Here is a 72089-nt window from a genome sequence, read left to right on the forward strand (position 1 = left end):
TTCTGACCATGTTCAAAGTGTTTTAAGTTTTCAAGTATGCCTATTCACCCCTAGGCATCTTTTGATCCTCTCAATTGGTATCAGAGCTTGGATCTCCATCTAGAGCTTAACCGCTCGGAGAAACAAGATGTCGGGTGAAGAATCTCCAAAGGCTCCCGTCAATCCGACAGATGAAGAGAACAAGAACAAGACCGGGGGTGGGAAGCCTGAAGATGGAAAGCAATCCTCATCAAGTGGATCAAAGGGAAAGAAGAACAAGAATCAAAATGATAATGAAGATTAATCGAAATCAAGTGATGATGAGATTTCATATCGTGAGTGGATAGCATGGAGGAAGGAGCACAAATTGAAAAGCAAGAAGAAGAAATCAAGCTCCAAGATCTTGATTGAATCAAGTGATGACTCAGACTCCGATCACAAGAGAAGATCCTTCCGCACATCTAGCAAGAGTAGCTCATCAAAGGAGAAAAGAAAAGCTGAGTATCATCGCGTTTTCCATTATTACACTTTTCAACTTCCTAGTGATCATAGTGCATCAATTCACATGGGAAAGCCCCCCCTTATTTTGATGGAATGAGCTACAATCAATGGAAGACAAAGATATTTGGTTACTTAAATATAATTCACAAAGATCTTTGAAAGGTTGTGGAAGTTGGGTGTGAGATTCTGGATGAAGATGAAACTCAAACACTAGTTCAACAATATGTATTGGAAAGGAATTTCCAAGCATTGAATATTCTTCATACTTACGTGAGTCTAGAAGAATTTGACAAGATTAAGGATGCTCCTACCACCAAGGATGCTTGGGACACATTGCAAGTCAATCATCAAGGCTCAAGAAAAGTCCGTGAATCAAGAATGAAGACTTTGGAAGATGAGCTAAGTCTTTTCTCCATGATGAAGGATGAAAGTGTCAAGGAAATGTACAACCATATGAAGAAGATCACAAATCAAATAAAGTCAATTGGTGGTGACAAGTGGGGTGACCAAGAACATTTTAGGTTTGATATATTTTATTTATTTGATACATGTAAAGAATTCAAATCGATTCCTTTAAAATACAGATGAACCGGCAATGGATGTACAATGTTGACCGACGTTCTAACGAATTCATTGAAGGCTTGCATTATTTTTTGTCTGTGGCTGAGGCAAACAAGAAGAATGGTTTTATGTGCTGCCCATGTGGTAATTGCAAGAATAACAAGGATTACTCCTCTTCAAGAATCCAACACAGCCACATTTTCGCAAATGGTTTCATGGAGAAGTATGTTTGTTGGACGAAGCACGGAGAACAGGGGGTTACCATGGAAGACAATGAAGAAGAAGATTTTGACGACCACTTTTCCAGGAATGTTGGATTCGATGCATTCGATGACGATATTCCCATGGAAGAGCCCGAAGTAGATGTAGCAGAAGATGATCCCAGCGACGATCTGGGGCAGGCATTGCATAATGTGCAGGCAGACTGTGAGAGTGAAACGGAGAGGTTGAAGTTCCAGAAGATGTTAGAGGACCACCGTAAGTTGGTGTATCCAGATTGTGAAAATAGATTGAAGAAGCTTGGCACCACCTTGGAGTTGCTGCAATGGAAGGCGACAAATGGTGTATCCGACAAGGGATTTGGTGAATTACTGAAACTTGTTAAAAAATACTTCCTAAGGACAATGAATTGCCTACCACAATGTATGAAGCCAAACAACTTGTTTGCCCTCTAGGATTGGAAGTGCAAAAGATACATGCATGCCCCAACGACTGCATCCTCTATCGAGGCGAGTACAATAATTTGGATGCATGTCCCGTATGCAGTGCATTGCGTTATAAGATTAGAAAATATGATCCTGGCGATGTCGAGGGGGAGAGTCCCCGGAAGAGAGTTCCTATGAACGTCATGTGGTATTCGCCTATAATACCACATTTGAAGCGTCTGTTTAGAAATAAAGATAATGCTAAGTTAATACGATGACACAAAAAGGAACGCAAGCAAGACTCGATGTTGAGACACCCCGCTGATGGGTCGCAGTGGAGAAAAATAGATAGAACGTACCTTGAATTTGATTTGGATGCGAGAAACATAAGGTTCGGTTTGAGTACGGATGGCATGAATCTTTTTGGTGAGATGAGCAGTGGTCATAGCACTTGGCATGTGACTCTTTGTATGTACAATCTTCCACCATAGCTCTGCATGAAACAAAATTTCATCATGAAGCCAGTGCTTATCCCGGGCCCAAAGCAGCTTGGAAATGACATTGATTTGTACCTAAGACCATTGGTCGAAGAACTCTTATTGCTCTGGGGCGATGAAGGTGTACGGACGTGGGATGAATACAAATAGGAAAACTTCAACCTACGAGCATTGCTGTTCGTAACAATCAATGACTGGCCTGCTCTTAGTAACTTGTCAGGACATTCGAACAAAGAATATAAAGCATGCACACACTATTTAGATGATACCGATAATATATGGTTGACTCACTGTAAGAAGGTTGTATACATGGATCATCGTCGGTTTCTTCCCATCAGGCATCCAATACGAAAGAAGGGCAAGCATTTCAAAGGCCAAGCAGACCACCGAACAAAATCGATGCACCGTAGTGGTAAAGACGTCTTCGACATGGTAAAACATCTAGAAGTTATTTTTGGAAAGGGACCTGGTAGCCAACCTGTTCCGAACGAAAATGGAATGGCGCCCATGTAAAAGAAGAAATCTATATTTTGGGAGCTACCATATTGGGAAGTCTTAGACGTTCGTCATGCAATTGATGTGATGCACCTCACGAAGAATCTTTGCGTCAACCTGATAGCATTCTTGGGAGTTTACGAAAAGACAAAAGATACACTAGAAGCACATCAAGAATTGCAATGTATGGAAGAACGAGATGCCTTACATCCACAAGAGCGAGATAATGGACGAGAATACATAAGTCATGCCAGCTATACTCTTAGCAAGGAAGAGAAGGAAAGCATGTTTGACTGCTTGAGTAGTATAAAGGTTCTATCTAGATACTCATCCAATATAAAAGGAATCCTAAATTTGGCAGAGAAGAAATTTACAAATCTCAAGTCCCATGATTGCCACGTTCTTATGACCGAACTTCTTCCGGTTGTGCTGCGGGGGATTCTGCCTGATAACGTCCGGTTAACCATCGTGAAGCTATGTGCCTTCCTCAACACAGTTTCTCAGAAGGTAATTGACCCGGACAATTTGATAAAGCTGCAAAACGATGTGGTGCAATGCCTTATTGGCTTTGAGCTGATATTTCCACCATCTTTCTTCAACATCATGACACATCTTCTAGTGCACCTTATGAAAGAGATTGATATCCTCAGACCAGTGTTTCTACACAACATGTTCCCATTTGAAAGGTTCATGGGGGTACTCAAGAAATGTGTTCGTAATCGAGCTCGTCCAGAAGGAAGCATCGCCAGTGCCTACCGAACTGAGGAGGTCATTGACTTTTGTGTTGATTTTATTGATGACCTTAAACCGATTGGGGTCCTTGAATCGCGATATGAGGGGAGACTAAATGGAAAGGGTACATTAGAAAAGAAATCTTATATCTGCACAGATGATTTCTCATTCAAAAAAGCACATTATGCGGTTCTTCAACAATCATCCTTGGTTGACCCGTATATCAAGGAACACAAGAAGATTCTGCTCTCCAAATTCCCGAAAAAGTATAAGGCATGGATTACACATGAGCACATGAACACTATCGGCAGACGGTTGCGGAAGCATCTAATGCATAACTTGGATCTAAGTGAACAACTGTTCTTATTGTCTAGGGGACCATCTTGGAATATCTTAACATACCAAGGGTACGAGATAAATGGAAACACATTTTATACAATAGCCCAAGATAAAAAGAGTACCAACCAAAATAGCGGTGTTCGTATGGATGCCACGGACAATAATAGAAAAAAGGACACATATTACGGCTACATTGAAGAGATATGGGAGCTGGATTACGGTCCCAACTTCAAGGTGCCTCTATTTTGTTGCTAATGGGTTAAGCTATCTGGAGGTGGGGTAACAAAAGATGAGTATGGAATGACAATAGTTGATCTCAACAATCTTGGGTATAGAGACGAGCCGTTTGTCCTAGCCCAGGATGTCACTCAGGTTTTCTACATTAAAGACATGTCCAGCAAGCCAAAGAAGGGGATAAACAATTAAAAGGATGAGCCTAAGCGACACATAGTTCTATCAGAGAAGAGAAACATTATTGGAGTGGAGGACAAGACAGACTTGTCAGAAGAATATAATAACTTTGTTGCCATTCCACTTTTCGAAGTAAATGCTGATCCATGCATCCTGCTAGCCAATGATGATGCTCCATACTTGCGCCGTGATCATAATCAAGGGACATTTCTCAAGAGAAAATCTGTTACCGCTAATTTTTCATATACTTAAATCATTTTCTATTATTATATACAAAAATAATGACAACTCGAATACTTTTATTATATATGTATTGTACTATTATTCTTTATGTGTTATATATATATATATTATTTTTATAGTTTTCACTTAATTATCAGACTCAAGTATAATTTTCATACAATAATATGGATTACTCAACTAATTTTATTTATTTCATGAAATTACATTCACATTAACACACTATACTCTCTCACTAACACACACAATCTCACTAACACCCACACTATCTCACAAACTCACACACTACTCATTAATGTCATGAAATTGCTTAGTTTTATGTAAAACTCACTTTTTAAACGTTAATATCGTGATAGAACCCACTTTCTGTCGAAAAGTAAAAGTTTGAAAAAATTTATTCACCTAATATATTTTTGCATGGTCAAAATAAAAAATATGATTTCAAAAAAATTAGATATTTCGTTGACCCAATCACTTGAATGAAAATTAAACATTTTTGTTGCATGTATCAAGTCTATATAGAGATAAGAAATTTTGTTCCATAATTTTTGGAACCATAATTTTTATAACTGAATTAACAAATGAAAGCCTATTTTAAAAGAGAAGTAAAAAGAATAAAAAATAAACAAAATATTTGGCGGGAATGAGGAAAAACGGTCCCCTTTTGTCCCGGGTGGTAGATCCACCTGGGGCTAAAGGTGGGCCGCGGGCTGGGAATTTTCCCGGCCCGCCTAAAAACACGTTTTGTCCCGGGTGGAGCCACGATCCGGGACAAAAGGCCCTTTTGTCCCCGGTGGTGGCTTCACCTGGGACAAAAGACACCCCTTTTGTCCCGGGTGAAGCCACCACCCGGGACAAAAGGGCCCTTTGTCCCGGGTCATGGCTCCACCCAGGACAAAAGCCCCCCTAATATATCTCCCTTCTTCCTCCACCTTCCCCCCAACACTTGGTCAGTTTTTGATCTGCGCCCTTTGCCGCCGCTGTCCCCTGCTCCCACCGCCTCCTGCTCGCCGCCGCCGTCGTCCCCGAGCGCCGCCTACCTCCGCCGCAAGAGGAAGCGCCGCCCGAGCTCCGCTGCCCCACCGCGCGGTGTCGTCCCCGTTCGAGCGAGCGCCGTCGTCTGCCATCGCCGGCCCCCGCCCGCGAGCCCATCGTTCCTGAGCGCCGCCAACCTCATGCCGCAGCGAGCCCCGTGCCCTCCCTAAGCGCGCCGTCGTCCTCCTCTTCCAGGGCCCGACGCCGCGCGCCGCCATGTCGTCGTCCTCCTCCCCCACCTCCGCCTCCGGTAGGACCGCCTGGCCCACGCCTCGGCAGTCGCCTGTGCGCCTCCGGGTCGCCCCGCCGTTGCCTGTGCGCGCTCTCGCTGTACGTGCGCCGCGCGCCGCCTTGGCCCTATTGGCAGCCCGGTCGTGCACTATCAGCCGGCGCCGCCCCCTAACCCTAATGTCTATTTTTTACTGAAATTTGAAAATATGGATTACATGAGTTCAAATTTGTTTACAAATTATGCTGTAACATATTGATTATTTGTTAATTTATTTAATTGTGATGACAATTAGAGTGAAATCATAATTATTGATGACAATTAGAGTGAAATCATAATTGTTTAAAATATAGATTATTTGGTAACTTGTTAATTACTTTTGAAATTATATTATTTAGAGTGACATCATAATTTGTTGTGTAAATTTGAAAACATATTGGTATATGAATGTGAATATGAGTTCATGTTATTTAGAATGAAATCAAAATTATATATTTAATTTTTAAATGTATGTATGTGTATATATGTTTGTATGTGTGTGTAAAGTGTGTTTAAATTTATGTAGGCACGGACGTCCGATCGATCATTACCAAGCACTAAACCATCCGCCCCCTTCTCGACCGCGTTCATCGACCTTCAACCCTCGCCGACATCTAAATGTAACATATATTTGATAGAACATTATTTAGTGAAATTATTGATAGAATTTCATGTATTTCCTGGACTCTGAAATTTTGTGTACATACTATATATTAGGCAGGAACAAGGCACTAATTTATGCGCATACTATGTATGCGAGAACATCCATGGTCTGGTAGGTCCTCCAAGGGCCTTGGCAGATTGGGAGGAGGAAGTAAGTAAAAAGCTTGTTAATGTTTGAACTCGTATTTTAATTAGTCGAAATTAATTATCTCTCTTTTCCATAGGTCGAGAAGATGCGCGATAAACTCATACCGGAGGAAAAGATTATGGCGATTCAAGAACAACTGTCCGGATTTATTGTTGAGCAAGTCCTCGATCCAAAAGGCGAATTCTACTATGATGAACAATCTCACATTAACAATCGCAGCAAATATGATATATACGCGTATATATGCAATTAAGAACGAATATACCTATGTAAATATATGTGTGTATGTATTATATATCTATTTATGAGTATGTATGTATTATATATATATATATATATATATAGGACACCGCTATTCAGTACCCTGGGTATGGAATGGTTATTCAGTACCCGAGCCCACCTCCCACGCTGTGCTCGCGCGTCGGCTCACCTCCCATCCGGCTCCGTTTTTATTCTTCGCTGTGCCTATCCGGTTTCACCGCATAGTGGCTGTCGTGGTTTCCATTTTTTTATTCCAAGGTATAGTTTTTCTTCGCCCGCTCTGCCTGTCCAATTTCACCGTGTAGGCTGGGTAGGCATGCAGTTGCGTTTTTTGCCAGCACGTATGATGGGCCTGACGTGGCTGATAAAACTAACGGCGTGTCACTTGTATTGTTTCTCAACCGTGGCCATCAATAGTTCAATACATCAGTAGCCAATTAGGCATACAACTAGGCAGATAGCAAAGTTTAATAAAAACAGAGTCACCAAACTACAAATATTGAGGTTTTACACACGTGCTCTGAAACAGCTTAACATTTGCACAACATTGACAAGTCATCCGAGTAGGTTTTTAAGTAAGGTTTTTACACATTATGAACATTAAACTACTTTTATAGTCCAATACTGGACAGTTGCACTTGAAATTTTTTTACGGTAAAAGTTCAGTACAAAATCTTGAATCCCCATATATGCATAACTGCATCCGAGGGTCTTTTGCATGTGGCATGTGCAGTTATGATCATCTGGCATCATCTGCCGCCATAGTTTATTCTGAGGCGAAAGATCTTCAGCACAGCTTGATCAGAACACCCACCTGTAAATAAGATCCCTGAACACAATCTTATATAATTAGTATAATGGATAGCTCAGAAAGAGAGAAAAAATCCAAACAGTAGAAATGTGGAGCTGATTTTAGGATAACTGTGTTGAAACCTGATAAGAATTGATATCAATTTTGATGTACTTCAGAATTTACAGAATGCATAGTCATGTTGAAGTATTAGAACTTGAGCGATAACTGGACTAGTCTGGGACCAGGTTCTAAGAGCAGAGCTAGGTAGCTAGCAAATGTAAAAAAGAATTTACATGTACCAGAAATTTCTTAATTTAATGGCAAAGGAAAGGACTGACTACACTAAGTAAAAGGCTATGAACAGCACAAAGGAAGTGCTTCAATTCTGCACATTCTTCTCCATATAAGACATACAAAGAATGAATTATGAAGTAGGTTGACTAGAATATAGTGACAAACCTAAGCTGAAAAACTCCTTCATGAACCACACAAGAGGCCAACAAATCCAGTTACTATGCAATTTTTCTACTGATAAAGAATTTTTTTAATATGAAACTACTGAAAGTGTAAATCAATTAAACAGGTTAAGCATGCCTGTGTCTCAGGAAAGATCAAGTATTCATAAAGCGACCAATCATCAACAACTGAGAGCTCACCTCTCATGCTTGAAACTGAGCTGCTGAAGGGGCGTGCACCATGAGCATCTGAAGTCGTGGACAGGAGGTGCAACAGAATATGCTCCTTGTGTCCTCAGACTACCCACAAGTGAGGGAGATAAACTGACAATAGGGAAACCATTTATGGTATTTTGGAAAGAAACGAAATGTGGATATGCCTCACATATTAAATTACTGCTTATATAGTTTACTAATGCACTCAAATCTTATATAGGCAGATACAAAACATGGATAAGGCTCACCAAGCTGCATCTCACTTAGTAGTTCAGATGGCAAACCATGGAATCAACACTGTGAACTACTAGTAATAAGTAAGAAAAATATTAATCCCAAGGAATAATTAATTCACATGTCATTGCCAAGCTAACTTCCTAGAACTATGCAGCAGAAACAAAATTGGTGCGGACTATTCGTGCAATATATCAGACCACATTATACCAGTTTTAATTTTCTTTTCTAGCATGTCAACTGAAGAGTCGTAGTCTAAAATTGGAAAGCAAAGGACACAAATTATTTAACGGAACTAGAATGAACATGGCAAGATAATTGTTGTATCTCCAAATAACTGAAAACTGAAGCTTTTTGATCAATTTGTGCACTAACAGCGTGTTTGGCACGCGATGTGAAAGGGATTTTTAAGCTTCCATTCCCCATCCCGCTAAAACTTGTATTCCCACCAAACAAACATGATTTTTTTAAGCTCTCACATTTAAACTTCCATTCCATTCCACTAATTACCTCCAGCCAAACAAGCCGTGATATTAATCCATCAAAACATATGGCTAATCTAGCACTATCATCAGGTGCACAAATCTGCAGAGAAAAGTACCTAAGCCTAAAGTTCAATGTATGTAAATTAAGAAGAGAGAAACTGACAGCAGGATTTCAGAAAGCTAAACAAAGTCTAGTTCAGTTACCAAAGCCATGAGATCAACAATCTAATCCACCTTTACTGCATAACTTGAAGTAGTATTAAATTTTAAAAAATAATTCCCACCACAGAGCAGTTCGCTGAACACATCTCATGCAAGAGTAAAAACAAAATGAAAGGGGGTTGAAAGGATGGTGTTGGCGATCAGCTGCTCGACGGAGGGTGTTCTACAGGCTGTATTCAGATTGGAGGCAGTTAAGGCTGGGGACGCTCATTGCCCCTAGCTCGTTGGTAAGGGACGTGCGTAGGCAGCATGATATCTCATGAAGAAACTCAAATGATCAGCAGTTCAGATTGGGCACATCAACATTTAACAACAAAATTATATGAGGAATCCAAAATTCACAAAGTTCACTATGTGGAGAAGAAGCTACGGAGCCTTGATTGAATGGGCAACCAAAGGAGATTTGGCCAGATCCAAAATGGCAACTCGTCGCCACAAGGTAGATGACGAATCAAGAAGATATGCATGTTCCCTTTGGCTCACGGGGATTACTAACATCTACTAACGACACAAATAATCATCACATACGTGTGAAATAAAGCAAAACCATGGGAATAGGGTGGAGGCGATGAGAGGGCACTTTGCACACAGGGGATAAAACCTCTGAAGAAATGCAAGCTTGAGGAGATGGTGAGGAAGTTGAGCTCCTGCAGGTCGCCGTCGTCGTTGCGTCCTTGCCCCATCCCGCAGGAGGTAGCGAGTCGAAAGAAGGAGCACTCCATCCTGGTGACCAAATCGAAGGAACCACCACCCACATCCCGATCTGAAGCTAGGTCGCCTTGAATGCGAGGATGCGCAGTGCTGGCCTGGCGGCGGGCGGCACCTATCATCGGATCTGACTGGCGGGCGGCGGCGGCGGGTCGCAGGACGGGCGGGCGGCGGCAACAGCGGGTCGCAGGACGGGGACGGCGATGGCGACGGGAGAAGCAGAACGCGAAACAGACGGAAGGATTAATGGGAGATCGTGGGCGGCGACCCAAGAAAAAAAAATGAAACGAGCGTGGGGTGGGTCGAGCGGGCCCGAGGGACGCCAGGTCGGCGGAGGTAGAGGGTGGCTCGGGTATGGAATAGCTTATTCCGTACCTAGGGTGCTAAATAGAGTTATTATATATATATATATATTAGTGGAGATCATACAAATTGAATTCTAATACATAAGTTTAATTGAAATGCAAAAGTATAATTGAAATAGAATAAGAATTGAGAAAAAAATAGAAAAAAAGGACCTTTTGTAACACCAACCGGGACAAAAGGGTGCGCCAGCCACGTGGCGCTGGTAGCCCCTTTTGTCCCGGTTGCCAGACCCGGGACAAAAGGTGGCATTCCCGGTTGGGAAACCGGGACAAAAAGGATTTCCCAACCGGGACAAATCGCCTGTTCTGTAATAGTGAATGGCACGTGCAAGGCAAGGTGCCGTCGCCATTGGAGCAAATAATATTTCCGGTTGTGAACAAATAATATTTATTTAATATAATTTTTTTTCATATATTGAAATTTATTACCAGCATTAATACAATTACCAAGATATTATGTGTACAAAAATAATTATTTTTCTAAAACTAAGTTAAATATGTTATATTATGTTTGCTGCCTTCATGTTGATTGCAATTGGTGTTTATAAGTGTGAAAAGCTGTTAAACTGTGCTTATTACACAACGTTGATTAAATTTTTCTTGAAATTATCCAGGTTTTTCTAGCAATTATCCCATTTTCCTAAAGCTAAGTTCATTTTATTTGGAGCTTCTAGAAATCCGTTTCATGTGCTTCAAGTATTTTGTTTGGATACCTCATGTCCCACGAGGCCTTTGGGAAAACTTCCATGGAATTTTAGAATCTTTTTCACACCCAAGCCTATAACCAGCCATTACTGATCGAGATCTAGAAAATCCAGATGAACATTACGACGACGTCAGTGCTGACGAACGGTTACCAGCACCGTACCGGACGCACACGGCACACACATGGGCTGCACAAATAAAGCGCTGTAACCAGAACGAAACCAATTTTTCTTGCTACTCCGGTCTCGAACGTCAACAAGCACTAGTCCAAGCCCGTGTACGTGTGCGTGTATGTGTGTATATAGACACACACACCCCCACGCATGTCACGCACACTACGGCAGGAACTTAATAGAAGGGCCAGTTGAAGGCCGGCAGGATATGGCAGGAGACGAAGAGCTTACGCTGCTCGGGCTGTGGGCAAGCCCGTTCGTGATCAGAGCGCGCATCGCGCTCAACCTGAAAGGCCTCAGCTACGGCTACACCGAGGAGAGCCTCTACGACAAGAGCGACCTCCTCGTCAGGTCTAACCCAGTGCACAAGAAAGTGCCCGTCCTCATCCACAACGGCAAGCCCGTCTGCGAGTCTCAAAACATCGTGTCGTACGTCGACGAGGTTTTCCCTGGCAGCGGCCAGTCCATCCTCCCCTCCGATCCATATGATCGCGCCGTTGCTCGCTTCTGGGCCTCCTACGTCGATGACAAGGTATGTATGTGCTGGAATATACTCCCTCCATTCCAAATTATAACTCTTTTTTTGTTTTGTTTTAAATCAAACTTTTCTACAGTAATAGAGTAGTAACTAGCTAACCGATGATGCATGCATCCATGGCAGTTGTACAGCACGTGGGTGCCCGTCTTCAGGGGCAGCACAAGCAAGGAGAGGGTGGAGGCGGCGACACGGGTCATCGCCGTCCTGGAGACGTTCGAGCAGCGAGCGTTCGGAGGGTGCTCGCGCTCCAATGGCGGCCGGGCCATGGCGGCGTTCTTCGGAGGGGACAGCGTCGGGCTCGTGGATGTCGTGCTCGGCAGCCTCCTTGGGTGGTTGCAGGCCACCGAGGCCATCTGCGGGGTCAAGGTCATCGACGCCGCCAGGACGCCGCTCGTGGCAGCATGGGCGGAGAGGTTCCGCGCCATCGACGGCGTCAAGGAGGTGATACCGGATGTGGCGAGGCTAGTGGAGTATAACAAGGGGAGGCGGGCTCGCCTTGGGCTGCCGTTGCTGCTGCCGTCTGTTGAGTTGCTGCAGTAACAAGCTAGCTACTCCTATCCTTAATTGATCAGTACGTGATGCGCCTGGTGATCGAGTGCAGCTCCTATCTTTATTTGAAGCCCGGTCAAACAAAATCACGTGCAGAAATGGACGTCAAAACGAAACTACTGCAGCAGCGGAGGCATACAAAATATATACTTCTTTGATTTTTTTTTTGCGAAAGAATATACTTTTTTGATTTAACTATGAATATATGTATTACGTGGCATGCATGAGCTACGCACGTCTGGTTTTCGTTTTATATTTTAAGCTGGCACATTGGTATTTGCAATCGATTGGTTAGATCATTGCAGCCAACTACGGGTGGGTACAAAACCAGATACCCAACTATGGGAAATCTTTTCATAGGTGACGTTTTATTTATGTCAAAAAAACCAAAATTTGATCATGTTTTCACATTTTTTGTGACACTCGCGTGATGAAAATTCGTTCGTCGCCTATCCGCTCGCACAAGTGTAGCTGCTCCTTCCTTGACATATGCCATGCTATCTATGCTAGTTCCGCATAATTTATGTCATACAAGGAAGATGAAGCTTTAATTTTAGCCGGTAAGGGATTAGTCTCTCTCTCTCTCTCTCTCTCTCTCTCTCTGTTTTAATTTTTGTACTGCTTTAATTTTAGTTGGAGTATTACATAAAACCAAATACCCTCAAACTCAGTAACTAAGAAACGATACATAAGCTAACTAAGACAACTCTGGCCCTTCAGAGGCCAACTTTCTAGCAGTCACTTCTAGCTTGATCTCTTGCAGCACCTCTGCTAGCTGGTGCCTTCTGTTTTTGTTCAAACACTCTTCTATTCCTTTCCTTCCACAAATTCCAGGCACAATAGATCATCATCGCTGCTTTGGTCTTTCTTGTCTGCTTGGGCAGCTGTGCGAGCTCCTTTTGCCACCAATCAACGATCTCAAGGCCATTTTCCGGAGGCCGAACTAGTTGCTGCGTCCAAACTTCCATTTTCTCCCACACTAGCTTTGCGAAGTTACAATGCAGTACTAGATGCTCAGCTGCCTCCTGTTCCTGATTACAAAGAGGGCACAGTGGATTGCACGGCCATTGCCTCGCCAAAAGTTTGTCCGCCGTCAGTATCTTGAACTGCACCAAAAGCCAAGCGAAGAACTTGTATTTGACTTCCGATTCCGCCTTCCAAATGGACTGCCCATTGAACTGACTGTATGACGTGCATTATAAGCTGACTTCGCTGTGTATTCACCATGCTCTGTCCACTTCCAGGTTATGCTGTCCGGCTGATCGTTGAACTGAACTTCTTGAACTATATCCCATAGTTTTACAAAGTTGGCCATTTCAGTCACTGTCTGCATTCTCCACAAACCTCTAATCCAGTTCTGGTTTTGCACCTCTTCCTTTACTGTTTTGTTCTTCCTCCAAGCAAGTTTGAACGGGTCAGGAAAAAGATCCATTGGTTCCTGGCCCTGCACCCAAGAGGATTGCCAAAAACTAGCCTTTGTTCCCTCACCTAGAATAACCACAGTACTTGCACGAAAGAGTTGCCTGTCTGTTGCGCATTCACCGGTGGTTGTGTTCCTACCCATGGTTTTTCTGGTGAAACACATTCATACCACAACCATCTTCATCACCTCAATGTACTCTTGCTCTTCCGTACACCACGTGGAGCACCCATGACTCTATCCGAACTCCTCGGGTCCCTCAGTCCAAAGCCTACTCGTGTTCACCCTTCACCGCCCTTGGTCCATCGGCATGGACCTTTCGCTGGACCTTCACCACATATCATCGACCGCCACGTCGCATCGTATGCCTGCACATCACGAGCTAAGAGATACGTCAAATCCATACAATATTGTCAATCACTCATCATCTAAGAGTGACCACAATTAATCCTTGTTACTTTTCATCGGCCTAGTTTGGGCGCAGTCCGCTAGATGTTTAAAGTATTTTCGGCCCTGAAAGGCCCACGAGTCCTATCAATCTAACATCACCATCATCTATGTGACCTGGGGTGTCAAAAATCTATATGACCTGTCACAGGCCGTGGCCCATATCATCAGCAACAAACGGTGGCCTCAAGGCCCATTGTGCTGCGCAGGTCTCATCACCTCTCTTCCAGTTTCCGTGGCCGCCGCGTCGCCGTCGCTGGCCGCCCTCCTTCTGCCGGCTGGGCGGAAGGAGACCACCGGGGTTTTGGAGGCTCCCGAAGACGGAATTTGCTCTTCCCGTTCCATCTTGTCTGCTCAGGCTGACAAATCCCGCGCTGTGCACTGTCCAAGGAGGGAGGGGACAACGCAATGGAAGGTATGTGTGTATATATACACACACTAGGTGAATATTTCCGTGCGTTGCTACAAATAAAGTTGGTATACAAGTGTCGGATATGTATAATTGCACGTGCGTTAATTTATAGGGATCTACGTGATATGAGTCGTGGATGTATGGAGGATTGATCCGACTCGCATACGGGATGGACTAAGGCCCACTTGTCAATGTCACAAATTAGACCAAATTTAAAAATTTAGGTGGAAACCTTACATGCTTTAGAAATAGGCATACATATATATCATTCACTGCTCTATTGGTTCGTTGCTGTAGCGCCCAGTTAGCTTTGTTTTGGTGGTAATTGAGAAGGAGGGAGGCCAACGTGTGAAGGATGATTCATTGCCTTCCTTGCAGCTGTGTGCTGACCTGGTGCTGAATTTGTTTTCTGTGCTATTAGCTCACATCCAATTTTACTCTACTTGGGGTTCACAGGCCGCATGGAGGTGTGTACTTCTCGCGCGTGTGTGTATCCTGTGTCCCTAGAGATAAACTTATTTTTCTAAAATAAGCCCAACTTCATAAAGGATGTTATCCAGTGCCAACTTTTATCCAATGTTGAGGTTGTTTTCTGAACATGAAATTCAATGGAGTCAATAGGATGTTACTTTCAGGGATAGACCTTTGTCTGTACCGTGGGTAAGGATTCGAGGGGGTTAAGCGGGCTACAAAAAAGTTGGAGTAGAGGTGAACCGAGCCAGATCTGGGAGAAGGGGAGGGAGTAGAGGGAGTAGAATCTGTACCGCGGGAGCCAGATCTGGGGCTACAATATATATACACATATACGTACATCCCCTTTTATTATACTATCTAAATCCTGAAACCCTCCTTCAACTCTCACTGGTCCATCTTACCCCCTCAACGCCCCTAGAGTCCATTTTTCCTCCCTCCCTTCTGTTTTCATACGGTGAACAGAGCACCGGTTCTTCTCTTCTTTGCACCATGGTCCCCCACCCTGACCTCCTCCTTCCCACGTGAGCACTTGTGCCCACGGTAGGTACGTTTGAGTTTTACCTTTAACATCTACACTAAGATTTTCTTGAAGCATCTTAGCTAAATCATTTTTGCCTTGAGTTATTACTCATTTATAAAATCAGATTGTGCATTTGGCTGTGGCGTACTAAATGTATCTGCTGGTTAGCAACGTTGTTGACAGGAACATCAAACATTGGTCTACCTCATCATCTATTCTGTAAACGCTGCAAATATCGGTCAAAAACTTCTTTAGGTACAGGACCGATAGGGACCCCAGCACCTTGCATAGGAATAGGTGTTGTGCTATGTGCAAAAGTGCAATAAAGAAGTATGAAATGTTCTAGTTCATCAATTTACAAATTTTTTGCATGGCTTATCATCAAGAATAGAGTGTGGACGTCCGATCGTCTAGCAACCAGGGGATGTCCGCGAAATGAGGTATGCCCTTTGTGTCGACGAGAGCAGGAGTCGGCATACAACCTCCTTGTCGAATGTCGTTATACAAGGAGGATGTGGGTCTTGATCGCTGGGTGAGTCGGCTACCCCCAACTACTCCCGAGTCACTGGAGTCCTACGCACTCTGTCGAGGAGTGGTGGATTCGGCTGGGAAACCCCATGGACAGGCCAACTAAGGCTCTGAGGTCCCTCCTCCTGTTGGTAAATTGGGAAATTTGGAAAGAACGGAACGCGAGAACTTTCAACCGAAGAGAGACATCGCCAACAATGCTTTTTGGCAAAATCAAGGAGGAAGCGCGTGCATGGGGAATCGCGGGGGCCCGACACCTGGCTAGCCTCACCGGGGTCTAGTGGCGTGCACGTGGCCGCCATTTGTATAGTTTTTTACCGTTGTTTTCTCAATTTTGTCTTTGTTTAGCCTTCCGTGGCTTCAACTTCTTCTCTATTAATAGAAAAGGGGCACACTCTGTGCTCGTTTCATTCAAAAAAAAGAAAATGTGCATGCTTTTTTTATTACACAGTACAACTCATACAACCACCCCTATAAACGTACATACGCAAACTCTACCGCTATGAGCATCTTCGAAGACTAAGTCGGTAAATCCTCGAGATTGACGAAGTCGCCACAGGCACCTCGCTGTCGATGGGAACGTCGCCTTCCACTAAAAGCACAACACCGTTAAATCCTAGAATATTCGCTTTCACGGGGAGTCGAACCCAGAATCTGAAATGCTATCTAGACTCTTGTAACCACTAGGCTATAGGCCCTTTCGCAGCAAATGTACCTGGTTTAACCATGTCTTTGAGCAAAGACGCAGTTTTTTAATGGTCCTTGACAAATGCCATCAAATAACGGTGTCCCATGGCAAATTTTGCCATTACTGAATGAAAGAGGTAGCACAGAGATTGAAACGTTCTTTACTATATTCGTATTTTTAATTTGTTAATACACTTTCTGCGAAGAACAAAAGGGACATATTGAATAAAGGATTATGTATAAAATCTGCATGCATAGTGAATCGTTGTAAACTTGTAAACTCCCCAATTCCAACCAATCATTCAGCATGAAAGGATTATGGAACCTTTCGTTCAGCAAGCTGCTCTCCTCTTTCCAAATCAATCTCATACCACCGAGGGCTTGATTGGTTCGTTACCAAAATTTGCTATGCCAAAATGTGGGGACTTGTTTCTGTTTGGTTAGAATCTAAAAGGTAGCCCACCTTCTAAAATTACTAATATTTTGATAAAAAATATTGGTATGTCCACGTTTTCGTAATGCCCATATTTTGGTAGCCAGCCAACCAAGCCCCCAAATGCTTTAACGTAATGCAATTAATTTGAAATCATCTCATAACTATAATAAATATAATAGTGTAATTGTTTTCTAGGCAAATAACAATAAAGCTTATTTTGTATTTATTGTAGATTGTACTGTAGGATAGATACACAAAAGAGGAAGAAATCAAATGATACTCCGTAATAAGCTTCACTTCGGACATGAATAGTATATACATATCTAACATAACTCTTTATGCTACCCGGTACATGAGCCTAAGATGTTTTCATAAATAGTGTGAGTTTAATACGGAGTACTTCCTCCGTCCACAAAAGAATGCATTTATGAGATTCATGCCGGTCAAACTAGTTTAAGTTTGACTAAATTTATATTAAATAGTATTAGTATTTATATCTCCAAATAAATTTACTATGAAAATATAATCTAAAACTAATCTAATAATATTTATTTTGTATTATGAATGTTATTACTTTTTTATAAATTTAGTCAAAGTTTAAACTATTTGACTTCTCGAAAGACGAGAATTGCATTCTTTTGTGGACGGATGGAGTAGGATAAAAGGATATATACATATATATGAGCATCTTGTCGATGGTCACTTCCTGGATTCATGAGCCAAATCACCCGATTGCAGGCGTGGCCGCTTGAGCTTGAGCTAGAGCGACCATCGTCCTTCCCACTCATCACCGCAACACTGTTGGAGCGCCTGCTGGCCACAGTAAACGGTGGGTTTAAAGGGGCTAGAACCAGTGGCGGATGTAGGATTGGAGGCAAGGGGGGCTGAAACAATAGAGATGTTGATTTGTGTGAAGATTTAATTGTGATTTGGAGGTCTTGCTACAGTGTTTTACGTGTAATTAGGGGAACTTGGGGGGGCTTGAGCCCCCTAGCCCCCCTCCTGTATCCGCCTCTGGCTAGAACGGACCATGGAGCCTCCCTAACTCTTCTACAATTTTTTTACTATGGATGTACTGTGATGAGGGGTTGAAATTATCTAGAGATGGAAGAAAACCCTCCCCTAACAATTATCCTAAATCCGCCACTCAGATACCACCGTCATTGAGCTGAACTCCGGCGCTACGGTCTACGGAGGATCTCGCCGCCGTGAGCCCGTGACCGAATCCTGGCGCATGAGAAGATGATCATGGGGCTTTTCCGGACGAGGAGGCGCACGCGCAGCGCCCACGTCTCCTGCATGCCCAGTCAGGCAGAGCACGGCCATTGGTATTTTAATTTTGTACCCTCTCTCTAGCTTCACGCCGAGCATTCGCGAAGGGGCAGGATGGACGGCACGATTGATGTTGGCATAGGAATCGAACACCATGAAAACTGGGCGATCAGAGGCGAAGCTGCGTTAAAAATGACCCTGGTGCACACTCTAGTGATTAGAAGAAAATTAGCTAGCTACTTTAGATGGTAAAATTGAGTCATCTCCAAGCAAAAATCTAAGCGATTCTGATCGTTCGTGTCCGGTTCGTGGAAATCGGAAGAACCGAGTAAGCTGGAAGATCCTGGGTGTTCGGTGACACGCTAGCTACTGCCAGTGCCACGAGACGTTTCCGGCCGGAATCATGCTACGGCCCCACCTCTTCCAGGTGCTTCGCCTCCACTTTACTTCCTCGCCACAGCGTGCATAAAAGCCGGCCACCGCATCGGTGGAGCTCAGTTAGAGTAGACAGACGCAGGGAGTGACAGTCCCCCGAGCCGAACCTTGTTCAGAATCTCAGATACCGCACTCAAGGGCCATGTACTCCGTGCTGGATCGACGAGCTGCTGCCCCGCGCTCGGCTGCGAAGGGCTACTTCCGGTCGCCCTCCCGCCCTCGCTCCACCGCCAAGCCATGGTAGGCGTGCATGCCCTGGACCTGCCTGCTGCGACGACACACCGTTAGAGAACCTATTTCACAGGCCTCTTCTAATATAATATAATGGTTCTTCTGGACCTGCGACGACATGATGCAGGGCCGACTACGTGCCGGTGTATGGGGCCCTGGGCGCGACCGCGTTCTCGGTGACGCTGGGGCTGGGCACGGCGGCGCACGCGCCCAACGTGCGCCTGGACAAGAAGAAGCGCGAGACAGTGCCGGAGGTGGCGGCGCCCGACCTGGCCCTCGACGAGGCCGAGCGGTTCCGTGGCAGGTCGCTCTTCCGCAAGGTCGCGCACCTAGTCCTGGACGACGACCGCGACCTCGCCGCCGGCCCCGTTGCGTACTACCCGTTCCCTTCTTCAATTTTTCGTCAACTAGCTAGTGATCTCGATCGCTAAGGTTCGTGGATAGAAGCAACTTGCTATCTAGCAACTGATGGTGATCGATTTGCTTGCTGATGTGGATCTAATTAGGATGAAGAAGGCGGTGACGCTCAAAGACGCCGGCGTGGACCCACCGGGGATCGAGCAGAGCAGGGAGGAGGTCCTCCGCACCTAATACAAGAGGAGCGGCAACTAAATGCTTATAACTAGCTATAAAATCCTACTACATCTATAGCTAGATATATAGCATCTAGTTTCCGAGTCAAATCTGCTATATTTTTCGAACGTATACGGTGTGCTGTAAATTAAGTAACCAGAAGAAGAAAATAAGTCACCTAGGGTTACGTAGAAATATTCTGGTAGGAAGGCACCGATCCATCCGTCATGAATAAAGAACCTGTACTGTTACAATGTACTGTAACTGTTGCAGTGTTAGTAATTTTTTATGTTAATACATTTCCCTTTCATCTTTATTATTTGTACCAAAATCCTCGTTATTTTGAAAGTCGACATTCAAATTTTATATGTAAGTAGCTGTTAAAGACCTACGATTGTTTTTTAGTACTCTCTTCCTATACTTCAATGGCCTCTTTTGTCACTTCATTTCAGTTGAGACTTGACAGCCCACGTCGTAGAGGTTATGGCCGGAATGGGTAACAACTCTGTAGGGGTTATTGGGATATTGATCTAACCACTTTATTCACAAATTGTAGATCTTGTGGAGGGCAAATTTTTGGTAATTTCAAAAAGATTGAAAACCTAGCTAAATAAATGATAATATTTAAAATATTAAAGAACATTAGAGCACGAACAAGCTATCAAAAATATTAAAGAAAAATCTATCAAAAATGATAGTCGCGCGCGTGTGTGTAATTTAAATAAGGGAGAAAACCCCAGAATTATTGTTTATCCACCATCATCTAAAATTGAGCTATATCTTGTTCTTTGGAATATTATCCAAATGTTAAAGAGTTCAGGCTCAATTCTTCATTTTTTTAAGATGTCAAGAAAAAAAAATCCCTAAATATGGAGCAACCATTAATCTTCTTGTTGACAACCAAAATTGGCATTATACAATACCGACCGGTCTGACCGGTACGCCCTAGCGGTCTGACCGGTCAGACGCTGTAGTCCGTCCGGCAGCAGCCGACCGGTCTGACCGGTAGGGTCGATCGGTCTGACCGGTCCAAGTGGAATCCGAGTACAACTAGGGATTTTAATAGATTTAGATCTTGTAATAGGATTTCTTGCGGGATAAGTCCACCCCACCCTATAAATATAAAGGGTCACGGCCGATTAGGTATCCAATCGATCAAATCAATACAACTTTTATCTTTTTATTTTTATCTTGCCCTAGCTTTTCCAATCTACTATTTGTTGTTCCTCCATCGTCTCTACGTCGATTGAGGGCGTTCTAGGTGGCCTGCCGACCCTAGAACAACCCTACGTGCGCCTCCCCGACGGGTCTTCCCGGGCTAACGTTCGTAGGCTTCGTCACCGATCTGCCGGCGGCGACCGGTCTGACCGCTCCAAGGGACCGGTCTGACCGGTCTACGCAGGAGGCGCTGCAGCGAGCTGCCTCTTCGCGCCGCACGTTCGAGTGCATTCGTGTGTTGATCCTGAAAGGCGTCAACATACTTTTTGGCGACTCCGTTGGGGAAAGAATCAACCGGCTGCCATGGCCGGTAAAATTCCTAAACCTAGCGATGTTGATGCCGCCAACGTCCAAAGGCCGACTGTTCAGCAACTTTCGGCCGAACAACAGAAGGCTCTTGATGACATCCAGAAGAAGATCAGAGAGGAGAAGGAGAAGGAGAAGGAGATCCAAAAGCTGGAGGAAGAAGCCATGAAGCAGTACATCTCACACTTCTCCATCGACCGACAAGGGAAGGTCACGACGGATGCCGGCTTCGATGCTTCACAGTTTGAGGTAAAATTCGATGAGAGCGAACAGCCCGTTCTTAATTCTGAAATAGCTAATGCTATAGATGATGCTGTTTCTTCTCATGTGAATAATAAGTTGGAATTTATTAGTCAAAATATGCATGATATGTTTGATGATCGCTTTAGCCGAATTGAAATACATCTTGGTATGAAGTCTGTCGGTAATAATGCATCTACATCTAATACCGATAAGGCAATTCGTGGTTCGGCAATTCCAACTAATAATGCTATTGTGACTAATTCGGCTAATCAGCAAAGCCGAATTAATTATAATGCATCACCTCATGCCAATGTGCCATATGGGGCAGCAAGTTCGTTGCGACATTCCACACCGCCGAACTTTGCTCAACATGGTAGTACACAGATCACAAATCGGCTTAACGCCGATGATGTTGGATCAGGTAGTATCAAAGAGGAGGTGATTAAGATATTTCGGCAAACTTTTGGTATAGAGCCTAAAGCCAAATGCCGATCTTATCAAAGGCCATACCCTGAAAATTATGATTATGTTGCATATCCTCAAGGGTTTAAAATTCCTGAATTTGTTAAATTCACTGGTGATGATAGTAGAACTACATTGGAACAGATAGGTCAATTTATTATACAATGTGGTGAAGCTAGCACTAATGATATTTACAAATTGAGGTTATTTCCTTTATCTCTATCGGGTGCTGCATTTACATGGTTTATTTCATTGCCACCCAATTCAGTTTTCACTTTTGCTGATTTAGAACAGAAGTTTCATGATTATTTCTTTAGTGGTGAAACTGAATTGAAATTGTCACATCTCACATCGGTTAAGCAAAAGATACATAAAGGTGTTTCTGAGTATATTAGAAGATTTAGAGATACTAGAAACCGATGTTATAGTTTGACAATTTCTGATAGAGATTTAGCTGATCTAGCTTTTGCTGGTTTACTTGATTTTCATAAAGCAAAGCTAGAGGGGCAAGAATTTCTAGATGTTAGTCAAGTCTTACAAAAGGCTCTGGCTAATGAAAGCCGAGCTAAAGAAGCTAGAGATTCTCAAAAGTCCAATGAAAAACCTAATCGTCCTGTTTATGTGCTCGGGTGTGATTCCAATTGTTCGGACGATGAAGGTAAAGATGTTTATACCGCTGAATTTGTTTGGTCCTCTAATGATAAACCTTGCGTTTGCGGTTCTCTTAAGCCGATTCCTAAATATCGGCAAGAAGGATTTACTTTTGATGTATCCAAATGTGAGAGGATATTTGATGAATTAAATAAGATGGTTACATCAAGATGTCGCATGTCATACCGCCGCTTGAAGAATTAAAGCGGCGAGCTTATTGCAAATTTCATAATACTTTCTCTCATGCGACTAATGATTGTAATGTGCTTCGGAGACAGATTCAATCGGCTGTTAATGAAGGCCGAATAATTGTTCCACAAATGAAGGTGGATCAGAATACTTTCCCTACACATACACATGTGCTTGAATTGAGTAATCCTAAAGTGTTAATTCGGCCAAATCAAGCCGAATCAACAAAAGGAAAAAATATAATCATTGGTGAAGAAAGGTCTGAGCCTTCGAAATCGCATCAGGAAGCTCCAGCAAAGAAGGTCCCTGAAGATTCATTGAAGAATTCAACGCTCGGGGGGCAAGAACAGAAGAAGGGCGCCAGGTCTGCTCAGACCGGTCTGACTGGTCTGGAGACCGGTCTGACCGGTCGATCTGGAATTTCTGGAAAGAATTCCAGAAACAAGAAAGAAAAAGAAAGGCCGAGTTTTAAAGAACTCTTGGCCAAATATGAGAAGAAAGGAGTCGTCCAGAGGCAGAGGGAACGGCTGGACAAAGTCAAGGATACAAATCCGTCATCGTCTCAAGAGCAATCGAGTTTGAGCCAAGGTAATTCATTTAATGGACCGATTTTTCCATGGTATTGCTGGTATCCTTGTTATATGCCTTTAGATTATAGTAGGATGCACATACAGTCATATTATATTCATTATCCTCCTATATATCCAAGCTTTGCTTCACAAACACCGATTAGGGATAATTTGGTCAAAAAGAACATTGATTGCAGTAAGGAGTGTGAGAAGAACATAAAACAAGATTCAAAATATCTACAGCCGAAGTGGTGTCCTTCAGGTTTGTCTCACACCCAAAAGAGGAGGCTGCAAATGATGCGCAAGAAAGAGTCCATGGAACAGCAAGAAGAGGTTATACCAACAAGGTCGGCGACCATGAAGCAGGTATGGAAGCCCAAGCAAGTTTTTCATCATCAACTTGAGGAAGAAGCAAGATACGGCCGATAAATCGTTATCGCCCTTAGACAATTTTGGTTCAGAAGAGTGTTCTTTGGCACGCAAGCTTTGCCAAAGAACAGGGGGCATATGTTGACAACCAAAATTGGCATTCGACAATACCGACCGGTCTGACCGGTACACCCTAGCGGTCTGACCGGTCAGACGCTGTAGTCCGTCCGGCAGCAGCCGACCGGTCTGACCGGTAGGGTCGATCGGTCTGACCGGTCCAAGTGGAATCCGAGTACAACTAGGGATTTTAATAGATTTAGATCTTGTAATAGGATTTCTTGCGGGATAAGTCCACCCCACCCTATAAATATAAAGGGTCACGGTCGATTAGGTATCCAATCGATCAAATCAATACAACTTTTATCTTTTTTATTTTTCTCTTGCCCTAGCTTTTCCAATCTACTATTTGTTGTTCCTCCGTCGTCTCTACGTCGATTGAGGGCGTTCTAGGTGGCCTGCCGACCCTAGAACAACCCTACGTGCGCCTGCCCCGACGAGTCTTCCCGGGCTAACGTTCGTAGGCTTCGTCACCGATCTGCCGGCGGCGACCGGTCTGACCGCTCCAAGGGACCGGTCTGACCGGTCTACGCAGGAGGCGCTGCAGCGAGCTGCCTCTTCGCGCCGCACGATCGAGTGCATTCGTGTGTTGATCCTGAAAGGCGTCAACACTTCTAAAATTGAGTTATATCATCGCCTTGACTTGGAGCTACATCGTAATCTAAGCAATCTCCACGCATCCCTAACAATCCTATCAAAAATCTAGTAAGAAATTTAGAGCTCAAATTGAGATCAAGATTCAACATTCTTCATCATTGCAAAACCACATTTAAAGCAAATAAGCACCTAAGTCTAAGTAGAGAGCGTGATGTTACAAACCTTGGAGCACTTGGATTGGAATAGATTTCCCAAACTTTGAAAAATTCCTAGTAAAATTGGAAGAGGAATAATTCCTCGTTCCGTCCTAAACTCCGGTGTCTCTGTGTCTCTCACGCCTCGGCACCTCGCCAGCGGCCACGGGTTACTACAGCCTCTTTTGTCACTTCATTTCAGTTGAGACTTGACAGCCCACGTCGTAGAGGTTATGGCCGGAATGGGTAACAACTCTGTAGGGGTTATTGGGATATTGATCTAACCACTTTATTCACAAATTGTAGATCTTGTGGAGGGCAAATTTTTGGTAATTTCAAAAAGATTGAAAACCTAGCTAAATAAATGATAATATTTAAAATATTAAAGAACATTAGAGCACGAACAAGCTATCAAAAATATTAAAGAAAAATCTATCAAAAATGATAGTCGCGCGTGTGTGTGTAATTTAAATAAGGGAGAAAACCCCAGAATTATTGCTTATCCACCATCATCTAAAATTGAGCTATATCTTGTTCTTTGGAATATTGTCCAAATGTTAAAGAGTTCAGGCTCAATTCTTCATTTTTTTAAGATGTCAAGAAAAAAAATCCCTAAATATGGAGCAACCATTAATCTTCTAAAATTGAGTTATATCATCGCCTTGACTTGGAGCTACATCGTAATCTAAGCAATCTCCACGCATCCCTAACAATCCTATCAAAAATCTAGTAAGAAATTTAGAGCTCAAATTGAGATCAAGATTCAACATTCTTCATCATTGCAAAACCACATTTTCCCAAGTTTAAAGCAAATAAGCACCTAAGTCTAAGTAGAGAGCGTGATGTTACAAACCTTGGAGCACTTGGATTGGAGTAGATTTCCCAAACTTTGAAAAATTCGGGTAGCGCCTCCCCTCCAATCCACGATCGCCCAAGAACAGAGCACCTCTCCGTTCATGGTCGTGCTTGGAGGAGGTAAACGACCCTTTTTAGGGAGAAGACAACCACACCGAGTTTCTAGCATAAACCCAGGCTAATGCCCATGTATCATGACTGGTTGATTGTTGTCCCCATCCAGTTGTAATACTGCTGCCTCATGCAACACTCCTGACCCAAGGCACAAACCGGTTGTTTTTCTGGGTGCGTCGTACTCCTGGTTTGAGCCACTTATCGGGTGTGGTAGTGCCTAGAGGAAACGCAACTAGTGGAAGACACCAGCCATTTGTGATGGGTAATTAGGAAAAGTACAACGGTTAGATAACTGCTGTCTATCTGCGTCCACGTCAGCACAAACATCCGACATGGCGGTAATTAAATGAGGAGCGAGAGGATTGCCATCATCTCATTCATCTACGGAAAAAGCTCGTGCTCCGAAGCAAACCGACGACTCCGCGCCGCATTGTAGAAGCCACTGCGGGTCATCGACGGCGGCGGGGATCGCATGCGCGCACAGCGCTCGCGAGCGGGGATTTCCCATTTCTGCGGCAAAGTTGCGCGCGCAGTCCACCCCAAATCCTGTTGCTTCGCGCGTTCTCCTCAGAAGTACCCATCCATTTCCAAATCAATCCCCAAATCCCCATCCAGTCTCTGAACCCTAGCAGCGGCGACGGCCACCATGAGAAAGGAGGAGGAAGCTTGCCTCCGCCGTGGCTCAAGAGCTGCTCAAGGCGGCGGCATGAGAGCGAAGAGCAGCTGCGGCGAAAACGTGGAAGGGAGCTGCGGTGGCGCCGGAGCAGATTCGGAAGGCCATGTTAAGGGGTGCTGCAGCGGCGCTGGAGCAGATGTAGAAGGCCATGGTGGTGGACTGGTGGGTGCTGCAGCGACGCCAGGGCAGATGCAGAAGGCCTTGGGGGTGCTGCAGCAGCGCCGGAGTGTGTTCAAGTCGTGCATTTGTGCCGGAATGGGGTGTCTTGCCATTTGGAGCTATGCCAGTTGGTGTTAATAGAACTTTAGCCTACACATTTCCAATTGAATGTTCAATGTTTTTCCATTTCCAATTCAATGTTGTTGTCATCAGTCTGCAGAAGGTATAAAAGCAATCTTTTATTTGGACTTTGTTCTGAATTTGTTAAACTTGGCACTGTAAAAGTAGACAAAAAACCTGTGTCGGGGAATGCACATACTGCTCTTGGTATGGTGAGTCAACTAGTGACTCAGAGCAATGGCAGTACACCTGTTTCAGTTTAAGTTTCAGTTTACTATTACGTTTATAAATGGTAGCAGTCCATGTTCATTGCCATTAACCTGACTTGCAAGTGACTGCTCCTACAACCTCTGTATGTAGTGTGTGTGTGTGTGTGTGTGTGTGTGTGTGTGTGTGTGTGTGTGTGTGTGTGTGTGTGTGTGTGTGTGTGTGTGTGTGTGTGTGTGTGTGTGTGTGTGTGTGTGTGTGTGTGTGTGTTTTGCTTGTAGTCTGTATCAATTCAGATACTGTACAATTGTCCATATGCTTCAGGTGTTGAGGTGCAGTTGCAGGGCTGATGTCAAAGCTGCAGGGCAAAAGTTCGAAGAAGATGTTGCCATATGTTATTTAGATTCAGGCTCTTGCCAATTTGGACTGTTGCCATCTCTTATTCTCTTTGTGAACTGATGTTGTGTGATATGTTAAGATGTTGTGTGAACCATTCAAATTTAGATGATATGTATTCCTATGCATATAAATATATATTATATACATGATTAATATAAGAGTCATATGAATTATTTGATATATTGTGTATTCTCTCGTATATGCAACACAATGATTACAAAGATCAAATTATGCACTAGATCACCATGATTCATATGTCATAGAGTGAATTAAATACCTAGCAGACAGCTAAACAGACAACCCGTTGTATAAGCTGTCTGTTTAGCTATCTGTGTGTGTCAAACAGACAGCAGCTGTCTGGACTGTTGTACATGCCCCTAGAACCGGTTAACATGCTCTCAGCTGTAGAACTAGGGTTTGCAATTAATGATCCAGTTGTGATGCTTAGATCACAACCGATTCTTGCCCAACCGCTTGTAATATGAAGGGAGTAAAGGCCATTTCTTAATTAGTTGTGAAAGCAAAATTTAATCTACATTTGAAACATTAAAATTAGTTATCACACGCTGTGCCATCATAGTTAGAATGTTGTCATGTTTATTTGAAACCAACGTAGCACATATTTCTCCACATTCTTGTGATTCTAGAAATCATAAACATATTTATCCACTGTATACTTTGGATACATTGATGAAGAGAGAGCCATGTTCTGGATGACAGAGGGGACTCTTTACAAGATCACATACCCATGGTTTGCCAGGATATTTGGCTTTTGGTAAAAGTGATGCAAACCGTCCCAAACTCCATCTTCAGCCACCATTGCCAATTGATGAGATGAAATTCATGTATCCAAATGGCCAGGTTCATAATGCAGGAAAAGTCGCTGGTCTTTATACATACTACTCAATCCTCAACAGGCTGCTTAGAAAGACCATCACACCTAGAGGTGGAAATCCCGCAGATATATCACTTCATGCGAGAAATTTGCTTGCTACATTGAGGCCGAGTGGAGCAGATTTTTGTGTAGCTGATTTTATATGGGAGGAAATCAAGTATATCTCAGAGAACCCATTGAAAATTTGTGGTTACGCACCATACTTGATGACTTTGATTGAAACTGTGACAAAAACCAAGTATGGCACGGATACAATTCATGAGCGTCTTCATCCCTCAGTGCCTAAAAGAAGAATCATGCCCTCTCCACACAAACATTCTGAAGATGAAATGGAGATTGATCAAGAAATTAAGGAAGGAGAGTAGCCTCAGCAGCAGTAGCAGCCACCTGCTGTCACCGGTCAGCATGACCGGTCAGACCGGTCCAGGCCTGAGCAGTAGGACTGGCCCCAGTACAACTCGTCTTCTCGACATGACAAGCCCACATTTCCAATCAAGAAACTGTTCAAGATGTTTGCTGGCCTTTGTAAGAATCAGCGAGATGTTATGGTTAGCCAGCGGTAGCAAAGGATGGATAGCAAGAGGATCAGGGACAATCAAAAGAGGACACATGCAGCATTGAACCTTCAGCCACCTCTTTCTCCTATCTCTCCAGAGCTAGTAGAGCTAGAGATTCCCTCTGTTGAGGAAATGATTGCAAGCTATCAGGGATCAAAGGTGTATGATCAGTTGGCAGGACAGTACTTTGGAGGAGGATCATCATCTTATGCACCTCCTTCTCCACCATCAGCCCCTCCTGGTGAAGGTGTATTTGGAGCTTACTCGAGCTACTTTAATAAAGGAGCAGGATCTTCAGCAGCACCGCCACCCTACTATCCTCCACAGCAGCCTCATCGTCCTTCAGCCGCGGAGCAAGTGGCAGCGAGTGCAGCTGCATCTCTTTTCAGTCCTTCTGCTGAAGATCCTTATTGCATGGCTCAGTAACCAAATGGAGGAAATGGAGATGGTCAGTGACTGCAGCAAAGCTTCTTCTCCTCAGGCCCTTTCTGGTGATAGATGACAAAGGGGAAGAAGAGAATGGGATTAAAGCTTCAAGAATTGCAGTTGCAGAGTTCTTAGGATTTCATTTTCAGCCAGACCGGTGGCCGGTCTGTTATTTCAGTCAAACTGTTGGATATGTAATAAATTTGAATCTTATCCATTTGTGGACTTTAGATCATGTAATTTTGTGCTGCTGTGTGTAATGACGCTTGTTTATGCTATCTAAATGAAATTGTGTTAGTGTGATATACATGAATGGATAATGAACTATTTTTCTGGTCTATCAGGGGCAGACCAGTCTGATTGGTCAACACCTGACAGAGCCATCTTTTTCTTCATTCTTTTTGAAGTGAATTATCATGTGTCATACGCATCATGTGTAGAATTTTTATTGGCACACATACACGTTTTTGCATCCCATGAATTCTGATATATAGGGGGAGCTCAATTTTTTTTATGTGCACTTGGCATTTGAGGCCCTGTTTTGAAGCATATATTAAGGGGAAGCTCATGATATATCTGTGAATTTAAAACTCTTTATTTGAATCATTTGTAAGTTTTTATCTGGTTGTCATCAATCACCAAAAAGGGGGAGATTGAAAGTGCATCTAGGCCCCTAATGGGTTTTGGTGAGTTGAATGACAACGTGATTAAAGGCCTAACATGTTTGTTACAGAAATGATGTGCATGAACTTATTTATAAATGAATTTATGCATTGGCTCATGTAATATGCAATCAAATAAAGAGGTTATATTGACGAATGTCAAGCAAAATATGGAGTAAAAATAGAAACAAGTGTTCATGCAATGATAACAAATGGTTTCTATATATGGCTTGGCACATATGAAAAGTGAATTGTCAAAGATATGATTGCAAAGCAAGACAAGCATTTGAATTACATGATCGGTCTTGTTGGATGCTTGTGATATGGGATAATACTTATAAATCAAGACCAAGCAATCAAAGAGAAGTTTTAAATGGAATTCATTGTTGATGTGCAAAGCTTAACTCTCTGTGGCAAAGGTGAGTGATGAAGAGACCAACGGAGATGACTAGAGCGAGGGACTAAACAAGTTTTGGTGAAGCGATGGCTTACCATGTGCGAATTGCTAAGGTAAAGTGGCTAGTATCCGTGGGTTTGCGAAGTATCATACCTAAGCCCTAACAGGGAAGCAATGCAATGCATCAAACATTTTATGGTTGATAAAATGGAGTGACTTATGGATTCAGGTACACATCACCACGGATGAAGGGGAAATTCTAAGTCACTAGCTCAAGATGGAAATGCTCAAGAAAGATATGCAATGTTGGAATCCCAAGTTCAAGATAGTCAAAGTATGGCAAGATTGAAGCATACAAAGCTCAAGTGGTAGAATTGAGATTTACTTTTAATTTTGAGTATTGGAATACTATACTATCAAGAGGGATGCAATATTGGTTGATTAACAACACTCAAAAGTGCTCATAGATTACCCAGTGAGAATCCTTAAGAGAAACCCCTGATTACTAACTTTGAGCAACCTGGTGGACCAAGTTTTGGCTTGGTGGACCAGGTGAAGCTCTCTGTCTAGTTTTGAGTGTTTTCTGGCTCAGACCGGTTTGACCGGTCTGGCACTGACAAGACTAACGGCTAGTTTTTAGAAGCTGGGTATTTATACCCCTTGGCCCTCTCTTTCGAGGGCTGCTGGTTCTTTTGCATCTCTGAGCTTTCTAAATCCCTTTCTTGACCAGCAAGCTCTCTGCAACCACTCTTTGTGAGTTGTGCTAACTTATTTGCAAATCCTTGAGTTGGGTTGAGAGATTGAGTGTGTGTGAGAAACCCGTGAGCTTTCCATAGCTTGAGCACTTGTGGTTGAAGTCAAGACAACTCATCAAGCATTTGTTACTCTTGGAGGTTTGCCTCCTAGAAAGCTAGAAGTCGCCGGCTAGATACCAACGTGAGGTGAGAAGTGGCAAGTTTGTAAGGGCTGTGATTTAGCCCCCTAGGTGGAAAGGATCATCTTAGTGGAATCGAGGATCGTGGTTGAAAGAGACCCGGTCTATTGGAACGGAGTTGAAAAAGACTCATATTCCAATAGGCACCTCAACGGAGATTAGGATTCACAAGGTGGTGAATCTAAACTTCGGTAAAATAAATCCTCGTACCTTTGGTTTGCCTCTCTTGTTGTTCTCTAGCTTTTATTTGTGCTTCTGCTTCGATCTACTTGGGTGTGCCTTTTCTGTGTGCAGGGATTTGATAGAAACACTTGAAATCATCTGCAGAGACACTACACCAAGTTTGACTTGTGCTAGATCTCGAGGAGGAAAGCTACTTAGTTATTTTGTGTTGTTCCTATTTAGAACCGGTCTGACCGGTCGTCCAATCGGTCTGACCGGTTGATAATTTGTTAGCCTATTCCAAGTATTGGACCGGTTTGACCAGTCTGCCTGATCGGTCAGTGTGCTAATAGTTGTATTTAAGGTTTTAATTTGCAAAAACATCTATTCACCCCCCCTAGATGACATCAAGGTCCTTTCACTGGGGTTGCCCGGAACCCCACACCGCTCGGGGTCTATCCCGTGCGTTGTCCGGGGGTCGCGGGTGCCCTTTTCCACTCCAGCTTGACATGACTGGATGACGTGGCAGTGGGGGCCACCCCCACCGTCCGTAGTCAGATGATGCGATGTGATCCCGAAGGGGGTTCCCTTAATCTGGTCACCATGAGGTCTGTAAGCATGCCTCCCCCGTAATCATGTTGTTTTACGAGAAAGGTGCGCCGCCCTCGGGCTCTGCACGACAGGAGCAAGGCAGGTGATGCAATCCCTTCTTGATCTTAGGCCCTCTAGGAAGAGTTTTAGGTTGTTGTCTCATCTTGGCCCATCACTGATGATGGGCCGAGATGACCTTTTGGCTCTCGTGCCCTTGACTTTGTCCAGGGCTAGAGGGACCCTATTCTCGTTGCGTTGATATGGTTCCTCCAGTAAACTAATATTGAAATTGTGCTGTCCTGTTAGTTTTAGGCTTTACAGTACTATACAGAAACTAACCAACAAATAAATTATTGCAAAATAGTGCCTACATGTTCAATTATTTACTCACAGGTTGGCTAGAAAAATTAAATGGCTTCAGACACATATATTAAAATAAGCTAGGCTGGAGAGTTACCGATTATATTAAAAAAAGAAAAAGTAGATGGACATCCAGACTGGATAACAGAACAAATGAAGGGAAAAGAACAACACCACCAAACGGACTCTGCACAACTCAAAAATCACAACCATACCAGGCAGCCACTCCATAATTCCAGACCACTATCGACGGAGGGCAACAACACACCAGTGCCACCATCTGTCGGCCTCCTGCAGCTATAGATTTCTAAATGGGCGGCCCGGCCCTAGCCCAGCCCTAGCCCGTTGTGGCCCGGCCCGAAGCAGCCCGGCACTATCAGACCATCGGGCCTGATAGTGCCGGGCCCGTCGGGCCATCGTGCTGAACTGGCGGTCCAGGCCCGACACTAAAGCCTTTTTATAGGGCCGCGCCGGCACAACGACCCGATTGGCCCATCGAACTCTGGCGGCCCATCGGGCCGTGACGGCCCATCTGGCCATCCCAGGCCTCAAATCTCGGGCGAGCAGAGGAGACTAGGGAGTCATCGATCGTTCTTCGGCCGTTCATGGGGCCTGGCCCATTTTGAATTATATACCTGCAGCCCAAAACCGGCATCCATCGAACGCCGGACAAGCCCCCGCAATACAAAGACCAATCGCCGTACAACACAAGTTGCTGTCGACATCAGGCCACGTGCAGCGGTGCAGGTAGTCATCAAATCTCCATGCACCGCCCCGAGCTGTTAGAGAATCATGAGACAAACAGATCAGCATCTTGTTTAGTTCTCTTCAAAAATTTAAAATTTTACAAAATTTCACATCACATCGAATATGCATAAAATATTAAATGTAGCTAAACAAAATAACTAATTATATAATTTGTCTATAATTTGCTAGACGAATTTTTTAAGCCTAGTTAACATATGACGAGACAATAATTATCAAATACAAATGAAAGTGCTATAGTACTTTACGAACTCACTTTTATGCATCTAAACAAAGGCCAGGGACTAAATATTAGCTCTGTTACATACTGTACCGTAGTATCTCTATAGCAAATTATAAATTAATTAGATTCGTTTCGCGAATTACCCTATAAATTATAAAATAAATTTTATTATTAATCTATATTTAATAGATCTAATTAATATCACAATATTCCGCCACCCATACCTGGTCTCTTCCAACAACCGTAGCGACGAGCTAGAGGACGTGAGGAGATAGACCAGTGTAGTCACAGGTCAGACGTTCTGAGAAATGTCTCAGAGATCAAGGAGCATCGAAAAGTGTACGAGGGGGTGTTTAGTTGGTGAAAAAATTTAAATTTAGATACTGTAGCATGTTTTGTTGTTATTTGATAATTAATATTCAATTATAAATTAATTAGGCTTAAAAAATTCGTCTCGTCCTAATCAATTGAACTATGTAATTAATTTTGTTTTTAACTATATTTAATATTTCATATATATATTCGAAAATTCGATGTGATTTTTTGCGCAAACTTTTTTGCCAACTAAACGTGGGCTGAGCTAGCGCTTGAGGATGGCTAGCGTAAGAGTTTTGACACTGTTTATCGATGAAACTATTCTATTCTGTGAGCTAGTTTCCACGACTGCATTGGAGGAGATAAATCGTGGGATCGTGTCCCGGTCTTTGCGCCCCTGCTGCGTGCGTGGGTGGGCCCGGTCTAGCCATGTCCAATCAAATATTGTTTGTGTTCGCTTGGCTGTGGCTGATGGCTGGTGCTGATTTGTTATAAAAAAAATAATACTGCTGGCTGGCTGGTAGTTAGTGGCTGGTGTTGATTTAGTATGAGAAAACAGTACTGCTGGCTGGTTGGTTGACAAGGCAACCGAACACAGCGATTGTAGCGTGTGCGCAGCCTATTTAGGCGGGGCGTCAGGGTTTTTGGTCGTGTTTGATTATTTGGAACACGCAAACCGAGAAAGAAATTTTGCATGCATTGAGTATTAAATAAAGTCTATTTGGAAAATCTCTTTACAGATAGGTGTAATTTTTCGCGGCGAATTTAATAACGATAATTAATTAATAATTAGTTACGGTAATGCTACCGTAACTATTTTCTAATCACGCGGTCAAAGACTTCATTAGATTCTTCAGGATTCATAGTGCAAAGGTTCTAAAGTTGGTTTTGTAAACTACCTTTATTTAATATCTCTAATTAGCGGTTAAATTACTTTCTAGAATCTTTAACCAAACGGGGCTTTTGATCCCCTGCCCTGCGATAGTAGGGACCATGATCTCAGTCCACCCAGCTAGAGTTCCTTAGAGCATCCACAGTGTATGAAAAAATCGCACCGTGGAGGTGAAAAAACGAACTCAGTACATAGTGAACATCGAACCGTAAATGACAGACTCAAAATATGCGATGCCGCGCAGAACAGCTGAGGTCCGGGATTACACGAGCTGGCACATAGAGAGAGAAATATTTTTCTTAACTGATTTTGTAGCCGCTCTATTCCGATGGTGGGTCCATCATATCGAAGCTCACACTCCGATCACCAAATCTTCTGACACGATTTTTATTTGGCAGGCCAAAATCGATTCAACACTGGAGCTGCCTTTAGACTTCTCACACTCGTTGTACTCTAAATTTATTTCCTATAAAAAATATTCCTGTCTCAAGATTCTATCCTCTATATCAACTTCTTCCACATTTATCCATCCTCTATATCCATCCTCTATCCCAACTACCTATAATACACCCGCATGTCAAACTCACTGCCTTCTCTCTCCGCCACCCTCACTCCCATTTTCTCTCTCCCTGTTCTCTCTCTCCGCCGCCCGCCTCCGAGCACGTCGCCGCCGCCCCGGCTCCCCGACCGCGGCCGGAGCTTCCTCCCCTCGACGGCGTCGCGTCCTCCCTCCCCTCGACGGCGACCTCCAAGCGGCGGAGAGCGCGAAGCTCGAGCGGCACGGCCCCTGCTCCCTCTCTGCTCGAGCCGCCCGACCTGTTGACGCCTTTAAAGGGCCAACACACGATCGCGCGACGCGAGGAGGAGCTCCTTGCAGCACATCCTGCGTGGAGCGGTCAGACCGGTCAGACCGATCGCCGTGCACAACGGCGACGATCCGATGAACGCTCGCCCGGGAGGGACCCCGTCGGGGCAAGCGCACATAGGGTTGCCCTAGACTCGGCAGGCCAGCTAGGGCGTCCTCAAACGCCATAGAGACGAGAGAAGAACAGCATGTCGAGGTTGGAAAAGTAGGATAACGAGGAAGAAAGGTAAAAACGATAAGGATAAATGTATTTGATTGGTTCGATTGGGTTCTCCCTTCAATCGGCCGTGACCCTTTATATTTATAGGGTGGAGAAGACTTTCCCCGTAAGAAATTCTGTTTACAGATCTAAATCTATTAAGAACTCTAATTGTATTCGGACTCCTCCTAGACCGGTCGGACCTACCGGTCAGACCGGTTGGTCATGCCAGACCGTTTACAGACGCCTAGACCGGTCAGACCGCCTGGACACACTGGTCAGACCAGTCTGTTCAGGTTACTGCCAATTTTGGTCGTCAACATATGTCCCCCTGTTCTTTGGCAAAGCTTGCGTGCCAAAGAACACTTCTTTGGACCAAAATTGTCTAAGGGCGACGATTAACAATACGTCGGCCATACATTATATTTAAACATGCTAAAATAGCCGAACTAAGAGAACTATCATGTAACAATTTCTAGCTTATGATTAGCAAACTATTTCGGCTTTACATTCCTTAGCATGTTCAATAACAAAAATCTTGAGACGGCCAATGCGGCCGATTATACAAATCATAGCTCCTTGGTAAAGTATAAAACTGATAATCATAATATGGCAGCCAAGGATTATGACCAAACCATGGATTAAACAAACCTGAATATGCAGACGATGGTACGTGCATCGACGAGATGAATGACGAAGACCAATACAATGACTGTTGATGCTTTCTTGATCTTGGTGATGAAGAACTCATTTTTCGTTTGCCTTCCAATTGATTGCTTTGTTTTTGCGCAGATGTCTTCTTATATTTATCCAGAAGCTCCTCAAAGGTTGCCTTGATCCTATTTTTTTCACCACCGGACTTTCCAGGTTCCGACCGGTCTGACGAACCGGTCAGACCGGTCCTGTCAGAACCGATATAGATGCTCTTATCTTGCCCCCCAGCCGAACTTGAACATTGTTCGACTATATTGTTTGAACCATGATCATCATGGAGGACAATTTCATCAATTGAGTTAAACGATTGCCCTTCAACAATCGGCTTTTCTTTATCTAGTGTTAAATCTGAATTTTTATTTAATATACCATCCCTTTTGACACGGTAGACTTGTTTGATCACCTTATGCTTATTTTTCTGCATAGACCGATCTCTTTGATGAAAATAATCATTAATTCTAAGTAATGATTTATTAATTACCGGCTCTCTATAAGTAACATGATTTTGACCAAAATAACTATGAGAAGCAGGCATCTAAGGATTATAAGACCATGTTGGACAAGAATAAGGCATGTAAAAATAAGGTCCACATGGCATACGCATAGGTGATTCATGTGAGAAAAACGGCATTGATGAAGTAGGAAAATTATTCCATTGCCGATTTCTATCATGGAACAGACGTTTTGGAGATGATCTTAGTTGTTTGGATTTATTAAGCCAACTAGTATCTTTTGCATCTCTTTGTTTTTTAGGTTTAGCCGGAAACTCTCCAATAAGTTTCAGGTTCGCCTTTTGATGCTTGCTATGACCTTTAGGTTGAACGGTTTTACAAACACCGATATCAGATTTCTTTGGCTTAACCACCTTAAGTTTTGATTTATTTTGCAAAACCTTAAATGAACCGGTTAGACCAGTCGTGGAACCGGTCAGACCGGTTGTAATGCAATCAGCATCTTTGCCTTTGTTTTGTTGCCCCCGAGCGTTGAAGTAGGGGATTTTGGTTCAACAATTTCGGCTTGGGACGGCCGAATTGTATCTTGACAAGCAACATTAGGCAAATTTTTGCAAAGATAATTAGCCGGTTTTTCAATAGCCGACTTTTGAATAACAGAAATTGGATTTACTTTATCCACTATATCAATTAGTTCAGGTTTACCAAGCAAATACTTGATATAGATACGATCACTATTGGGTAAAATACTTGTAGACAATACCTTTCTCAGAATATTGTGATATGATGGCGATCCTTTGTTCCCCATCCAGCATGAAAAACTCGGGTCGATCTGTACTCGAAGAATCTCCTGACATAGTTCAGAAGTCATCGCCATAGGTATGTCTTCAGATTGCACCATATTGCTAGGGCTTGATTTCGGTTATGCAAAACCGAAACACTTTTTCCCCAGCGGAGTCGCCAAAATATGTTGACGCCTTTTACGGGCCAACACACGATCGCGCTAGGTCGCGCGACGCGAGGAGGAGCTCCTTGCAGCACCTCCTGCGTGGAGCGGTCAGACCGGTCAGTGGGACCGGTCAGACCGGTCGCCGTGCACAACAGCGACGATCCGACGAACGCTCGCCCGGGAGGGACCCCGTCGGGGCAAGTGCGCGTAGGGTTGCCCTAGACTCGGCAGGCCAGCTAGGACGTCCTCAAACGCCATGGAGACGAGATAAGAACAGCATGTCGAGTTTGGAAAAGTAAGATAACGAGGAAGAAAGGTAAAAATGATAAGGATAAATGTATTTGATTGGTTCGATTGGGTTCTCCCTTCAATCGGCCGTAACCCTTTATATTTATAGGGTGGAGAAGACTTTCCCCACAAAAAATCCTGTTTATAGATCTAAATATATTAAGAACTCTAATTGTACTCGGACTCCTCCTAGACCGGTTAGACCGTCGGACCTACCGGTCAGACCGATTGGTCATGCCAGACCGTCTACGAACGCCTAGACCAGACCGGTCAGACCACCTGAACATAACGGTTAGACTGGTCTGTTTAGGTTACTGCCAATCAATTTTGATCGAACACGACCCTCCCCGGCGAGCAGGTGAGCCGGCGCAGCTCTGGCGCGGCCCCTACTCCCTCCGCTTGCGCCGCCGGCCACTGCCTCCCTGGCCAGCGTACGGCCCTCCTCACTCCGCCCTCCCTGGCCGCTAGCGTGGGCTGCCTTCTTCCCCAAATCCGGCGCGGAGCATCCCCGAGTCAGCCGGCGCGGCGCATCCCCGGCTCTCGCGCGAGCCCCCCGCGGGATGCGAGCCCCGCACAGCCACGGCGGAGGCGGAGCTCCACGCAGGCGGCGGCCATGGCGAGGCGGAGGCAAGCTTCGCGTGCGGCGGCCATGGTGAGGCGGTGGCGGCGGGGCGAGCCGTTGGGTCCGGTGCCGGCCATGGCGAGGCGGCGGCGGCGAGGTGAGCCGTTTGGGATGGCGCGGAGGCCATGGCGCAGGCCCCGCAATGCCGATAGCAGGAGTCCTCTACTCCGCTCAGAATGGTGGAGACGGCTCGCGTCCGCTGCTTTACCGGGTGCAGCACCTCCTTCCACTAAATGTTACTTGAGTAAGCTGTCCAGTATACCAGTGCACACAGCCTTGTCTACTCGTCACGACACGCCGACATTGATGAAGTTGATGAAGGGAGTTGCTCTTGCAGTCTTGCTTGCCTCCTATGAACTCTCGCCTCTCATTCGCCTCGTGTTTAGAATCCTGCGCGTTTTGTATAAGAGAGCAAACTTTCCATTATTACTCCATTCCTAACGCACAATAACAAAGCAAAACATAGGATGGAATTCCTTTGAAAATCCTCCATTCCAAATAGGGCCTGATTCACTATTCAAATACTGAAAAAATTCAGATAAAACTAATACAGAACGTTACCGCTTAAACACACAGTAAACAATACTCAAGTAACTCAACATGTTACATAGAAAAGAAAATGATTACCCGTATTGTTGATATGCTGTACTGGGCAAATGCATAGTTTTCTTTAAGTGAGCGCATTCTACTTTTTCATGTCGTCAGAAAACATGATTGAAGACTATGTATCTTGGACCATGCGCTCCATTATTGAAAAAAAAATGCAACTTGACATTAGGTTATTGTAATATCATCAAATAGGAAGTGAGGACACCGGCTCAAGCATATGCATATATGTTTTTTTTTTCGTATATGGAAGATGCATATATGGTGTTTGTACTCTATATAGTGGATGTCATATAGACCGTGGGCAATAAATCTTCAATTATTAGTATAAAACGCATAAAACGCATCGACTTTAACTGGAATTTGAAAAATAATTTTTCAATTACTTTTTTGGGAAAATTTTACTAATCTGCAATCAAGAAAAGGTTATGATAAATGTCTCACATGAGCTGCCTGCAGACAGAACATTACCCCACTGCATAACGGACCATGGTCTTCCAGTACTTTCTTCTAATGTTGTAGCATTTCATTTTAAGGGTGGCAAGCCGCAAGCAGGTCAAGAAGGACCTGAACATTGGATTTATGCTGGTTGGTACAGAAAGGGGTACATGTCAGCATGTTCAACTATTTTGTTTACTAAAACCCCCAAACAAGAACAATATCACATTTAAGTCCCAAGCAAACTACTTCCACAGTTCCACCCACAAACAGATTCAAATCAACAGCTGCCTAGGGCAAAATCTACTTGCTCTGCAATAGATTTATTTCAACTTCCCAACAGGCTTCTGGCTGGGCATTGGCAGTATTATCCAGGGTTAACCATTTCGTTTTCCGGTCAAATCCCGGTGTTTAGCGGAAACGGAATTCCGTTCCGAAATTTCGGTAAATTTCGTTGAATTTCGGTCGAAATTTGTTGAATTTTGAATTTGAAAACGAAATATATCGAAAAATACCGAAATTTCGGATCCCGGTAACTAACGGAAACGAAAAATTTTCCGAAATTTCGCCGAAATTTCGCCGAAATTGTTAACCCTGGTATTATCTAGATAACATAGTTGAAAAGCAAACCAATAAATACCCAATGCATCACAATCGTAAAAACTACAGTTACATTTCCATGCTACAGCTTACAAACAAGAGGAATGGTGCAGCATTTCTTCAAGAAAAATTAAGATTATGCCCGTTTCCACCATCAGAGATTTAGCCTAAGACTTTCAAGAATACAAAAGCCGTATAATAAAAAATGGCTAATAAACTTGCCTAGAGCTATTGCAAAACATCCAGTTCATTTTGTGTTTTGCTTGCAGTGACTTAAACTTTCAATAGCTTATAGATGAGGTTACATATATGGCATGACACATTTTGCTCCAGTGCACCGCATGCTGTATGTAGTTTGTAGAAGTGTTTACCCTACCAACTCAATTTTCATCACTGCAGTTTGCATCAAAATTGCCTATCGCACAAGCAGGGTGTCCTACCAAGCCTTGTGAAATAATCATCTCCTGCTATTGGCTGTTTCAGCTTTGTTTAGGTTTGCAAGCTCCTCAATCAGCTTCCTCTCATCACTGCTCAGACGTTTCGGAATCTCAACCTGGATTCGCACCAGCTGGTCTCCTCGAGCATTTGACTTCCCAAGAAGAGGAACACCTTTCTTGGACATCACCAGAGTTGTGCCTGGCTGAGTCCCTGAGGGTATCTTAAGGTCAACCATTCCATCAACAGTTGGGACTTTGACGGTTGTCCCAAGGATTGCATCAATGTAAGAAACCTTGCATGTGTAGAGAATGTTTGTCCCATCTCTCTTAAGAACAGGATCTGAAAGGACATCAATGAAGACATAAAGGTCCCCAGGGGGCCCTCCTCTCCGGCCAGCATTACCCTCAGACCGGACCCTCAGCCTGCTTCCAGAATCCACTCCAGCAGGAACCTTCAGACTGATCCTCTTCGTTCTTCGCACTCGGCCATCACCCCCACAGGTGTTGCAAGGAGTGGAGAATTCGCCAGTGCCACCACAAGTATTGCAGGTGGAGACTTGCTGAAAAATTCCAAGTGGTGTTCTTGTGGAGGAGACCACCTGCCCCTGACCTCCACAAGTTTTACACGTCGTTGGCTTTGTACCTGGCTTGGCACCAGTTCCATCACAGGTAGTACATCCTTCCAGTCTGGTTATCTCAATCTCTTTCTCTACACCAAACACTGCTTCCTTGAAATTGAGTACCAGATTGTAGGTCTCATCATCACCTTGCATTGGTCTGTTCCGAGCAGCACGACCACTGCCCATTCCACCCATTCCACCAAATCCTTCAAACAGTGACTCAAAGAGATCGAATGGGTTTGAGTAATCCTGCAGGAAACAAAATTGATATGTTTCAATGATCCTGCTGATCAAACATTTGATATAGAAACCATGTAGGAACACTTACTCCTGTTCCCATGCCAGCGCCCTTCAGACCTGCTTCTCCATATTTATCATAGATTGCTCGCTTCTCATCATCAGACAAAACCTACAGCATCCATCTTTGCTATGTAAGCTCAGAGAACTGTGTAACCTACTACCAAAAACAGAATTTTGGGAGTTCAGTATGACCAGTGGCCCAACCTCATAAGCATTGCTGATATCCTTGAACTTTTGTTCAGCACCAGGATCTCTAAAACAAAATAAGAAATAAGTGCTTTTATTATTTGACTAACTAGAAGAGAAAGAGATTTAATGTACAAAACGGTATCACGAGTCATGTACAGGTGGCTAAAAGCAGCTGAAATCAACAAAATGATTATTGTAGCTGAAAAAGTGATTCTTGCATTGCGATAGCCAACTCACTTGTTCACATCAGGATGATAGCTCCTAGCAAGCTTCCGGTAGGCTGGAAAACAAAAGGATTCAGGGCCAAAACAGAAAATAAACAATTCAACATCATGTATGTCCATTAGTATCAGGTACTACTGACCATGATGCTTTCAAATTACAAAAAAAATTTAATGGTCCGCCACACAGTAGATATTTTTCATATAAAAAAGGTAATAAAAGGCTAACAATACCAGCTAATCAGATGCAATGAATGACACCAAGGACATCACAATTTGTAGATTCAAATGATCAAAGGGCTGTTCCATGCTACGATAATCTTAAATTAGATGAAATGGTAAAAATTCAGAGATTTTGCATGGTTTCCCCCACATTGGGGCCTATTATGACTTTTCCCTCCTTTTCTCATTTTGCATCATTACCCCTACTGTTTCCAAAATGTTTGCACCAGTGCCACTATTTTTTTGCAAATCAGGGGCAATGGTGCATTGGTGCAAACTGAAAATAGAGGAGGTAAAATTCATAGTTAGGCCTCAAGTGGGATTCATGCAGTTGCATCTAACAATTCAGCCTTTTGAAGAACTGCATTATACTTCTGAGTGCTAGGAAAACAACCCTAACTAGATTACACCTAGGCATACTTATTTACTTACATGAATCTGCCTTTGAAGACAAATCCACACATGCCATTACATGTTCTCGATAAACATTTTAAGAGTAATTGGTAGTCCAAGCTTCAAAAGCTTGACCGAGTCTTTTCCAAAATGACATATATTTATGACCAGAGTAAGTAGTAAACAACTGATACATATCTTAAGTGTTGGGGTTTTTTTATAAGTGCACTATATTATGCAGCAGCATTAAAATGGAATTTACAAGCGACAATTGCAAGGACTTGTATGGTATATTACATGATAACTAAAACCAACAAAAAACAGGTAATAAATTCCTCTAATACATAACTAAGAAATAAAACAAGAATTAAGTGAAAAAATTCACAGCATGAGCAACCAAACAAGATACTAACCACTCTTGATTTCAGATTTACTAGCATTTCTTGAGACACCAAGTACGGAATAGAAATCCTGCCATTTGGATATTCAAACCCATATCAGTATGGAAGACAGTTTTCAGCAATAATACAAGCAAAGACGAAAGACAAAAGAATAGCTCACAGCTTCAGCTCTGACAACGAAACGTGAACCCCTTTTCTGGCGAAATCTTGATGATGGTAAATGGTTTAGTCGTTCGGAAGAGGTCTGTGAATGCAAACTATAACTAGATGACACCAGGTGTTTACCTCTGCCTCTTGTACTGCACAGAGACAGTAAAAACAAACTCAGTTTGCTGGAAAAATTATGTGCATGGTTAGTAGAATATTAATTTGAACATTCTTAGAAAATTTTGCTGCTACATGCTACAGGATTTTTTAGAAAATAATCGAGTGCATCTGGCTTAATTCCCTCCACCTTATTAGATGTATGTTACATTTTACTATTTAGATTAGAAAAATTGATCAGATGACAAGAACTGATAAGAAATGTGGAAGTTTAGAAATGAATTGCAGCACAGAAACTATCGGTTCCACCAAGGGCCTCCTAAAGTGAATTACATGGTACCTAGTACCAAATAATATCCCAACAATCGTGCACAGACATACCCATTATTTGGTGCCAGGAATCTTGCATCAGCAGCATAGGCAGCCCTTGCGACCGCAGGCGATGTGGGTAGCAAGCGAGGCTTTTCACCGAGCTGGGGAACCAAGGCGCCGCTGAACTGTACCAGCGCCATTTAATGTTTCCTGGGCTAACTGCAGGGCTTCAGTCTACCAGCTGCAACATCACGGAGGGCAGAGTTAAGGGTTTTGCTGCATTAGGCATTCCAGGAGCACAACTAAAACCGATGACTGCCGCGCAACAAAGCATCATCAACTACCTACAAATAATCAGTACAATTCAGAACCCAGGTCAACTAACGGGAGCTCATTCGGGAGCCCGCGAATTAGACCAACACCGGCGCGGCACCACGCAGGCGCGGACCGCCCGATGGTTTTCGCGAGGAGAATCGGAGGTGGTAAGTGCGATACAGTGTGTGCTCGTAACGGGGTCAGATCCAAATGAGCAGAGTAAATAGCTTGGCTTAGGGTTCGGGGCGCTCCGTTTGGGGAGGGAGGCGAGGGGGGCGGGGCGTACCTGGTGGGCGGTCGTCGCCGGGGAAGGGGTGCCGGAGGGCGCCGCGGCTCGCCCGGTCGGGGCCGCCAGGGAAGGAAGGCCACGAGAGGGGCAGAGGCGGGCGGAGAGATAAGAGAGGCAGGGCCGCAGAGGCAGAGAGAGAGAGAGAGAGAGAGAGAGAGAGAGCTGAAGAGAAGAGGAGGGGAGGGAGGAAAAAAAATGAGGAGTGGAGGAGGAGGCTGTTCTCGAAAAGTACAGACCGTTCTGCTGCTCACACTTGCTTCCACACTGGTGGGCTGCTTGGCACAGCCGATCCAAGCCCACTGGGCCTTTCCCCTGGTGGAACCAACTTTCCTCGGCAGGCCCGTTTGCAATTGTCGAGAGAGAGAGAGATTCAAAGCCCTGAGCCGGAGGATTTTGGGCCCTCATTCTACCGCACAATCTGGAGTTTTTTTAATTTTTATATTATTTATCTTTTGATTTTTCAAAAATATATGCCGCAAATTTTTTTGCAGATCTGGCCTCCTGTCGCCAGTTCAACTGGCGGTAAGGACATACCGCCGGATGAACCGGCGATAGGGTACTGTAGCGACTACAGTACCCTATCGCCGGTTCATCCGGCGGTATTTTTTTAACCTGGGCAGCTCATTTTTAAAAAATCATAACTAATATATATGAACTCCGATGGAGATAAACCTTAAATGAAAATTGTAGATCTCGACGAGATCTACAACTTTGTAGTTCAAATATTTTTCATTTGGAGCCATCTTGTGCTCAAATAATTGATAAATGCTCCAGATCTAACATTTAATTTTGGATCTGAAACTTGTGACAATTATTTGAGCACCAAGATGGCTTCAAATGAAATAATTTTGAACTACAAAGTTGTAGATCTTGTTGATTTCTATAATTTCTATATAAAGTTTATCTCCATACGAGTTCATATAAATTAATTATGATTTTTTGAAGGTGTGCTGTCCAGTGTTGAGACCAAAATTTAAATTTTAGATCTAAAATTTGTGTCGATTATTTGAGCACCAAGATAGCTCCAAATGAAAAAAATTTGAACTACAAAGTTGTAGATCGCATCGAGATCTACAATTTTTGTATAAAGTTTATATCCATCCGAGTTCATATAAATTAGTTATGATTTTTTAAAAGTAAGCTGCCCAGGTCAAAAGAAATTCCACCGGATTAACCGGCGATAACACCGCTATAGTACCCCTATCGCCGGTTCATCCGGCGGTATGTCCTTGCCGCCAGTTGAACTGGCGACAGGAGGCCAGATCTGAAAAAAAAAATTTGCGGCATATATTTTTTAAAAATAAAAAATTAAATAATATAAAAATTAAAAAAAGTCCACAATCTGGCTCACGGTATTAGGTATATGTACTGTCACTCCATCCTAAATTATTAGTCATTTTAGCATTACTAGATACATGAATTTTGCTATGAATCTTAGATATGATATATATCTAGATATATAGGCCGTGTTTAGATGCTAAAAGGCAAAACACAAAATTTTTGTAAATCGCTTGCATGGTATACTAAATGTAGTTAAAAAATAAATCGTATTACACAAATGGACTGTAAATCGCGAGACGAATCTAATGAGCCTAATTAGGACGTGATTAGACACTAAGTTGCTACATTAATGCTACAGTAACATACTCTAATGATGGATTAATTAGGCTCATTAGATTTGTCTCGTAGTTTACAGACGAGATCTGTAATTAGTTTTGTGATTAGTCTACATTTAGTACTTCAAATGTTGAAGATTTCTTTGCAAAAACGTACAATGCAAAGTGATCTAAACACACCCATAATTTCATCTAGAAAAACTAAAACGACTAATAATTTAGAATTGAAAGATTAGTACATCTCACACTCAAATAGCTTGTTCGGCTGGGCTGCAACTAGCTGGCTGGGCTGGCTGAATGCGCCTGGAGCTGGTTCGCTGGCTCAGCTCAAGCCTACCAATTCTGGCCAACCGAACAGGGAAAAAAAAACTAGTACATCAGTTTCAATTTTGTTCTTTTTAATTCAATTCAGGCTTGGTTGACTTTGACTCCCTTCCAGATTCTCCCACAAAACTTAGAAACCAAACACTACCTGTTATTTACACACGAGCATTGCCTCTTGCAACTTTACAGAAATGTTGAGCAAATTCAAATGGTATTACATTTATTATATTTATAGCATCTTTATGAAGCGATTCCGTCCGGCTCTGCACTGGCCTTGGTAGTCATTGTGAAGGCATTTTGCAGAGAAGCAACATCAGCCTGTCCAACGGATCAGATTCGGAGAGAACATCAAACCTTCGTTCCTTGCAGCTTATTCTTTTTTCTTTTGAGAAATTGTTTTTTTTTGAGCAAGAATGAAGCATGTCAGGTGCTCTGGCTTTTCATTCATTACAGCTTATACTCTGTTGAAACTTGAAAGAAGATGACCCATCAGAGACCGCAATCTGCGTGTCGGACGTAAACATAGCAACAGAGAATGCGTTGTGGCTTTATTAATCCATGCTAGTACAACTGGAGCACCTCTAGTAGGACCAGTACCTTTGCTAATACCATGACGATCGAACTAACATTGTTTCAGATCTTTCAGAAAAAAAAGAGGGGTACAACTGGAGCAGTGTGGTAAACAACATCAACAACGTACACATTTCACTGGGGAAGAGATCAAAGTCAGTAAAGTGCCATAATAATTTTTTTTGAGGGGTCAACGGAGGGGGAGAGAATCCCCCACCTGGTTTCTATATCTTTTTCACGGTGGCCCTGAAGTGACCAGATGTGGTACATTGTTTTTAGCTTAAGTTACATTGCCAAAGAAAAAAAATTACACCAATGGTCACCAAGGCTTTGATCAGAACATGGAAGGCGACAGCTCCATGCTTTTGCTTCACGTTTGCACTCCTGCATTGTTTGGCGCAAAGTCATCGTCTCCTGGCGGAACGTAATGCCGTTTCTGCGTTTCCACAGACTCCAACAGCAAACTAGGATAAAGGTATCGTAGTGCAATTTACCAATGTGTATCGGCCGGGGGAGATCACGGATGTTCTTGGCCTCCATATCAGCAGGTATGTCGAATCCCAGTGCACGCTAGAAGGAGGCAGCGAAGTTGCAGAAGAAGAGCAGATGTACAACCGTTTCTGGGCATCGACCACACATCTCACAGGTGTCATCCGGCAGGATCTTCCGACGAGTCAGGTTGGCTTTGCACTGAATCCGTTCATGGACCAAGAGCCAGGCAAAGAATTGCACCCGGGGTGGGGCACAGCTGCCCCAGAAATGGTTCACAAGTGAGTCTGTAGAGGCACCCACACCTTTGAGCAATGCGTAAAGATCGGCAGTGTGCAGTTTCCCATCTGCATCAGCAAACGGAGAGTGCCTTGTGTCTCTAGCATGAGTGAGGGTAACACCTGACAGTATACTTTCAAGGGCAGCGAGCTCCCCAGTGGCTTCAACAGTTAACCGAGGGACGAGCTGGTTTCGCAGTCCATCGCTGAGAGTTGCAGCAACTGACTTATCACCCCGCTTGCAGTGGCTGTGTAGAGCCGGGAATCGGTCAGAGAGGCACTCATCATTCAGCCAGACATCTTGCCAAAACGAGGTGGCCTGCCTATCTCCCACCGTCACAGTTGTGATGGCCTGGTACAGGGGCAGGAGGCTACGGAGGGATTCCCAGTGAGAGCCTTGTAGATCGCCGGAGAGGGTGGCCAGGCAAGTGTGCTGTCGAACCCAGGCTGCCCATGACGACTGTTCCCCAACGTGCAGCCTGTGCAAAAGTTTCAGAAGCAAGCAAACATTTTGAACTGCCAGATCTCTGATCCCAAGCCCACCGTTTGAACGACATTGTCGCACATGATCCCAGGCAATCAGGCAGTTGGCACCAGTTGATTCTCCATCACCCGTCCAGAGAAAGCCTCGCCGGCGCTTGTCAATCTTGGCAATCACCCCAGGTGGTAACGCAACTGACATCATAATATATGAGAGATGCCCATCAAGAACAGCATTGATCAACACGGTCCTGCCCATCGGATTGAGGAGGGAAGCTTGCCAGCCGGCAAGGTAACGGTCAGTCTTGCAGATGTACGGGTCAAATGCAGTGAGCTTCAGCTTGTCACACGAGAGAGGCAGCCCGAGGTATGTTTGTGGGAAACCTTCCTGCCGGCACCCAAGAGTAGCAATGCACTGTGGTATTGCCCGCTCATCCATATGCAAAGGCACCGCAGTGCTCTTGTGATAATTGATCAGGAGCCCGGTCGCAGCAGAGAACTGATCCAAAATGCGCTTCAGGTGTTGCACGTCTTCGACATCCCCCCGCAGCAGGAGAAGGGTGTCGTCAGCATACTGGAGGACGGAGCACATCGCCGAATGATCAAGCGGGTGGCGGACGGTGGCTTCCTGCTGTTGACACAGAATCGCGCCAACACACTCGAATGCGCTAGAATGCGCAGGAGATCGTCAAAATGATCTGAACCAGCGATGCCCTAGCGGACCGGTCTGACCGGTTCCGCAGACCGGTCTGACCGGTGTGGAGCAGAGAACCGCGAAGACCTAGAAACACGAGCTCGGGAGGAACCCCGTCGGAGCTTGCGCGGCTATGGTTGCTTTGAGGTCGGCAGGCCACTCAGAACGTCTTCTAACATCGTCGAGACGAAAGAAGAAAGCAATTTAGGATTGGAAAAAACTAGGGTTTGAGGGGTAAAAAGTAATGCGATATTTTGATTGATTCGATTGGGAATACCTCAATCGACCTTAGCCTTTATATTTATAGGCTGGGGAAATCGTACCCCTCTCCAAGTCAGTTTATACAAGAATTGGCTGTCAACAATGCCCCCTGCTTTTTGGTGAGTTTGACAAGTCAAAAAGCAAAAACTATCCTGATGTACATGTTCTACACAGAGCATACAAGTCTAAAAAAAATAAAACTAAGGGCGATAGCCAATACCAGCCATCTTCGTCTTCATGCACTTTGCCATACGCTAGGATAGAACTTCTTCAAGTATCTCCCATTGATAGCCCTTGGTAGACGCTCACCTTGCACCGTCTCCACCATATACGAATTACCGGAGATAACTTTGATAATCTTGTATGGACCCTCCCAACTTGGCGACCACTTGCCAAACTTGTTGTTTTTCATCCCAAGAGGCAAAATTGTCTTCTAAACCAGATCCCCAACCTGAAAAGATTTAAGTTTTACCTTTTTGTTGTAAGCTCTGGCCACCCGAAGCTTGTCTTTCTCAATCTCCTTTAAAGCCTTCAAACGCTTGTCAGTCACCTCATCAATATTATCCATCATCAAATCATGGTAATCAACAGCGGAGAAGTCATTTTGCTTTGCCAATCTATATGCGTCCAGATTTACCTCAACGGGTAAAACGGCATCTTGACCATACACAAGCTCAAAAGGAGTAACCTTAGTAGCACCATGTCTAGATATATGATGAGCCCACAATGCTTCGGATAACACTTCATGCCACCTCTTAGGATTTTCTTCTATCTTCTTCTTGACAAGTTTGATCGAAATCTTATTACTAAACTCGGCCTGCCCATTGGCCTGAGCATAGTATGGAGATGAATTGAGCAACTTAATCCTGTAAGATTCGGCAAAGGCACGCACCTCTTTTGATATAAATGAAAAACCTTGATCCGTTGTCAAAGTTTGTGGAATGCCGAATCTATGAATAATATGCTCAGTAATAAACTCAATTACCTCTTTATGTGTCATATTCTTCAAAGGAACCGCTTCGGTCCATTTAGTGAAATAATCCGTAGCAACCAACACGAACCGATTCCCCTTTGAAGATGGATGATTAATTTGTCCAATGAAATCCAACCCCCAACCTCGGAACGGCCATAGTTTAATAATAGGATGCATCAACGCAGCAGCCACTAATTGGAAATCACCAAACCGCTGACATTCTTCACATCCTTTATAATACTTGAAACAATCGGATAGTATGGTGGGCCAATAGAAACCGGCTCTTCTAAGTAACCACTTCATCTTGGGAGCCGATTGATGAGTACAACAAATACCTTCATGAACCTCACCCATAGCAACCCGGGCCTGATCCGAGTCTAAACACTTGAGAAGCAAATCTTCGGCAGTTCGACGATAAAGTTCATCGTCAATTAAAATGTTCTTGAAAGCCAAACGCTGAATATTTCTCTATGCACCACGACCAGGATCTCTCAAATACGATATAAGAGGAACCCTCCAATCCTGGGCTTCGGCCGAGACAATTGAATCCTCTTTTTTGGCCGAATCAGAACCAGCAGCTGCATCACCGGTCAGACCGGTCTCTGGACCGGTCAGACCGGTCTGGGCGGTCAGACCGGTCTCGCTGACCGGTCGGGCCGGTGCATCCAGAACTAGACACTCGGCTTTCGTTTACATCGGCTTGCGAATGTTGAAATATTTTTTCGTAACATTATAGCCAGATGCTTGCTGAGCCAGAGTATTTGCCTTTCCATTCTCTTCCCTCAGAATATGTTTGATAATAAATTCATCGAAAGAAGAAATAATATCGAGGCATTTATCATGACATACATTTAGAGAACCATTATAGCACTGGCATACCTTAGATACTTGCTGCACCACCAGAAGAGAATCTCCAAAGGCTTCAACATGCTTCATGCCCATGGATTGCAAGAATTCCAAGCCAAATAGAAGAGCCTCATATTGTTCTTGGTTATTTGTGCACTCTTCTTCCAATCGGTTTGAAAATTCAAAAACAGCACCATTCGGAGAAATAAAAACAGCACCAATCTCTTGACCATCATCACAAACCGATCCATCAAAGTACAACTTCCATGGTGTGCAAGTAATATAGCCGACTTCTAGATCATGCTTGTCATTAATCCGATGCTCAACAATAAAATTCGCTACAATTTGGCCTCTCATAGATTTTAAAGGTTCACAAGCCAAATCATATTCAACCAAAGCATAAGCCCACTTGCCGATTCTACCACTCAAAATCAGTTTTTGTAACATATGTTTGATCACATCGGTTTTACATACTACTATGCAAGTACTAGATAGTAGATAATGCCTTAATTTGGTACAAGCATAATAAAGAGACAAACACAACTTCTCAATAAATGTATACCTCGTCTCCACATCAATAAGTCGTCGGCTTAAATATGTAATGATATACTCATTCCCTTCGGTTTTTTGAGTCAAAACAGCCCCAATAACCTTGTCGTCAGCAGCCACATAAAGTCTGAAAGGTACTCATCTCCTAGGTGCTTTGAGTACGGGTGGCGAAGACAAATAAATCTTGATCTTCTCAAATGCTTCTTGCTGTTTTGCCTCCCAAGTAAATTCGATTTCATCTTTTAGCCGAAGAATAGGAGTAAACGCATCGATCTTCCCGGACAAGTTAGATATAAACCTTCTCAAGAAATTTACCTTGCACAAGAACTTCTGTAAATCCTTCTTGCATGTAGGGGCTTCAACCTTCCTCATGGCTTCAATTCTTTTAGGATCAACCTCTATTTCCTTCTCATGAATAATGAAGCCAAGAAACTTTCCAGGCGATACACCAAAAGCACATTTGAGCGGATTCATCTTCAAACCATACCGGTACATCCTCTCAAGAGCAGTCTCAAATCGGCTAAATGATGATCCAAACCGTCCGATCTAATGACAGTATCATCAATGTACACCTCCAAGATGACACCAAGCAAATCATGGAAGATTAAATTCATAGCTCTTTGATAAGTAGCACCCGCATTTTTCAAACCCAAAGTCATAACAACCCACTCAAACAAGCCGACAAATCCTGAACATCTAAAGGCCGTTTTAGATATATTTTCTTTGGCCATGAATATTTAATTGTAACCGGCGTTACCATCAAGAAAACTAATGACACGATGTCCGAAAGGCTCATTGATCAACATATCGGCTATAGGCATAGGATATTCATCCTTGGGAGTAGCTTTATTAAGATCTCTAAAATCAATGCACACTCTAATTTTCCCCGAATCCTTTTTCTCAACGGGCACAATATTAGAGATCCAATAAGCATAACGACAAGACCGAATAAATCCAGCATCAAGTAAACGATTAATTTCAGTTTTAATTCGGTCATAAATAATGGGATTGAAATGCCTAACCAGTTGTTTATAAGGTCTAAAACCGGCTTTAATCGGTAAGCGATGCTCAACAAGATCACGACTTAAACCGGGCATTTCATGATACTCCCAAGTAAAGCAATCAACATATCCCTTCAATAAATTAACCAAATCGGCTTTATATTCAGCCGATAATTTTTTTGTTTACAAAGGTCGGCCTAGGGATAGTTCCATCCCCAATGTCTACCTTTTCTAAAGGATCGGCCGATGCAAACCCTTGGCCCAGCTTGTCTAGATCATCAGAATCTTCAATGGCTTCACACATATCGTTCGTACGCGCCCGATACTGATCTAGCCTCTGCTGTAACCACTCTGTGTTGGATCGGTCTGACCGGTCGGGGTGTCAGGTCTGACCGGTCGGCTCTGTGCACCGAACGGGAGTGGACCGGTCTGACCGGTCGCTTCTGGAGCTTCTGTTGTACTCATCTGATTTATATTAAATGATTTAGCCGATTATCCATCGGCTTTAGTACAGTAGAAACAAAACCATCCTTAGTGCAACTAATCAAATCATAATCGGACAGATCCACGCCCGATAAACACTTGACATTGTCGTGTGCACTAATAGAATCCGAATCAGCTAAAGCAACAAAGGATGAAGTGTCCCCATGGACAATCTCAACCTCATCGCCGATCCACTGAACAAGAAACTGATGCAAGGTAGAAGGAACGCACTGATTTGCATGAATCCAATCACTCCCAAGAATTAAATTGTAGTTACCTTGCACCTCCGAGACGAAGAAAGCTGTAGCAAGCGTCTTGCTCCCAATTGTGAGCTCCATGGAAGCAACTCCCTTGGCGCTAAGGGGCTCGCTCCCTCCAACACCACTGACCGTCATGTTTGTCTTGATCAAGTCCTCGTCTTGGCCACCGAGCTTCTTGTACAGTGAGTAGGACATAAGATTTACAATGGCCCCACATCCACTAGCATGCGAGTCACTGGCTTCCCGTTGATGTGTCCCCTCAGGTAAAGAGCCTTCAGATGGTTGTCCTTCTCGCTTGGCTTCTGGAATACAGCTTCACGGGGCCCAAACTGAAGATGAGCCAAATCCTCTTCCGGAACTACGAAGTAATCCGAAGACAAGTGCAGCACATTAATCTCCAAGTTGGTGCGCTCCGGAGACGCTTCATAATCCACCAATTCCTCGTCTTCTGCTATCAGAGGAATTGCTGGGGCTTCGTCTACAGAAGTAACCGAAACGGGCGGTGCCGATTCGGCTGCTGGCTCTGCAGTAGGCTCTACCGATCTGACCGGTTGGTCAGAGCGGTCTGACCGGTCTATCTGACCGGCCTGACCGGTCGGCTGCGGCGGTCCGACCGGTCTGGCTGGCTGATCAGCTGTCTTGACCTTCCAAACCTTTCTCTGAGGGAACATGGGCCTATATCTGTTGAAGCCCTCATCCCTTATCTTCTCTTCTTCCTACTCCTTCTTTGCCTTGTTACGAAGGTGCTGCAACTTCCTCTTCTGTGCATGAGTTAAACCCGAAGGGCACCACCTAGGCTGATGGTACTTATCTGCTGCGCACTTGCTGCTATCAGCCTCATGATCTTTGGCCATGACCGACTTTTGTGAAGGAACCTCAACCGATTTCTCTATGTCCATCGGCTTTTTGCCCGTATCCTTTATGGGCACCTTGACTTCACCGATTTGAACAACATCGGTTTTAGGCTTCTCTGGATCAGCAACAGGCTTCTGCTCCTCTTTCTTTTCCTTGATGCGATACTCAAATCTTGGAGCAGGAACCTGGTCCGGCCTCTGGTGAGACCGGTCTGACCGGTCAGAGGTGACCAGTCTGACCGGTGCAGCCTGCTGCACTGGACCAGATTGGCGTGGTCCCAATCGGTCGTGCACGAGCACCTTGGAGCTTTCCCCTTGATAATGTGGAGGATAAGGCATCGGGAAACACTGCATCCATATCCCTTCATGCTCCCATGCCGGATTTGTTGCACTTGACGCCGGTGGCACCCATGGCATGGTAGCATACATCTTCTAGGGAGGATACAATGTGACAACATCACCTCTGTGCCTGCTGGATTCCCTCCTTGGAGACACTGGACGATCTTGGCGCGATGGCGATCGCGGTCTCATTTTTAGCGGCCGATCTTTTTGAACGGCCTTTGTGTACTTATTCAACAACTGGTTGAAGGTGGGCTTCTGATTAGCAGTTCTTCCCTGCACCTTCACCTCGTTGGTCTTCCAAGTACCCACTTCCAGACGCTTTGGCTTGAAAGTCCGGGGACGTTCACCAGAGCGGTCTGACCGGCTGGAGGAACCGGTCTGACCGGTCGTGCTTGATCAGCAGACCGATTTTCTGGTGGAGAGCTTCCTTGCCCCCCGAGTCTGGGATTTTTGACAATGATCTTCAGAGTATCCTTGCCATCTTCAGTCTTCTCTTTGATAACTTCCCGGGCAAGGATCTTGTCACTTGTATTCATCGGTCTTGGATCACCGATGACAACATGCTTTCCCTTAGCTCCTTCGGCTTGTTCCGGCCGAATGAGCACCTTTGGATTGTTCAATTCCAGCATATGAATAGGGAAAGGAGCCTTGTCAATTTGCATCTCAAAAAGTACCAATCGTCCTTCATTAATGGCCGATTGTACCTGTCGACGAAAAACATTACAATCATTAGTAGTATGAGATGTAGAGTTATGCCACTTACAATATGCATGTCGTTTAAGTTCGTCGGGAGATGGAATAGCATGTGACAATCGGATGTTACCATTCTTAAGCAATTCATCAAAAATCCGATCACACTTAGAAACATCAAAAGTAAATTTCAGCTGTTCTTACCGGTTCTTTTGAATCGGCTTGAGAGACGGAACTGAACCGGGTTTGGCCTTTGATGGCCAAACAAACTCAGCATCATATATTTCCTTGCTATCATCGTCCGAACTATCCGAATCATGATCAAGAATATGTGTGTTGGACCGATGAGACTTAAAAGTATCTTTGGCATTTTTAAGTTTAAACTCTAAACCCATGACTTTGACTTGCAAGAAATTCACAGTATGATATTCAAAGCCCTCGAGTTTCTCTTTCAAATAAGAACGTAAACCATTAAACACCAAATCTGCCAAATCCTTTTCAGAAATTGTCAAACTAAAACACCAATTTTTAATTTCTTTAAATCTTTTGAAATAATCCGAAGAAGATTCATCACGTCCTTGCTTAATCGATGTTAAGTCCAACAATTTTACTTCGGTTTCCCCACTAAAGAAGTGATCATGAAACTTATGCTCCAACTGTGCCCAATTGCGAATAGAATTAGGAGCAAGCGAGGGAAACCAAGAGAAAGCCGTTTCAGTCAAAGATAAAGAAAATAAACGCACACGCAAAGCGTCATTGAAACCGGCTTCTCCCAATTTCAAGACATATTGACTAATGTGTTCCCAAGTTGTACGAGAATCATCATCATTAAATTTAGTAAACTCAGGAATACGCCAACCAGCAGGAAAAGGAGTAAAATAAAACTCAGCGGGATAAGGTTTTTGATATAAACGTGTAGTACCCATATCCACCCCAAGCTTACTTTTAATCACATTTGCCAGATCCTCTTTGAATTTAAGGAGATCGGCCTGATAGTGCTGGCTGGTATAAAACTCAGAAAACCGATGTGCATTAGAATTTCCATGCGCCATCATCTGTAAAGAAGTCGGGATCGGTCCTTGGTTAGGTCCTGATCCCCGTGGCCCTCCCGCTACAGTAGTAGTGCGAGGTGGTGTACACAATGACAATTCATTAGTTCGGCTAGGGGCAGCCGAACCTGGAATTGTCTCGAGAGGCGTCGGCGATGGTACTGAGTAACTAGTCTGACCGGTCTGTGGGATCGGTCCGGCTGGTGCTGTGTGCACGGTCGACGGTGGCGGGGTTTGCCCTGAGAACGAGTTCGGCAGCATACCATAGAGTGGTTCAGATGTGAACTCAGGGGTAGCCGAACTCGGATTTAATGAGTTAGGATCTGACATGGGTTGTTTACCTTTAAGCGCATCAACATCACTACTCAATTTAATCAAAATGTCATCCGCAGCAGCTTGTGCGGCAACAATCTTTTGATCCATTATGGATGACATTCTATCAAACATATCGAAGGGAGAGAGGCTTACATTGGGGATCTCTTCAATCTTATCCTTGCTAAGCTTGAGAGACGGCAGTACGAACTCCTCCACCCTCTTGACGAGGCCACCATGATCCTTCTTGAAGCCTTTCAAGAATTGTGCCTTGACGTGCTCCTCCACAAGAAGGTAGGCCTTGCGCTCCTCTTCGGTGAGCTCCTCCATTGTAGCCGTGATGATGTTTTCCTTGTCGATCTCTGAAGAGCCCATCTTCTTCAAGGAGTAGATTAGATCGGTTTTAAAACCAGATTAATCTGTCCCAGCGGAGTCGTCAAAAAGTGCGTTGACACAGAATCGCGCCAACACACTCAAATGCGCTAGAACGCGCAAGAGATCGTCAAAACAATCTGAACCAGCGATGCCCTGGCGGACCGGTCTGACCGGTTCCGCAGACTGGTCTGACTGGTGTGGAGCAGAGAACCGCGAAGAGCTAGAAACGCGAGCTCGGGAGGGACCCCGTCGGAGCTTGCGCGGCTAGGATTGCTCTGAGGTCGGCAGGCCACTCAGAACATCTTCAAATGTCGTCAAGACGAAAGAAGAAAGCAATTTAGGGTTGGAAAAGACTAGGGTTTGAGGGATAAAAAGTAATGCGATATTTTGATTGATTCGATTAGGAATACCTCAATCGGCCTTAGCCTTTATATCTATAAGCCGGGGAAGTCGTACCCCTCTCCAAGTCGGTTTATACAAGAATTTCCAAAATAAAACGAAGCCTACTCGGATTACAACTGGACAGACCGGTCTGACCGGTCGGCCCAACCGGTCAGACCGGTCGGCCTCTGAACTGCTAGAATTGGCTGTCAACACCTGCTTGATGAGTGTTTGCAGAACATCGGCCACAAGCAAAGAACAGGTACGACGACATCAGGTCCCCCTGACGCAGCCCACGTTTGCAAGTGATCCATGGTCCAGGGCAACCATTGACAAGCACAGCAGTGTGTGAGGTCTGAAGGAGCATACGGACCCAGGAACACCATTGAACAGGAAAACCTCTTGCCATCAAAACCTTCATGAGGCAGTCCCAGTTGACGGTATCAAACGCTTTAGTGAAGTCCAATTTGACGACCGGAGTGGGAACCCTTCTCTTGTGACATTGTTGAAGCATTTCAGCGGCATATACAAAATTCTCAGCAATTGTCCTGCCTTTGAGGAAACCGGTTTGGTCCTTGTCAATGAGCCCTGGGATTTCTTTCTGCAGACGAGTGGTGAGCAACTTGGCCGCGATCTTCACGCTGCAATTTTGGAGGCAGATCGGACTGAAGGCATCAACAGAGAGTGCACCAGGCTTCTTAGGGAGGAGAACCATGTATGACCGATTAATCATGTTGAGCTGAACAGAACCAATGTGGAACGAATGCAGGAACCGCATGACATCATCCTTGATGGGGCCCCAGGCCGCGGCATAGAAACTTGGCCCAAAACCATCGGGACCCGGAGCGCTGCATTTGTTCATGGACCGAACCGCAGCAAGCGCCTCATCAGCAGAGAAATCCGCAGACTGGGCAGCACTAGCAAGCCTCCTGCCACTGTATAGTGCCCCAAGATCAAAGGCGAAGGAGCTCGAGTCGGGCTCGCCCAGGATCGCCTTGTAGTATGAAGTGAGCGTGGCCACTTTGCCGTCGTGTGAGGTGACACGCACCCCGTCCACCTCGACGACCTTGATCATGTTCCGGCGCATACGCAGGGTGGCGTGTGCCTGAAAGAACTGGGTGTTGGAGTCACCTTCCTTGATCGCCCGCTGCTTTCCTCGCTTCTTCCGGTACGCCGCGTGTTCTTTGACAGCCTGAGCAAGGATGTCGCGACAGTGTGCTCTGACCTCCAACTCCTGAGGAGATAAAACACGAGATTCCTCCAGATAGTCGAACAACATAATAATGAACTTGCAATTTGGGATGAGTGTAGGGGGCGCCCTTGTACGCCGAGCCTAAACCTTAGCCGCTGCTCGAGTCACCTTGAGGCAACCGGACAGACGTCCGGCGGCGTCCGCGTGGGGAGGAGCATCATGCCATGCGGGGAGCACCAATGAGAGGAAGGATGGGTTGTGCAACCATGCATTTTCGAAGCGAAAGGTTTGTGTTTTGGGGATGTCTGTGGCGATAGTGACGAGGAGCGGTGTGTGATTGGAGGTGGAGTGGGTCAGTGAGGTCAGCGTGGAGTTTGAGAATGAGGAACATTGTTCAGGGTTTACAAAAACACGGTCCAGGCGAGCAAGGGTGGGGTTTTGACGCATGCTGCTCCAGGTGTATAGACGGTCAAGCAAGGGGAGCTCGACAACAGCGAGTTGCTCTAGAGTGTCGTTGAACATGGTGCAAAGGCTGGGATTGATGCGGCCAGTGTTCTTATTTGAGGCATCTCGGATCAAGTTGAAGTCCCCAACAAGAATCCAGGGACCTTTGACCTGTGGTCGCAGCTCTAGCAAGTCGTCCAGGAAGTTTTTGGAGTCGCGGTGGTCGGAAGGAGTATACACATTTGTGATGGTGAAAAAGTGCTGGGACATGGTGGAAGAAAACGAAGTGGTGAGGGTGTGCCGTCGGGAAATGAAGCTGTCCAGCACAAAGGAGGTAGTGTTCCAAGCCGTGAGGATCCCCACGGGTGCCGGCGGCGCTAACGAAATGAATGTTTTTGGCGAAATGTGAAGGCAAAAAACAATGTGCTTGGAATTTGTTTCTTGGAGGCAAATCACAGAGGGGTTAGCTGAAACGAGAGCATCTTTAACCAAAGCACACTTGTCCGGGTCGCCTAACCCACGAACGTTCCACGACACAATACAGAAGTTCTTAAACGAGTTACACATGATTAACCAACAAGGCACCAGGACACACAGAGATCCACAGAGGATCGACACAACCGAACAACACCCTAGACCGAGATAGGTTACAGACCAATCCCCATGGCAGGGGAGTAGCACAAGGACCTAAAACAGATTAAACTTGAACGAAAGTAAGATACAGGGGACGGCGCAGCGCCCCGCGGCCCGGCGAGCAGTCGCCGGCAGACAGGCAACGAAGGAGGCTGATCATGGGTGCGTCGGTGGCACCACAGGCTTGTTACCAATCCTAGCAGCAGCAACCATGCAGCGAAGATCAGCAGGGGCAATGGGTAGCTTGTAGCGAGCAAGGAGGTTCTTCTTGTCCACTGCCTTCTTCAGCTGATGGGAGCAGGGAGCCAGAGCGTTTTTCAGAGCCTTGAGCTGCACCGCTTTGTCAGTGGAGTCGACGAAGTGCCCACTGGCCTTCGCGGCGAGGCAGCTACTCTGGCGCAGCTTCTTGGGAGCACTGAGCTGCAGGCCAACACGTGGACGGCGGCCACAGGAGGGGAGCTGCCTGCTATGCGGTGGCGACACCGCCGGGGAGGGGGGTGGAGCAACAGGCACATCGGCAGCGGGTGTAGCCACATTTTCAACTGGAGCAGCGAGATCTGGGGGTGGGTTTTGCAGCGTGCGCTTGGTGGCAGAAAGAAGCGCCACAAGTTGGAGCAGGTTTGCAGCATGCGCGGCAAGGCGGGGTGGGGTGGCATGGGGCGAGGCAGCATGGAGGCCATCAACAGCTGGGCCAAAGGTGGGTTGCGGAGCAGGCCCATGCGGTGGGGGTGGAGGGGGTGGCAGTGCTTGAGGGGGAGCCGGGAGCGCGAGGTTGTTTTGCGGCTGGTGGTGGAAAGGATTTGGTGGTGGAGGCCCAAAGAACGGGAGGAGCTCCCCATTGGCGCCAATCTGCTGGTGCCGAGGCCAGACACGAATGGGGAGGATCTGCGCAATGCTCCTCCCCAGGTCCCCCTGCTCGGCGTCGATCCACAGCTGACTGGGAGTATCAAGGCGATCGTTGACGGCAATGACAAGGCGGAGTGGGGAGTAATCATACCCAGTGAGGAAGGCGGGGTCGATCTCGACAACCTTGCCGAAACCGCACATGCTCCGGCAGATGTGAGGCGGTTCCCAGTGCTCAGGCGGGTAGTCAATCACCGCCACATACGCCAGCCACTCCGGTTCCCTTATGAAACGGTTGGAGGTCTCCTGGGGGCGCTCGAGCTCCAGCGTCGCCCCGTTGTGGTTGATGGGGCTCAGCGTGCGCACCAACTCCCTGTCAGCTTCAGACGCAAAGCGGAGCAGCATCGCGCCTCGTGAGGACGGGAGCAGTTCCATCCTGACCATAGGCGCGACGGACGCCACCGCAGCGTGAAGGAACGGCGCAATGTTGGAGCCAACGTCCACTGGAGCGACGTAGGCGAAGGCGAGACGAGCAGCAACGTCTTCAGTCTTCACGTCCCTGGGGGAGCCAGACCTCCAGGGAGTGCACGCGGCCGTCCCAGTCGTTGTTGTCCTCCGGATCGGTGTCGAAGTCCCCACTGTCCACCGTCTCCTCGTCAGCCGCCCCGGACGTCTCCGAGTCCGCCGCCCCGGCGGGCTCCCCAACCGCAGAGCCATCCAAGACGGGGGCAGCTGCGTCAGAAGGGAGTCCATCCGAGGTGGCGGAGCCCCCGGACGGCGTGTCGTTGTCGGAGAGGGGGGCGTCAGGCATGGGTGCCACCGGAGGGGAGCGACGTCCAGACGAGGCCGAGGAAGAGCGCGAGCCACAGCACCGGGAAGCAGGTTCCTTCCCCTTGGCAGAGACCACTTGAATGTCCACGGATCTGGAATAGGGCGGCCGCGCGGGAAGACAGTCCCGAGCCGAAGGGTATCCACAGCGGCAGCAAGCCCCTGGGGAAGCTCGAAGTCAGGGGAGTCCTGACTGGAGGAGGCGACCAAGCCAAGCGGATCGAAAGCAGCGTGGGTCGGGGGGGGGGGGGGGGGGGGGGCGTGCGGGTGTTGGCGGTGGCGGGGCGGTTGGCGGTTGGCGGTGGTGGTGACGAGGTGGAGCGAGGCGAAAAGGGGACAGCGTGAACGGGCGCACGCTGAGCCAGCGTGGGGACGGTGGGCAAGGTTTGGCGGCGGCGAGGCATCGGCGTGAGCACGTGGGCGATTGGCATCTTGCAGTCCCGGGAGCGGTGCCCGCTGCCGCGGCAGTTGCGGCAACGAAGCGGATCGCGGCAAGCGCTAACTTGGTGGTCCGAGGCCAGGCAGCGGAAGCAAACGTTGTGGGTGGTGATGGGTTTGGGTCGTTTGGCTAGGGTTTTGGGTCGTTTGGCTAGGGTTTTGGGCGGCAGGGGTGAAGAGAGGAGAGCCTGCTTGTATGAAGCAGCGGGTTGGTGCGGCACATTAAGGTGTGGCGTGGGGGAGCTGGCGTAGAACCCGCGTGGGAGGCTGCCGGCATGGCGCGGGCACGTTTCCCGCCTGGGGGACAAGACGGGCGCTGACCCTTGTGAGGAGAGCGTATCCGGCAAAATCGCCGAGGGTGAATACGCGCCAGACTGGGGGCAGAGATCTTTGCCTAGAGCCACGGGCCGCAGAGCCTTCCTACCGTTTGAGCCGGCCCCAGTTACAGCATTGCAGGTTGGTTGTTGCGTCTTGAATGCGCGAGCCTGGAGGACGGCGCAGGCGTCCTCAACGGCGCCGGCAGCACGCACGGCGTTCGCCATGGAAGCATGAACGTGGAGAACCGACGAACCAAGACACAGCGAACCTTTGATGACAAGAACATTGGCTACATTCTGATCGGACACAGTGAACCGGAACACACTAGGACGAAACCGAACGACCTTGAGGCGACCCGGACTGACCGTGAGCAAATAGATAAGCATGTTCGTCACAAAAGCAAGGTTGTAGTGCGGATCTTTCGATCCCGGGGTGACCCAGAGGGGAGCAGGAAGGTTGGGGACGATGGCACCTGGGACAGCGGTGGTGTAGAAGTTGCGGAGGAGGTGGTCTTGGAAGGTGACCCCCGGACGGCATGGTGTTGCAACCCTCGGCGGCGCGCCGACGGAGCTCCGGACTTCAAGGTGAGGCCGAGCAGGCGGCGCTGGCAGAGGGCTGGCGACGGGCGGGGGAGTGGAGGGTGGGTGGGTGGCGGCGGGACAAGGAGGAGCGCCGGTGACGGGCTGGCCGGGAGGTTCGGCCGCGTCGTCGCCGTCGCCCACATCGCGGTCGCCAGGAGCGAACGACGCCATCTCTAAGTGCCATAATAATTGAGAGAGGATAAACATGGTGGCATGTCCGATCCTTAATTAAGGTGAGACAACAATGTTGATACCACTGGCAGCAGTGCCTTCACCCCGAAGGGAAGTGGATGGAGGAGCAATTCTTCCACCCTGATCCTCCGTCGTCGACTCTTGTTGTAGTGACCCTTGGAACTTGCTGCTAGTGATCCTTTGAAGCCTTTCGGGCAATGTCTCCATCCCTGCACATGCCAACAGGACCCACACTTCGCTGAGGTACTCGACACCAATGTTCTTGGCATGCAAGTAGCCTCGGCTTCTGCCTGCAGAAAAGCAGAGCATCTCCACCCAGACGCCTTGGATTACCCTCCACAGCTTGGCTTCGTCATTTTTTTCCTTCAACTTCTTCACAAGCTCGCATGCATCCCATAGAAAACCTTGTTCTGAACGTTCCACCTCATCTCCTCTTCCCATAAAAGAAAGTATTGCTCCTGCAAGTTCTGGTGCACGCAAATGAGCATATCCATCCTGCTGGAGCATGTCCTCCAGTTCCTGACGGGCGATCATGAAAATCTCCTTCCTGCAACCAATCATTAGCATCTCAGGATTGGTAACCAGCAGATGCACCATGTAGTTAGAGATTGCTCTGGAATGCGCGGCGGCGGCACGCTTACTATCCCTCTGATTAGGTGCTGCCGTCGTCGTCGTCACCATCATCGAGCACAGCAGGTCCGTGGCCAGGCGCCAGATGAGGATGTAGGGAAACGGGTAGGCTACGCTAGCATCACTACCGCATAAACCCAAGATACTTGCGAGTAGAAGATCATAGATCGTTACCACTAGACGCGCAGCGCAGCGGAAGAAGTCGCGCGTCGATGTAGAGGAAGTAGTCGATCACGTCCCACGAACCGAGCTCCTCGTACTTGATCCCAGCAGCCGATCAGCGCAGCAGTCGCAGCAGCGCCTCCACGGAGTCCACACGTACGGGGATGAAACGCCGGGCATCGGTGTGCTAGCACCGCACGCACGGCAAGGGCGGCGGCCGAGAGAGAGGGAGGGGCGGCGGCTAGGGAGGTGGCGCGGCTCAGGTCATCGCCCCCCTAGCCCCTCCCTCATATATATAGGGCGTACTAATGGGCTTCTATCTCATAGGCCCATTAGTAACCCTAATCCCTCTTGGATCAATATCCACTTGGGCCTTTAAATCGTATTGTGATGATGGGCTCTTGGGCATATCACCAACAATCTCCCACTTGCACTAGAGACAATCATACATGCAAGCTTTCCAACATTCCAAACCCCTTAAGTGTGTGACCCGTTAGGTTCATGTGTAGGTGGTCGTGATCGGAAATCATTTCCGAATCACAAGTCAATAGCGGCACCTAGCAGGGCATAGTGACTCACAAATACACATAAAGATCATATCGGCCGAACCATAGATATACTCATACACCGATCCCTTTGCCACACGATACCAGTCAAGCTCAAAGCGAGATGCGTGCCACCTTTGTGACAGCTCGACCATTCTCTCGATCTAATAGTGGATTCTATTCATAACTAACCTTTAGTCATCATGATTAACTCTTTAATCACTTTGGCATGGCCATGCACTTTCAAATCCAACTATCTCGAGGGGCCCAGAGATATCTCTCCCGTTATCTAGGAGGGGCAAATTCCATCTTGATCCGCTCACATCCCATTCCATGTTTCATGACATACCTGTAAGCTGCTTTTGTAACTACCTAGTCACGGAGTAGCGTTTAGCAGCCCCAAGATGCACCACTACACACAGTGAGAAACAATGGCGATCTCAGGTCTAAGGATTCAGTAGGTATAACACTCAAGAACAACTGATGGCACATACAAAATAACAATCCCAACATTGTCTTGGCGTGGGTCAATCCAACACCATGTTCACCAACATGTGTCCACATCATTAATCCGATATCTCCATATCCATGATCCGTGAAACATGATCATCAATTAATGCATGTGCTAGTCTCAACGTCGTTGTTGTCCCACACAACGACATAAACTAGGGATAATTTAGAATCATATCATTTTCAACAAAGAGTTTCACGAACAAGTCACATACTTGATAATCAATGTAAAATAATCATCCATGGAACAAATAACAATTATTTATCATTACATAAACATACTCATGACACAAAATCTCCCACGCACACTAGAATCACTGATGTAAGTATCTAATACCCATAGATCTCATGTGCGCCTCATGCTTTGGTTGTGGGAGAGGCTTCGTCAACGGATCAGCAACGTTTGAATCCGTGTGCACCTTGCAAACCTTCACATCACCTCTCTCAACAAAGTTACGGATGAGGTGATACTTTCGCAGTATATGTCTGGACTTCTTAGTTGTTCTAGGCTCCTTTGCTAGTGCAACGGCACCACTATTATCACAATAGAGGTCCACTGGACTGGACGCACTAGGAACAACACCCAAGTCAGAAACAAACTTTCTGATCCAAACAGTTTCTTTTGTAGCTTCGGAAGCTGCAATATACTCAGCCTCTGTCGTCGAATCAGCCACCGTATCTTGCTTGGAACTCTTCCAGCTCACTGCCCCACCATTGAGGCAGAAAACAAAACCGGATTGCGATTTGGAGTCATCTTTGTCTGTTTGAAAACTAGCATCGGTGTAACCCTTTACAAGGAGCTCATCTTCGCCTCCAAATATTAGGAACATATCCTTAGTTCTTCTCAAGTACTTAAGGATACTCTTTACAATTGTCCAGTGAGGTTCACCGAAATCTGACTCATACCTGCTCGTAACACTTAGAGCAAAGGAAACATCTGGGCGCGTGCAAAGCATAGCATACATGATCGACCCTATGGCTGAAGCATAAGGAATCGTACTCATCCTCTTTTGCTCATCAGGTGTCGTAGCACACTGACTCTTGCTTAGAGTAATGCCATGTGACATTGGCAAGAAACCTTTCTTGGAATCTTGCATATTGAACCGATTCAATATCTTGTCAATGTACGTGTCTTGGCTCAATCCAATTAGCCTTTTTGATCTATCTCTATAGATCCTAATACCCAGAATATAAGCCGCCTCTCCTAAATCCTTCATCGAAAAACTCTTTTTTAATGAGGTTTTAACGGCTTCAAGTATTGGAATATCATTTCCGATCAGTAATATGTCATCCACATATAGGACCAGAAACACAAGTGCGCTCCCACTAGCCTTTTTGTAAACACAAGGCTCATCTTCATTCTTGATGAAACCAAACCCTTTGACTACTTCATCAAAACGAATATTCCAACTCCGAGATGCTTGCTTCAATCCATAGATGGACCTCTGAAGCTTACATATTTTCCCAGCATTTTTAGGATCGACAAAACCTTCAGGCTGTGTCATATACACATCCTCACTTAGATGTCCATTAAGAAAAGCGGTTTTGACATCCATTTGCCATATCTCATAGTCATAATATGCGGCAATTGCTAGGAGAATCCGAACAGACTTTAGCATTGCGACGGGCGAAAAGGTTTCCTCATAGTCAACACCTTGAATTTGTCGGAAACCTTTCGCCACCAATCGTGCCTTATAGATGTGAACATTTCCATCCATGTCTAATTTTTTCTTAAAAATCCACTTACAGTCGACAGGTCTTACACTGTCAATCTGATCGACCAAGTTCCAAACTTGATTATCATGCATGGATTTTAACTCGGATTCCATGGCTTCAAGCCATTTGTCGGAGTTGGGTCCCAGCATTACTTCTTTGTAGGTCAAGGGCTCATCATTTTCCATCAATAATACATGGCGCTCGTCCGTAATAAGGAGGTTGAGCTTGTCAGTAGCGCGACGTGCCCTTATAGACCTTCGTGGGGCTGGTGCCTCAACTACGGGTTGTGCAACATCTTGCACATCCCGTGGATCTTCAGTGGGTGCTGAAACAGTTTCGGGTGTTTCCTGAATTTCTTCAAGTTGCACCTTGCTCCCACTAAATCCTTTTGAGAGAAACTCCTTTTCTAAGAAAACACCATTGCGAGCGACAAACACTTTGCCTTCCGCCTTATTGTAAAAATAATATCCTTTGGTTTCCCTAGGATACCCACAAAGAAACATTTGTCTGACTTTGGAGTGAGCTTATCTGACATCAAACGTTTGACATAAACCTCACATCCCCAAACTTTGAGAAAAGATAATCCGGGACGCTTCCCAGTCCATATCTCATATGGTGTCTTCTCAACAGACTTACTTGGAACCCTATTCAGTGTGAACGCAGCAGTTTCAAGAGCATAACCCCAAAATGACAATGGAAGATCAGCTTGGCTCATCATGGACCTAACCATGTCCAACAAGGTTCGGTTCCTCCGTTCGGATACCCCATTCCATTGAGGCGTTCCGGGCGGAGTTAGCTGCGGAATAATTCCACATTGCTTCAAATGATCACAAAATTCAAGGCTCAAATATTCTCCTCCACGATCAGATCGCAGAAATTTAATTGTCTTGTCTAATTGATTTTGTACTTCATTATGAAATTCTTTGAACTTTTCAAACGATTCAGACTTGTGCCTCATTAAGTAGATATAGCCATATCTACTAAAGTCATCAGTGAAAGTAATGAAGTACTGAAAACCACCTCTGGCTATTGAGCTCATTGGTCCACATACATCGGTATGTACAAGTCCCAACAAGTCACTCGCCCTCTCACTCTGACCAGTGAAAGGCGCTTTGGTCATCTTTCCAAGAAAACAAGACTCACATGTGTCAAATGATTCAAAATCAAATGAGCTTAACAATCCATCTTTATGGAGTTGTTCAATGCGCTTCTCATTTATATGACCTAAGCGACAATGCCAAATAAAAGTGGGATTCAAATCATTTGGTCTAAGCCTCTTAGTATTAATGTTACAGACAGATTTATCCTCAAGATCAAGAACATATAATCCATTCACCAATGGACAATGAGCATAAAAAATACCATTGCAAAAGATAGAACAACGTTTGTTCTCAATTACAATCTTAAAATCACCAACTTCTTCCAAACATGAAGAAGAAATAATGTTCTTGCTCAAAGCAGGAATGCAATAACAATTATTTAATTCCAAAACTAATCCGGAGGGTAGAGACAAGTGGTAGGTGCCGACCGCCAACACCGCAACCTTTGCGCCATTGCCGACCCGAACGTCCAACTCGCCTCTTGCAAATCTTCTAGTCTCACTTAGACCCTGCAACGATTTGCAAGTGTGAATCATCGATCCAGTATCAAATACCCATGATTCACTAGAAGATAATGCAATATTTATTTCTATAACATTTATACCTGAAGTGGAAGTCTCACTTCTCTTCTTCTTCTTCTTTTCTTCCAAGTACTTCTTGCAGTTCCTAGACCAATGTCCCTTTTCATGACAGTGGAAGCATTCATCTTCAGAAGTAGGGCCAGATTTGGCCTTAGGTACTGGCTTTAGCTTAGAGCCTGAGGACTCACCACCAGAACTCTTTTCCTTGCCTTTACCTTTGGGATTAGGAGGCGTCCAACGCTTCCTCTTTTTGTTCCCCTTCTGAATCATCATCACATGATTGGGATTCTTCTTAATGCTCTCCTCTGCTGTTTTTAGCATCCCATGCAACTCACTCAATGTTTTATCCAAGCCATTCATCTGAAAGTTCATGATAAAAGGCTCATAGCTCGCCGGGAGCGACTGGAGAATAACATCAGTAGCCAAGTCTTGGTGAAGTTCAGAACCAAGTCTATCCAAAGTCTCAATGTAACCAATCATTTTGATCACATGAGGACTGACTGGGCTACCTTCTGCCAGCTTGCATGCAAACAAGGATTTTGAGATATTGAACCTCTCAGTCCTGGCTTGGTTCTGAAACATCCCATGCAGCCCCTCGATCATGGTATGAGCATCCGCATGCTCATACTGCTTCTGCAGATCAGGGGACATGGTGGCGAGCATCAGACAGCTGACATCAAGTGAGTCATTGCAGTGCTTCTCATAAGCTCTGCGATCAGCAGCAGTTGCATTGTCAGGGAGATCATCAGGATATGGCTGCTGAAGAACATACTCCTTTTTCTCTTGCCTGAGAACAATTCTCAGGTTGCGGTACCAATCAATAAAGTTTGTTCCATTCAACTTTTCTTTCTCAAGAACAGAACGCAAATTGAAAGCGGAATTGTTACTGGCAGACATGATCTACAACATTAAAGTAAAGCAAGATTTCAGTACTAAGTTTATGTAAAGACTTTCATTAACTGATTTAACAAAAGACAACCTACTATATCAAAGTCATCTTCCCTCTAATGACATATAGTGGTTCAAGATCCATAATCACTAAAATTCTAGTGAGCTTTAGCATCATGGCTAAAAAAGTAGTGATACAGGTAAGTAACAAATTACTAATCACATCTCTATGCGACTCTTGTTTGTTGGGTGGCATCCAATGCCCCGGCCCCAACCCTATGCCTTAAAGCCCAAAACTGTTTTGATAGCTTTGCTGAGTAAACCAATACTATGCTTGTGAATGTCCGACATCCACCCTATACAAAAGTGATAGCTGAGGGTACTCTACTTTGGTAAACCTACCACACAACGATCAAAATTTATAGGTGCAGCTATTGGTAAAAGGCATCAAAAACTCAACCTTTTCTGAGGGAAACTATTCTATCATGATTAAAGCATCCACCATATGTAAAAGCATGAAAAAATAGTATGACAGGAAAATAAATATCACAAGCATATAATCATATTATATTGTGAATAGTATGGCCTCTTGCATCACAATGGGCACCATCGCCATGGCTCCAAGGTGACCTCCATTGCCATCCGTCCTGTCTTGTGGTGATCATCATCGCCATCATGATTGAAGCCTCCATGAAAAGATACTAAGCTACTACATCTAATAGCTAGTGAAATAATTACATGAGGATTCAAACATCACAAGTCGACACGCAGGTCATTATACAATAATGGTGCAACCTCAACCCGGTTGTGTTAACTTGCGACACGCAGGCCGCACAAATCATCACATACATCATCACATGACATTGAGGCCATACCATTCACATCACACCCTGCAAAAACAAGTTAGGCGTATGACGTGTTCTACCAAAGTAGCGCTTGAGAAGCCGCTACAGCGAGAAAGCAACGGCGGTCCCGCTGGCCGGTCACGGAATTACACAGATCGCATCTATGGAATCCCTATGAAAATCTCATCAGAGTGATCGCATCACCTCAAATCCGAGCCATTCATAATGCCTCAATTTTCACTAGGTCAATCACCTTGACCGTGCAAACTTTGCACTTGAGAAGACTGCATCTACACATGACCTTGATCTGTTGGTTCAATCTGCTGACTATGCACACAGTTAGTCCCGATGGTGATTCCAGCCGGTAGGGACATGTCGTATGCATAACAGAGAAAGAACACAAACTAATCTTTTGTCATATGCCGCGCAATCAACTCGCTCCAGTTTTAACCCCTTATGACCAATTGATCTAATCGAACCGTGCAAAAATAATAGATCCAATCTACTACAACAACATATCACCTATATGCAAAAGATCCAGACCAAAAACTACGCAAGATGGCTCTGGTACCACTGTAGGGAAACGGGTAGGCTACGCTAGCATTACTACCGCATAAACCCAAGATACTTGCGAGTAGAAGATCATAGATCGTTACCACTAGACGCGCAGCGCAGCGGAAGAAGTCGCGCGTCGATGTAGAGGAAGTAGTCGATCACGTCCCACGAACCGAGCTCCTCGTACTTGATCCCAGCAGCCGATCAGCGCAGCAGTCGCAGCAGCGCCTCCACGGAGTCCACACGTACGGGGATGAAACGCCGGGCGTCGGTGTGCTAGCACCGCACGCACGGCAAGGGCGGCGGCCGAGAGAGAGGGAGGGGCGGCGGCTAGGGAGGTGGCGCGGCTCAGGTCATCGCCCCCTAGCCCCTCCCTCATATATATAGGGCGTACTAATGGGCTTCTATCTCATAGGCCCATTAGTAACCCTAATCCCTCTTGGATCAATATCCACTTGGGCCTTTAAACCGTATTGTGATGATGGGCTCTTGGGCATATCACCAACAGAGGATCCTCTCGTCGAACGGTCTGCTACCTGAGATCCAGCGTCGGAGGCTGGCTAGGTCGCATCCCTCACGCTCGAGTGTTAACTCACCACAGGTGTCGTTAAACCTGCTGTAACTCTCAACATCCTCAATGCAGTGCACCCACCCATATCTAAGGTACTCACAAACTAGCTTGTTAATGTCGTCCTTGGACGAGATGAAGGACTACAGCTGAGAGTTCTTGTCGAGTCCGAGGATTCAAAGCATGTGCAACAAAAAGGTGTGTCTTTTGTAGAAGGAAACGAGTTCTATGAGATTTAGCTGGAGTACCTTCAGGCCCTGCCATCCAGATGATGATTGAATCGACATAAACCGGTAGCTGAGGGAAAAGATCTCAAGCGCAAGTGTGCCGTAGAACAAAGCATACGTAACCTTCACACCTTGGGGGCTGTAGTGAGAAGAAGGAGAAGAAGAAGGGGAGGAAGGAGACGGAGAAGAAGGAGGAGAAGAAGAAGAAGAAGAAGAAGGAAAAGGAGAAGGAGGAGAAGGAGAAGGAGAAGAAGGAGAAGCAGAAGAAAAAGTAGAAGCAGAAGAAGAAGGAGAAGGAGGAGAAGGAGAAGGAGAGGAAGAAGAAGGAGAAGGAGAAGGAGAAGGAGAAGAAGAAGAAGCTCCATGTCCATGTCCATGGAGACTGACGTGAAAAAGGCAGATTGCGGCGAGTGGCAGAGCTACGTTGAGTATCTGTGTGTAGCGGGAGACGCTGTCATGCTTGGTGTAGAAAAGGTTGTAGATACTGAACAGACCTGAACCTACTGCATACGAATGCTTTCCTTTGGTGTGAAGCAACCAGAAGGATTTCAGGATGTCAAGGCGATCTGCGTGGGGATATGCGCGGTCTACGCACAGAGCACGGAATAGAGGTTCCAGTGCTACAGTTTCCTCGATACTACTTACTTTTGTGTTTTGTTGTAGACCGGGAGACCCGCTGGCTTCTTGTAGGCGGCTGCTAAAGCTGGCGCTCTTAACAGACCAGGGCTTGACGAAGCACTTGACAACTCCAGGGACGAATAGGAGAATAGCTGCAGCTAGTTGCCTCTTGTCAGCTGATGATGACGGCCACGACAGGTAAAACACATGAAGGGCAACGCTGACCTGATGATGAGACATGTGTACACAAAAAATATACATCTATATCCTCTTTAAGGTCTTGTTTAGATGCATCGTGTAAAGTTTTTAAAAGAAATTTTTTTACATTTGAAGTATTAAACATAGACTAATTACAAAACTCGTCTGTAAACTATGAGACGAATTTATTAAGACTAATCAATCCATCATTAGTGTATATTTACTGTAGCAATTTAGTGGCTAATCATGGCCTAATTAGACTCATTAGATTCGTCTCGTAATTTACAATCAAACTATGTAATTAGTTTTTTTTTAATTTCATCTAGATTTAATACTCTATGCATGTGCCGCACACATTCGATATGATAATTTTAGAATTTTGAATTTTGCATCTAAACCAGACCTAATATCGTGTGATGAGAGATATATACATGCATATATAGGACGTACTAGTACTAGTAGCATTCATTCATGATCGAGTTGAGCCAACAACAATGCATAATTAATTATTACCTGAGCCACCGCAACTCCCAGGTGTTTGGTCCATTGCTCGTTCTCCTCCATGTTTTGGACGGGCACGGCGTTCGACCCGCTAAGGTGCATTAGAAGGATAGGTGCCCATAGCAACTCCAGGTCACGGTCGCCATGGACGGAAGAAGGGGATTGCCATGATGATTT

At 45.2% G+C, this 72089-nt stretch overlaps 2 protein-coding genes, 1 long non-coding RNA gene and 1 pseudogene across 3 annotated transcripts; 2 read left to right on the top strand and 2 right to left on the bottom strand.

The window, feature by feature from the left end:
- Positions 1-7224: 7224 nt before the first annotated feature.
- LOC120679298 lies at positions 7225-10153 on the bottom strand. Its single transcript, XR_005677099.1, has 2 exons — positions 8224-10153; positions 7225-7603 (listed from the first exon to the last, which is right to left on the bottom strand). It is a non-coding gene; the product is annotated as an uncharacterized LOC120679298 (long non-coding RNA).
- Positions 10154-11221: 1068 nt separating this feature from the next.
- LOC120677233 (probable glutathione S-transferase GSTU6) lies at positions 11222-12617 on the top strand. Its single transcript, XM_039958380.1, has 2 exons — positions 11222-11662; positions 11792-12617. The coding sequence occupies exons 1-2, from the start codon at positions 11249-11251 to the stop codon at positions 12206-12208; spliced, it is 831 nt and encodes a 276-aa protein (XP_039814314.1). The 5' UTR covers positions 11222-11248; the 3' UTR covers positions 12209-12617.
- A 6373-nt stretch (positions 12618-18990) lies between these two features.
- On the top strand, positions 18991-19691 carry LOC120677834 (annotated as a pseudogene).
- Positions 19692-40057: 20366 nt separating this feature from the next.
- On the bottom strand, positions 40058-44137 carry LOC120678491 (chaperone protein dnaJ A7A, chloroplastic-like). Its single transcript, XM_039959698.1, has 8 exons — positions 43970-44137; positions 43438-43609; positions 42953-43091; positions 42805-42862; positions 41793-41835; positions 41571-41619; positions 41395-41475; positions 40058-41315 (listed from the first exon to the last, which is right to left on the bottom strand). Exons 2-8 carry the CDS (start codon positions 43566-43568, stop codon positions 40467-40469), a joined length of 1350 nt encoding a protein of 449 aa, XP_039815632.1. The 5' UTR covers positions 43569-43609; positions 43970-44137; the 3' UTR covers positions 40058-40466.
- Positions 44138-72089: the final 27952 nt, after the last annotated feature.

The sequence above is a fragment of the Panicum virgatum genome, chromosome 6N (genome assembly GCF_016808335.1).
Source record: "Panicum virgatum strain AP13 chromosome 6N, P.virgatum_v5, whole genome shotgun sequence".
NCBI classification, from domain to species: domain Eukaryota; kingdom Viridiplantae; phylum Streptophyta; class Magnoliopsida; order Poales; family Poaceae; genus Panicum; species Panicum virgatum.

What these genes read in the sequence shown, in the direction of transcription:
- LOC120678491 (XM_039959698.1), bottom strand. Translation starts at nt 43,568, where the DNA reads ATGGCGCTGGTACAGTTCAGCGGCGCCTTGGTTCCCCAGCTCGGTGAA. An exon ending in TCGTTGTCAGAGCTGAAGCT is followed by an intron (nt 42,863 to 42,952) that starts GTGAGCTATTCT and finishes TCCAAATGGCAG; the next exon opens with GATTTCTATTCCGTACTTGG. An exon ending in ATATCAGCAATGCTTATGAG is followed by an intron (nt 41,476 to 41,570) that starts GTTGGGCCACTG and finishes TGGATGCTGTAG; the next exon opens with GTTTTGTCTGATGATGAGAA.
- LOC120677233 (XM_039958380.1), top strand. Translation starts at nt 11,249, where the DNA reads ATGTGTGTATATAGACACACACACCCCCACGCATGTCACGCACACTAC. An exon ending in CCTCCTACGTCGATGACAAG is followed by an intron (nt 11,663 to 11,791) that starts GTATGTATGTGC and finishes CATCCATGGCAG; the next exon opens with TTGTACAGCACGTGGGTGCC.